Raw genomic sequence first — 71,713 nt, forward strand, 5'->3', positions numbered from 1 at the left:
GACCCAGATGACCGATGCGGATGGGGGATTTCGCCAAGAGGAGCAGGGTACACATTTGGACAAGATATTGCACAACAATTCAACCATACAAATGGACTTAGCCTTATTTCAAGGGCCCATCAACTTGTGATGGAAGGGTTTAATTGGGCCCAGGTTGGTATCCGTTGTATTTGATTTCAGTTCGTCTAATAATTTTCCGCACCATATTCTTTTTACCAAGTTTATGTTTCGTTTTCAAAATCTCTGTTGCCCCTTCTCATTGAACTCTAACTGATATTGTCCTAATCATTAATATCGGTGCCATTTTTTCAAAGACTTGATTTTTGTATGACACAATCATGGTAGCTGATAACTGATACCATTAACTGATACCATTAACATGGTAGCTACTAATTATTTATCTGGAGATTTAATGACATGCAAAGGATCCGGCCCATCTGGATTAAAATGGCAACTACTAATTGTTTATGTAGTCACATATTGTATGACACAATCATGTGAAGAGCAGCACTAAACTTGATTTGATGTCTGGTATATAGTTGCTTGCTGATCTCAGAAGCATTACGAAGCGTTTAGTTGTCCTTGCATATTTTACTGGACACAAGAACATGCACATAAAATTTCCCATACCTTGTCTGGCATTTGAGAGTCAGTTTGGATAAGTTCCTTGCAGGAACTTGAATAGTTAATTTGCTTTATGTTGATTTTCATGCAGGAGAAGAACGTTGTCACAGTTTTCAGCGCGCCAAACTACTGTTACCGATGTGGTAACATGGCTGCGATTCTCGAAATAGGGGAAAACATGGATCAGAACTTCCTCCAATTCGATCCAGCACCACGGCAAATCGAGCCGGATACAACGCGCAAGACTCCCGACTACTTTTTGTAATTGTGGTGCTGCTCTTTTTTAACTTGACTGCCGCGGGTGCTCCTGTTGCCCGCAGCAGTGCCTGGATCTGTAGATCTATGTCCTTAGAAAATGGGTTTCCTTGAGCCGAGTTGTGTACCCCCTCTCATTCTTTTGTTTGGAGATTTTGGTTGCCGCTTCTCAGGACCTCATAGGACATGTTAAAAGTACATTGCATTGGTATTTTCTTTTTGTATCTCCATTTTGTATTATTTCCAAGACAGAAGAGAAGCTGCAATAGAATCGTCTCGCAACATATTTCTGCTCTCTTCAAAAGATGTTGCCTGGACAATCTGAATTCTCGAGCTAATTTCTGGCTTGTTTTGTTGTCTTCTATGTACTGTGGGAGATCTTCCTAGTGCAATTTCCTGTTTATGTTTTTCTCCTACTCTGGTATGACGAAATAAGCATGCCAAATCTAGACTACATTACAAGTCCGTCGAACCATTCAAGTTTCTTTTAGTACACGAGGATTTTTCCTGTAGTAAAATCAAGTATTGGCACTTGACAATCAGCTGAACAGAGAGCAGCGCCTTTAGTTTACAATTACCCCATATTTATATTTGGTCAAAGTTATACTTTCTGATATGTGATCAAGTTAAACTGACTTCGTGGTACATACTAGTATCATTTTTGAAGCCGCCGCGGCCTGAAAGAAAAGAACTGCTGCCTCCACCTCCTTTGCACCATAGATCGGTTCCTCCTCCTGTCGGTCTTGCTGTTGTCAGGAGGGTTCCGTCTTAGTCAGGAGGGATGCGGAACCCGATCAATGAGTGGAGGTTTTAATAAAAGTAGTGTTTTTGTAAGATTAGGTTAGGATCTTAGTTATTCGTCTTCTTTTAATTTCCAAATCAATGGAGATGACATGATCTACAATAATTAGTCCTTGGCCTATTTTTTGATGGTGATATTGTCCTCCCAGCGTCAACAATGGTGTTGCAAGATTAAATTTATGTAGGTATGGTTCTTCGGATCTTGCTTCGTCGGATATCTTTTCTCATGGTTGCCGCGAGGATGTATGTCATCGCAATATTTATCCCAGCTGCTACGTTCTCGACGACAGTGATTTGTACTCTTGGTACCCTGGCAACATCAATCAGGTTGTTCAGTTGCTTTTTCTTAGCATATTTCAATGGCTGCACGCAACCTTGGCCTTCGTGGTATTCATGGTATCTATCTTTGGCCACCTCCAAGGAAAATACAAGATTGTGAAAACTTTGAAGATTTGTTAGTTCTTTTAGATTTTATTTTGTAATAATAGAAGTCACCTCGTGTCTTATTATCATGTACTAACTGTTATTGCTATAAATATATGTGGTATTGACTGCAAAAATAATATAAAAAACAAGCATTTTAAGGAACATGCTCGAAAATAATAATAATAAAACAGAAAACAGAAATGAAAAAAAAAATTAAGAGGAGAAGCAGCCTGACCCAGTGACTTCGGCGGCATGCTCACCACATCACAAGCGAAAGAAGTCCACATAACCCCCACAAGTTTTGGAGTTGGGACGCCCCCTCAACTTTAAAATAGCACACTTAACCCCCCTAAGTTTACAAAACCGGGCAGTTAACCCCCTCAGTCTTGGTAAGCTGTTTTGCATGCTGGTTTTGGCGAGGTGTCACACTATTATTCGCCCAAGACGACAGTGGATTGCTGAAATAATAGTCAACATGCACGTGTGCCGGCCGTGTTCTATCATCGCTGCGGTGAGATCGACCCTCACCTCCAACACTGGCAATCTCAACATGCTGGGAGGTCTAAGCACAGCGCGACCGCGCGCGTCCTCTGCGGCGAGCCAAGCACGTACATGGCATGCTCCAGCAAGCGCACCACCTCATGCGAGCTGTCGAGGCCGGCGACGAGGCGCAGCTCCGTGGCAAGGTCTTGGTGCTGCAGCCCCATAAGGTGCCAGTGCATGCTCAGACGGTCCTAGGACTCGATTGATGAGGGACAATATATGAAACAAAATAAAAATAAAACATAAGTAAGATCTAGTACTAGCTTCTACACAATTCTACTATATTCTAGGTAATATGGTCCTCTAGTTATGTGTGCTGTAGTGGTTTCCATAGTATTCTAGTATAAGTTGTAACTAGGATATTTGTAGTTCTTTCCCTAGCTTATGTAGTGTTCTCTAGAACACTCTAGTTGTAAGTAGAGCTAAGTAGTGAAGGCTCATGCAGCCTATAAATAGAGGTCTAACCTCTACCTATGTAATCGGACTATGTACCCACTACCTATCAATAAAGAGAACTTTGTGTTCTTGTTTTAGATCTTGGATTAGATCTTGTGTGTTGAGAGTTTGGACTAAACTCTTGACGCCCCGCCCCTAGAGCGATATCTAGGTTACGCCCCTAGAGTGATATCTAGCGCAACACGCTGAAGCGGTTCCTTCAACATTTGTGCTGTCCACATTGTAGCAACACGGTGGAGCTGTTCCTCCACAACCTTGTGCTGCTTCAGGTGGTAACAGAGCCCTGCTGATCCGTTCAAGTTGTCGGTTCCCTCGTTGAGAGCAAGCTGCAACAAGAAATGGAGGAGTTGGGAAAGAGAATGGATGCTGCAGAACAGCAAATCCAAGCGTTACGTGAATATCTTAACCGGAGATTTGATCAGCTTGTTGAGATGATCAGAAAGGGTGTTCCTCCTACTGCCAATGATGAAGAATCATCAAAGGATGGTGAAGATGCTTAGCGGAGAAGAAAGGGAGGTCATCTTGGAGCAAAAACACCTCAACCACATGTTGTTCAGCGTACCTCAAGAAGGCCAACTTATGATGAAATTTCTGAAGATGAAGAAAACGATGAGGGCCTTGAAGAACCTGATCTCCATACATATCCGAGAGTACACCTCTCTACATATGCGAGGGATACATACAAGGTGAGAGCTGAGATCCCCACTTTTAATGGAAATGTTGATATTGAGGGGTGCCTTGATTGGTTGTATGAGGTGGAGACTTTCTTTGAGGTTATGGATATTCCGGAAGATCGTAGAGTTTCTTTGGTTGCATACAAGCTAAAAGGAAGAGCTGGTGCATGGTGGCATCGCCTTCAAGAAGATCGCAGATTAAGAGGAGAACCTCGTGTGAGATCTTGGCGGCAGATGAAGAATCTTTTGAAAGGGAGATTTTTGCCTGCAGATTACGATCAGATCCTATTTATTCAGTTTCAGAATTGTGCTCAAGGAAATAAGACCGTTTCAGAATACACGGAGTAGTTCCTAAGGCTACAAGTGAGGTGCCACCTTGGTGAAACTGAAGATCAACAAGTTGCAAGATACATCAATGGTTTCAATGATGCTATCTAGGACCGTTTGATGATGCAGCAAATTTGGTCCCTTGATCAAGCACAAGCTCTAGCATTAAAGGCAGAGAGATTGGTAAAGGCAAGAAAGGCAAGTAAGGCTCCATATTCTTATATGGAAGACTCATCTAGGAGTCACTCCCACGGAATGGAAGAAGAGACCACTCAACCCAGTGCAAAAGAAACTGTCCCAAAGCAAGCCGGAGGTAAGAGTACGGCAAAGCCTAAGATAAAATGCTATAAATGTGGTGAAGAGGGACATGTATCTAGCAATTGCCCATTGAGGAAATTTGTCAACACAACAATCCATGATGTCAAAGATGGCGAAGAATATGAATCTAAAGATGTAGAAGGACAAGATATTTGTGAAGAAGAGGGAGAAGAGGTGGTATGCGTGATTCAACGGCCCTTGTGCTCAACACCGCAACCCGGCAACACACAACAAAAGAAAATATTTGAGAGCAAATGCACGGTGAATGGCAAGGTATGCAAATTAGTGATTGATGGTTGCAGCTGTGAAAACCTTATCTCTCAGAATTTGGTGAACCATTTAAAGCTTGAGACACATGATCATCCAAACCCCTACACTATTGGGTGGATCAAGAAAGGAGTGAATATGAGGGTCACCAAACAATGCAACCTGCCACTCTCTTGGGCAAGCACTATCATGCAAATGTGTTACGTGATGTTGTTGATATGGATGCCAGCCATGTTCTTCTTGGGAGACCTTGGCAATATAATGTGAATACAACACACAAAGGGAAGGAAAATTCTTACTCTTTCACTTGGAACAAGCGGAAGATCATCATTCTACCAAATCAATCAAATCGTAATGGCTCCAAGGAGAAGGAGAAAAGTGACCACAAACGGAGGCTAAAATCATTCCAGGTTGGTGATAAGGTGATGGCATACCTCCGAAAAGAAGGACCACCATTAGACATCAAAGAGAAACTTAGATGGTGGAAATACGGCCCCTTCTCTGTTCTAAGGAAGATAAATGATAATGCCAACATGATAGATCTTCCAGCTAAGATGGGAATATCCAACATATTCAATGTGGCAGACTCGGCTCTTTATCATCAAGAACAAGCACTCTATGAAGATAACTCGAGGTCGAGTTCTAAACAACCAGGGGAGAATGATAAAACATAAGTAAGATCTAGTACTAGCTTCTACACACTTCTACTATATTCTAGGTAATATGGTCCTCTAGTTATGTGTGTTGTAGTGGTTTTCAGAGTATTCTAGTATAAGTTGTAACTAGGATATTTGTAGTTCTTTCCCTAGCTTATGTACTATTCTCTAGAACACTCTAGTTGTAAGTAGAGCTAAGTAGTGAAGGCTCATGCAGCCTATAAATAGAGGTCCAACCTCTACCTATGTAATCGGACTATGTACCCACTACCTATCAATAAAGAGAACTTTGTGTTCTTGCTTTAGATCTTGAATTAGATCTTGTGTGTTGAGAGTTTGGACTAAACTCTTGACAGCCCCGCCCCTAGAGCGATATCTAGGTTACGCCCTAGAGAGATATCTAGCGCATCACGTTGAATCGGTTCCTTCAACATTTGTGCTGTCCACATTGTAGCAACAAGGTGGAGCTGTTCCTCCACAACCTTGTGCTGCTTCATCGATCCCCATGACCACCATCGGACAACACGGGCTCATGGCCCCCCATTCAACAACAAGCTTAGCAGCGAGTTGTGTTGATGCGTGGATTCAGCTAAATAGCTTGGATCAGTCAAAAAAGGGTTTAGGGTTTTCGTGGGTGCAATGCACACGCACGTCTCTTCTATATATAATGGTGATCATACAAATACATGCGTATATACGCGTACATATACATGACAGGATATACATCTACTAGACCTATCTTAACACTCCCTCTCAATCTGAACTTCTGCTACAAACAAGATTCAGATTGGTCTTAAACCGGTCTAGCATCTGTCGAGTAGCTGGCTTCGTAAACACATCAGCTAATTGATCACCAGAAGAGATAAACCTGACTTGTAAAGCTCCAGCTGCAACACGCTCACGCACAAAATGGAAATCAATCTCAATATGCTTCATCCGTGCATGGAAAACTGGGTTGGCAGTCAGGTATGTAGCCCCTAAGTTATCACACCATAAAACAGGTGTACGCTGCTGAGTAACACCCAACTCTCTGAGTAACGACTCTACCCATATAGCTTCAGCAGCTCCATTTGCTAAGGCTTTATACTCAGCCTCTGTGCTCGACCGTGAAATGTATAAGGTTGCTTCTTCGAACTCCAAGAAACAAGGTTCGGACCAACAAAAACAGCGAAACCTCCTGTAGACCTCCGATCATCAACACATCCTGCCCAATCTGCATCGGTAAAGATACTGATGCTGGTGGAGTTAGACTTGCGAAAACGCAGCCCAGTATGTAGCGTCCCTTTGACATAACGCAAGATGCGTTTTACTGCTTCCCAATGAACATCAGTGGGCCGAGACAAGAACTGACATACTTTATTCACTGCAAATGAGATATCTGGGCGGGTGAGAGTCAAATACTGAAGACCGCCCACAATACTTCGATACCGGAAAGAATCCTCGCACCAAGAGGAGTGCCGGACACCCGAGACAAAGGATCAATCGCAGATAGTGGAGTAGAAGTGGCTTTGCAATTCTCCATATTAACTCGGTGCAACAAGTCTAGTGCATATTTGCGCCGAGTCACCGCTATCCCCCCCGAATGGAAAGACGCTTCCAAACCCAGAAAATAATCCAGAACTCCAAGATCCTTGATAGGAAAATGAGCAGAAAGAGCACGAACTAGGCGATCAACTGCTCCAGGAGTAGACCCAGCAATAACTATATCATCCACGTACACCAGCATGTAGATGCGGACACCATCCCGAGAGAAAATGAACAGCGAGGTATCAGCCTTGGAGGAAGTGAAGCCAAGGTCTAAAAGGAGAGCACTCAGACGAGCATACCAGGCACGAGGCGACTGCTTAAGACCATAGAGAGCCCGTTGCAATTTGCACACATGGGAGGGATACCGATCATCCTCAAAACCAGGCGGCTGCTGCATATAGACATCTTCCGAGAGAAAACCATGAAGAAATGCATTACTGACATCTATCTGTCGAAGACTCCATCCTCTAGACACAACAAGAGAGAGAACCAGATTTAACCGTGGTCAAGCTTCACGACTGGGCTAAAGGTGTCACCATAATCAATACCATGCTGCTGAGTGAAGCCACAGGCAACAAGGCGTGCCTTGTACTTATCAACGGAGCCATCCGGTCGCTGCTTGGTCTTAAAGACCCACTTACTGCCAACAATATTCACACCGGGATGACGAGGAACAAGCTTCCAGGTATGTGTCTGCTGCAAGGCGGTGAACTCCTCAGTCATAGCAGCACGCCATGCTGAGTCATGAAGTGCATCACGATGAGACGCCGGAGTCACAAAGAAAGCCCGGCGTGATGCATCATAGCGGATGGTGCCGTCCGTGTATTCCTTGGCGCGGCGAGTATGATCACGCGTGCGAGTGACCATGGTGTGCACAGGTACAGCCGAAGGTGTCGCGGTCGAGGGAGCAGCAGTGCTCTCGACTGGAGGCGACACGGGCTGAGCAGGAGAGGGCGCCGCAGGCGAGGGAGTACCAGCAGACGGGGGCGCCATGGGCGAGCTCGGCCCATCAGAGGGCGCGGCCGGGGCTGGCGACGTGGAGCCCGGGGCAGGTGACGAGGACACCTCGGGGCAGGGGCCATGCATGGGCGCACCATGCACGTCGATCACGGAGGGAGAGCACTCCGGCACAGTGTCCTGCACACAAGAGGAACTACCAGGCACATCAATCGGTAAATGAGATAAGTCATATTTACGCATACAGTCACTCGTAACCGGTTCATCGGAGGGAAACGAAATTGCTTGTTTCAAAGTTGAGACATCGATGGTGACACCAGGAGTGGAGTAAGGAAAGACAGACTCATCAAAGACGACATCACGGGAGATATAAATACGACCCGTGGAACGATCGAGGCACTTATACCCCTTGTGCATCGGACTATAACCCAGAAAAACACACATTGTGGATCGAAAAGACAACTTCCGAGCATTGTACTTTCGCAAGCTAGGCCAACAAGCGCATCCAAAGACACGAAGGAAGGTGTAGTTGGGTTGGATTTTAAGAAGACGGAAAATAGGTGTATCTTGCTGAAGCACAGGTGTAGGCATGCGATTAATGAGATAACAAGCGGTGAGAAAAGCTTCATCCCAGTACCTAAGAGGAAGGGAAGAGTGGGCAAGCAAAGCAAGTCCGGTTTCCACCAGATGACGATGCTTGCGTTCAACAATCCCGTTTTGCTGCGATGTGTGAGGACACGAAACGCGATGGGAGATGCCAAGGCGTTGGAAGTAGCGGTGCAACTTATGATACTCGCCACCCCAATCCGACTGAACGGCTTTGATTTTAGTGTTCAACAGACGCTCCACATGCGCCTGGAAGGTATAAAAGACATGCTCAACATCAGACTTGTGCTTGAGGAGGTAAATCCAACAGAAACGGGAATAATCATCAACAAAGCTAACATAATATTTATACCCTCCCGAAGATGCAATAGCTGGACCCCATACATCCGAATGAATTAACTCGAGAGGTGCAGTAGAAACACGATGAGAATTACTATAAGACAATTGTCGACTTTTAGCACACTGACAAGCATCACAAACTGAGGTCTGATTATTGGAAGAACACACTAAATCATTTTGTCTAACAATGGTTTGAATGACATTATTTGTGGGATGACCGAGGCGACGATGCCAATGAGGCGAGGAGGTCTTCACGCCGGAGGACGCCCGACGCGGCGTTGGAGGAGGAACTCGGCCAAACGGAACGGGGTACAATCCATCTCGGCTTCTACCGTGTAGAAGAACTTTCTTCGTGACCTTGTCCTTTACAAGGAAAAAGAACTTATGAAACTCAACAAAAACCTTATTGTCGGAAACAAGACGATAAACTGAAAGAAGATGTTGATGAATTTGTGGAACATGGAGAATATTTTTCAGTTTCAAAGATAAACCAGGTAAGGACGAATGACCAATATGCGAAATAGACAAACCTGCACCGTTGGCCACCTGAACTTGGTCCTTCCCATGGTAGCGGTCATGAACGTGGAGGCGCTCGAGATCACTTGTCAGATAATCGGATGCACCAGAGTCGAGGTGCCAGTACTGTTCGTTGGAGGATGTCGATGCAGAGTTGCCGGTGCGCTGCTGCTGCTGATCATAGCGCCGGCGACAAGTACTCGCGTCATGCCCCCATATGTCGCAGATCTGACACTGGGGCCGCCACCTGCGACGTCCTCCTCCATTGGGGCCAGTGTTGCCGCCATTGCCGTCGTTGCGACGACGATCTTGGCCACCTCCACCGTGACCTCCAGACCCTGTCCATAACCTCCTTGGACAGGGCCGTGCTGTCCCTGCGGGCCACCACCCGTGGCTCTGATACCAAGTCAAAAAAGGGTTTAGGGTTTTCGTGGGTGCAATGCACACGCACGTCTCTTCTATATATAATGGTGATCATACAAATACATGCGTATATACGCGTACATATACATGACAGGATATACATCTACTAGACCTATCTTAACAGGATCCATCGATATGTGTGTTTGCTTATAGCTTAGATACAAATCGGGCGAGATAGCAAGGATCCAGAATTTTGTGCGTGCATGTGTTGCTCCCGGCCAAAAGCACTGCTAGATCCGTCGACTTCGGCGAGCCAGCTCTTATCCAAAATGCACTTCGACAAGATCGCATCGATCGACTGTCAGGACGTACGGAAAATGAGCGAGGGGCAAACGTGAACCAGCATGAGCGACATCCCCGTATATACCTTCTGGAGTCGGGATGTGCACCTGCCGTTGTTGCTGCTCATTTTCCGGCCAGCCCGCGGTACCGGGAAAGAACCACTCCTTGGCACAAAACCACGGTCCACCTCAGCAAAATCGGTGTACAAAACAGCTACCATGTGATGAGGGGGTTAATTACCCGGTTTTATAAACTTATGGAGGTTAAGTGCGCTAGTTTAAAGTTAAGGGGGTGTAGCGTCCAAACTCCTAAACTTGTGGGGTTAGAGCATCTCCAACATAAATTTCGGTGCGCTATACCTCCCTTCCGACGCGCTGTAAACGTTTGTCGCGCGCGTTGCCGCACTTTGCCCCGCCGGACGCGCCAAAATGCAGCGCTTGCGCGGGCGGTAAAATTGGGCCTCCTTCGGACGCTCTAAAATACAGCGCGCCCCGCCACACGAACGGCTAGTTTTTTGTATATCGTTTGAAACGGATCAAACAAATCAAATAAAATTACGAAAATTTAACTGAAATTACGAAATATATTAAAAGTTCGACAAATACCGACATTTTATTTAAACTAAACTAAACTAAACTACTCGGAGTCCTCCCAATCGAAGTCCGACGATCCGCTAGACGGAGTCGTGTCAGACACCGGAGTGGTCGTCCACTCAAAGGAGGAGGAGGAGGTCGGCATGTTCGTCGACGGTCCGGCGCCTCTCTTCTTCTCCTCCGCCCTCTTCGCCCTCCGCGCCGCCTTCTCCGCCCTCTCCGCCTTCCTCGCCGCTGACTCAGCGCGGCGCCTGTCGCGGTCGGCCTTCTTCTTCGCGGCCGCCTTCGCCTTGGCCTCCTTCTTCTGCGCGTAAAATGCCTCCGTGGCGGCGACGTCCTCCGGGAACGCGCGCGCCCACTCGAGGCGCACGCGCTCGTCCTGCTCCGCCACGCGCAGACGCTGCTCGAGCTCGCGGGCGCGGCGCCGCTGCTCGATCGTGACGATCGGCGACGGCGGTGCGAGCATCTCCGCCTGCTCGCGCGTCCAAACGTCGTCGAAGTTCATGTGCCGGCGGGGACGACCGAGGCGCCACGCGACGGCGTCGTAGGCTCGCGCCGCCTCATGCGCGGTGTCGAAGGTGCCGAGTCGGATCCGCTCCTCGCCGGAGCGGATCTCCGCGTCAGCGGCCGCTCGGCTGCGCGCGGACGCCGCGGTAGCCGGAGGCGGAGCGGCGGCGCGGAGGCATGGCGCCGGAGGCGGACCGGAGACGGAGGCGGACCGTCGGCGCGGAGGCAGAGCGCTAGGGGAGGGAGAGCGAGGCGGAGCGACACGCGGAAGTTTCAGGCAGTTGGCACGTTCTCGCGTGTCGCGTTTATAGCGCGCGCGGCAGCGCACGCGGCAACTTTCTCGCGTGGGATGGCGCAAACGCGTGGACGCGGCAATTTTTTTACCGCGCGCGTCCTTTTTCCGCGTCTGCTGGAGCTTCGCGCGGGTGCTCGCGCACGCCAAACAGGCGGTTTTCTTGCCGTGCGCGCCTTTTACGACGTCCGTTGGAGATGCTCTTAGAGCAGGTCTAACAGGCCCCTTATTTCTATGCCCCGTATGAAGGAGATATGCCCTAGAGGCAATAATAAAGTTGTTATTATTTATATCTTTATGTTTATGATAAATGTTTATATATCATGCTAGAATTGTATTAACCGAAACATTAGTACATGTGTGATATGTAGACAAACAAGAAGTCCCTAGTATGCCTCTTAAACTAGCTTGTTGATTAATGGATGATTAGTTTCATAATCATGAACATTGGATGTTATTAATAACAAGGTTATGTCATTGTGTGAATGATGTAATGGACACACCCAATTAAGCGTAGCATAAGATCTCGTCATTAAGTTATTTGCTATAAGCTTTCGATACATAGTTACCTAGTCCTTATGACCATGAGATCATGTAAATCACTTATACCGGAAAGGTACTTTGATTACACCAAACACCACTGCGTAAATGGGTGGCTATAAAGGTGGGATTAAGTATCCGGAAAGTATGAGTTGAAGCATATGGATCAACAGTGGGATTTGTCCATCCCGATGACGGATAGATATACTCTGGGCCCTCTCGGTGGAATGTCGTCTAATGTCTTGCAAGCATATGAATGAGTTCATAAGAGACCACATACCACGGTACGAGTAAAGAGTACTTGTCAGGAGACGAGGTTGAACAAGGTATAGAGTGATACCGAAGATCAAACCTCGGACAAGTAAAATATCGCGAGACAAAGGGAATTGGTAATATATGTGTATGGTTCATTCGATCACTAAAGTCATCGTTGAATATGTGGGAGCCATTATGGATCTCCAGATCCCGCTATTGGTTATTGGTCGGAGTGAGTACTCAACCATGTCCGCATAGTTCTCGAACCGTAGGGTGACACACTTAAAGTTGGATGTTGAAATGGTAGCACTTGAATTATGGAATGGAGTTCGAATATTTGTTCGGAGTCCCGGATGAGATCCCGGACATCACGAGGAGTTCCGGAATGGTCCGGAGAATAAGATTCATATATAGGATGTCATTTTATGTGAAATAAAATGTCGCGGAAGGTTCTATGGAAGGTTCTAGAAGGTTCTAGAAAAGTCCGGAAGAAACCACCAAGGAAGGTGGAGTCCACAAGGGACTCCACCTCCATGGCCGGCCAGCCCTAGTGGGGGTGGAGTCCCAAGTGGACTCCACCATAGGGGCCGGCCACCCCCCACATGGGAGGTGGGAATCCCACCTTTGGGTGGGAGTCCTAGTTGGGCTAGGTTTGCCCCTCCTATGGAAGGTTTTGGTTTCGGGTCTTATTCGAAGACTTGGACACCAACACTTGGGATCCACCTATATAATGAGGGGCCAAGGGAGGGGGCCGGCCACCCCAAGACCATAGCTTGGCCGCCCCCTTGAGTGGCCGGCCACCCTCCCAAACCCTAGCTTTGCTCCTCCACTTCATATTGCCCGGTTTGCTTAGCGAAGCTCCGCCGGACTTCTACACCGCCACCGACACCACGCCGTCGTGCCGTCGGATTCAAGAGGAGCTACTACTTCCGCTGCCCGCTGGAACGGGGAGGTGGACGTCGTCTTCATCAACAACCGAACGTGTGACCGAGCACGGAGGTGCTGCCCGTTCGTGGCGCCGGAACCGATCGTGATCAAGATCTTCTACGCGCTTTTGCAAGCGGCAAGTGATCGTCTACCGCAGCAACAAGAGCCTCCTCTTGTAGGCTTTGGAATCTCTTCAAGGGTGAGACTCGATACCCCCTCGTTGATACCGTCTTCTAGATTGCATCTTGGCTTGGATTGCGTGTTCGCGGTAGGAAAATTTTTGTTTTCTATGCAACGTTATCCTACAAAGTGGTATCGAGCCGTGTCTATGCATAGATGGTTGCACGAGTAGAACACAAGGGGTTGAGGGCGTTGATGCTCTTGTTATCTTTAGTTTGAGTACTTTGCAACTTAAAGCCATAGTGGGATGGAGCGCTCGGACTAACTTTACATGACCGCGTTCATGAGACTTGTTCCTCGTTCGACATGCAACTTGTATTGCATAAGAGGCTTTGCGGGTGTCTCTGTCTCTCCTACTATAGTAAAGATTCAATTTACTCTTCTATTGAAAACATTAGTATCAACGTTGTGGTTCATGTTCGTAGGTAGATTAGATCTCTCTCGAAAACCCTAAACCACGTAAAATATGCAAACCAAATTAGAGACGTCTAACTTGTTTTTGCAGGGTTTGGTGATGTGATATGGCCATGATATGATGATGAATATGTATGAGATGATCATTATTGTATTGTGGCAACCGGCAGGAGCCTTATGGTTGTCTTTAAATTTCATGTTGAGTAGTATTTCAAAGTAGTTGTAATAGTTGCTACATGGAGGACAAACATGAAGACGGTGCCATTGACCTTGGTGCTACGCTCGACGATGATGGAGATCATGCCCGAAGATGATGGAGATCATATCCGTGCTTTGGAGATGAAGATCAAAGGCACAAGAACAAAAGGGCCATATCATATCACATATGAACCGCATGTGATGTTAATCCTTTTTATGCATCTTATTTTGCTTAGATCATGACGGTAGCATTATAAGATGATCCCTCACTAAAATCTCAAGATAATAAAGTGTTCATCCTTAGTAGCACCGTTATTTAGTCTTATCGTTTGAAGCATCTCGTGATGATCGGGTGTGATAGATTCGATAAGTACATACAACGGTGCAAGACAGTTTTGCACATGCGGATACTAAGGTGGCCTTGACGAGCCTAGCATGTACACATGGTCTCGGAACACGTGATACCGAAAGGTAGAGCATGAATCATATGGTTGATATGATGAACACTATGAGTGTTCGCCATTGAAATCACACCTTTTCTCGTGATGATCGGGTTTAGGTGCGGTGGATTTGGTTCGTGTGATCACTAAGACAATGCAAGGGATATTGTTTTGAGTGGGAGTTCACCTAGGGTTTTAATTATGTTGAATTAAAATTTGAACTCAATTTGTCATAAACTTAGTCTAAACTATTGCAAATATATGTTGTAGAGATGGTGTCCTCAATCAATTTTAATCAGTTCCTAGAGAAAGAGAAACTTAAGAGCAACGGTAGCAACTTCACCGACTGGTTCCGTCATGTGAGGATCTTCCTCTCTGGCGGAAATCTGCAATTTGTGCTTGATGCACCGCTAGGTGACCCTCCTGCAGAAGATGAATCCGATGAAGTAAAAGCTGTTTACGCAACTCGGAAAACTCGGTACTCTCAAGTTCGGTGTGCCATCCTGTGCGATCTGGAATCCGATCTTCAAAAACGTTTTGAGCACCATGATCCTCATGAGTTGATGAATGAGCTGAAAGCTATATTCGAGACTCATGCGGCGATGGAATGCTATGAAGCATCGAAACATTTCTTCAGCTGTATGATGGAAGAAGGCAGCTCCGTTAGTGAGCACATGCTCGCCATGACCGGGCATGCGAAGAAACTCGATGACTTGGGAATAGTGATTCCTAACAGGTGGGGATTAATCGTGTCCTTCAATCACCGCCACCAAGTTACAAGAACTTTGTGATGAACTACAATATGCGTAACATGAACAAGGAGTTACCTGAACTCTTTGGCATGCTAAAAGCTGCTGAGATTGAGATCAAGAAAGAGCACCAAGTGTTGATGGTCAACAAGACCACCGGTTTCAAGAAACAGTGGCAAGTCTAAGGGAAAATTCAAGAAGGGTGGCAAGAAAGCTGCCACGCCTCCTATGAAACCTAAGAACGGCCCTAAGCCCGATGCTGAGTGCTATTATCGCAAGGAGAAGGGACACCTGGAAGCGTAATTGCTCCAAGTATCTCGGCTGATCTAAAGAGCGGCCTTGTCAAGAAGAAGAAAGAAGGTATATCCTGATATACATGTTATAGATGTTTATCTCACTAGTTCTCGTTCTAGTACACTGGTATTTGATACCGGTTCGGTTGCTCATATTTGTAACTCGAAACAGAACTAAAGAATAAACGACAAACCGCCTGAAAGATGAAGTGACGATGCGCGTTGGAAACGGATCCAAGGTCAATGTGATCGCAATGGGACACTTCCTCTACATCTACCTTCGGGATTAGTTTTAAGCCTAAATAATTGTTATTATGTACCTGCGTTGAGCATGAACATTATATCCTGGATCTTGTTTAATGCAAGACGGTTATTCATTCAAGTCTGAGAATAATGGTTGTTCTATTTTTATGAATAATATCTTTTATGGTCGAGCACCACAAAAGAATGGCTTATTTCTGTTAGATCTCGATAGTAGTGATACACATATACATAACATTGATGCTAAGCAAATTAAACTTAATGATAATTCTACTTATATGTGGCACTGTCGTCTTGGTCATATTGGAGTGAAACGCATGAAGAAACTCCATACTGATGGATTACTTGAATCACTTGACTTTGAGTCACTTGATAGATGCGAAGCATGTCTAATGGGAAAAATGACAAAGACTCCATTCTCTGGTATGATGGAGCGAGCTACTGACTTATTGGAAATCATACATACCGATGTATGTGGACCAATGAGCGTAGCATCGCGCGGTGGTTATCGTTATATTCTAACCTTCACAGATGATCTGAGTAGATATGGGTATATCTATTTCATGAAACATAAATCCGAAACTTTCGAGAAGTTTAAGGAATTTCAAAGTGAAGTAGAAAATCAACGTAACAAGAAGATCAAATTTCTACGATCTGATCGTGGAGGTGAATATCTGAGTTATGAGTTTGGCATGCATTTAAAGAAATGCGGAATACTTTCACAATTGACACCGCCGGGAACACCTCAACGAAACGGTGTGTCCGAACGTCGTAATCGAACTCTCTTAGATATGGTTCGTAGTATGATGTCTCTTACTGATTTGCCGTTATCATTTTGGAGTTATGCATTAGAGACAGCCGCATTCACTTTAAATAGAGCACCATCAAAATCCGTAGAAACGACACCGTATGAATTATGGTTTAATAAGAAACCTAAGTCATCGTTCTGAAAGTTTGGGGTTGCGAAGCCTATGTAAAGAAGTTACAACCGGACAAGCTAGAACCCAAAGCGGAGAAATGCGTCTTCATAGGTTATCCTAAGGAAACTATAGGATACACTTTCTATCACAGATCCGAAGGCAAAATCTTTGTTGCTAAGAACGGAACCTTTCTTGAGAAAGAATTTCTCACTAAAGAAGTGACTGGAAGAAAAGTAGAACTCGATGAGATTGAAGAATCTATACTCGTTGATCGCAGTAGCGCGAAGATCGAAGTTGTACCTGTACCGCCTACACCGGCAACAAGAGGAAGCTAATGATAATGATCATGAAACTTCGAACGAGGAAACTACCGAACCTCGCAGATCGACAAGGGAACGTGCCACTCCTGATTGGTATGATCCTTGTCTAAATGTCATGATTGTGGATAACAATGATGAGGACCCCTGCGACGTATGAAGAAGCGATGATGAGCCCGTATTCCAACAAATGGCAAGAAGCCATGAAATCCGAAATGGGATCCATGTATGATAACAAAGTATGGACTTTGGTAGACTTACCTGATAGCCGAAAGGCTGTCGAAAATAAATGGATCTTCAAGAGAAAAACAGATGCTGATGGTAATATTACGGTCTATAAAGCTCGACTTGTCGCAAAGGGTTTCCGACAAATTCAAGGAGTTGACTACGATGAGACTTTCTCACCTGTAGCGAAGCTAAAATCTGTGAGGATTTTGTTAGCAATAGCTGCATTTTTCGATTATGAGATTTGGCAGATGGATGTCAAAACGGCGTTCCTTAATGGAGACATTGAGGAAGAGTTGTATATGGTACAACCCAAACGTTTAGTCGAACCTAAACACGCTGACAAAGTATGCAAACCTCAGCGTTCAATCAATCGACTCAAGCAAGCATCGAGAAGTTGGAACCGACGCTTTGATAAGGTGATCAAAGACTTCGGGTTTATACAAAGGTCATGGAGAGGCCTGTATTTACAAGAAAGTGAGTGGGAGCTCCGTAGCATTCCTGATATTATATGTAGATGACATATTATTGATCGGGAATGATATAGAACTATTAAGCGATGTTAAGGGTTATTTGAATAATAGTTTTTCAATGAAAGACCTTGGTGAAGCATCGTATATATTAGGCATCAAGATTTATAGAGATAGATCAAGACGCCTAATAGGGCTATCACAGAGTACATATCTGGACAAGATTCTAAAGAAGTTTAGAATGGACGAAAATAAGAAAGGGTTCTTACCTATGTTACCGAGGCAAGGTATTGAGTAAAACTCAAGGACCGGCTACGAGAAGAAAGAGAAAGGATGTGTAACATCCCCTATGCCTCGGCAAGAGGATCTATCATGTATGCCATGCTATGTACTAGACCGGATATAGCACATGCCGTTAGTTTGACTAGCAGATATCAAAGTGATCCAGAATGGAACATCGGACAGCGGTCAAGAATATCCTGAAGTACTTGAAAAGAACTAAGGATATGTTTCTTTGTTATGGAGGTGACCAAGAGCTTGTTGTAAACGGTTACACCGATGCAAGTTGGAACACTGATCCTGATGACTCTAAGTCACAATCTGGGTACGTGTTTATATTGAATGGTGTCTTTGCGATGGCTGGGCAAGCTCGAAGCAAGGCACAAGTGGCGAAGTCTTCAACGGAATCGAGTACATAGCGGCTTCAGAGGCTTCATCGAAGCGGTATGGATGAAGAGGTTCATTGTAGAGCTCGGTGTGGTTCCTAGTGCATTGGACCCATTAATCATTTATCGTGATAACATGGGTGCCATCGCCAATGCACAAGAGCCAAGGTCACACAAGAGGTCAAGCATATCAAGCTGCGTTACCACTCGATTCGCGAGTACATCGAAGATGGAGAAGTAAAGATTTGCAAAGTACACACCGATCCGAATGTAGCAGATCCGTTGACTAAAGCTCTCCCTAGGGCAAAGCATGACCAACACCAGAATGCCATGGGTGTTAGGTATATTACAATGTAATCTAGATTATTGACTCTAGTGCAAGTGGGAGACTGAAGGAGATATGCCCTAGAGGCAATAATAAAGTTGTTATTATTTATATCTTTATGTTTATGATAAATGTTTATATATCATGCTAGAATTGTATTAACCGAAATATTAGTACATGTGTGATATGTAGACAAACAAGAAGTCCCTAGTATGCCTCTTAAACTAGCTTGTTGATTAATGGATGATTAGTTTCATAATCATGAACATTGGATGTTATTAATAACAAGGTTATGTCATTGTGTGAATGATGTAATGGACACACCCAATTAAGCGTAGCATAAGATCTCGTCATTAAGTTATTTGCTATAAGCTTTCGATACATAGTTACCTAGTCCTTATGACCATGAGATCATGTAAATCACTTATACCGGAAAGGTACTTTGATTACACCAAACACCACTGCGTAAATGGGTGGCTATAAAGGTGGGATTAAGTATCCGGAAAGTATGAGTTGAAGCATATGGATCAACAGTGGGATTTGTCCATCCCGATGACGGATAGATATACTCTGGGCCCTCTCGGTGGAATGTCGTCTAATGTCTTGCAAGCATATGAATGAGTTCATAAGAGACCACATACCACGGTACGAGTAAAGAGTACTTGTCAGGAGACGAGGTTGAACAAGGTATAGAGTGATACCGAAGATCAAACCTCGGACAAGTAAAATATCGCGAGACAAAGGGAATTGGTAATATATGTGTATGGTTCATTCGATCACTAAAGTCATCGTTGAATATGTGGGAGCCATTATGGATCTCCGTATCCCGCTATTGGTTATTGGTCGGAGTGAGTACTCAACCATGTCCGCATAGTTCTCGAACCGTAGGGTGACACACTTAAAGTTGGATGTTGAAATGGTAGCACTTGAATTATGGAATGGAGTTCGAATATTTGTTCGGAGTCCCGGATGAGATCCCGGACATCACGAGGAGTTCCGGAATGGTCCGGAGAATAAGATTCATATATAGGATGTCATTTTATGTGAAATAAAATGTCGCGGAAGGTTCTATGGAAGGTTCTAGAAGGTTCTAGAAAAGTCCGGAAGAAACCACCAAGGAAGGTGGAGTCCACAAGGGACTCCACCTCCATGGCCGGCCAGCCCTAGTGGGGGTGGAGTCCCAAGTGGACTCCACCATAGGGGGCCGGCCACCCCCCACATGGGAGGTGGGAATCCCACCTTTGGGTGGGAGTCCTAGTTGGGCTAGGTTTGCCCCCTCCTATGGAAGGTTTTGGTTTCGGGTCTTATTCGAAGACTTGGACACCAACACTTGGGATCCACCTATATAATGAGGGGCCAAGGGAGGGGGCCGGCCACCCCAAGACCATAGCTTGGCCGCCCCCCTTGAGTGGCCGGCCACCCCCTCCCAAACCCTAGCTTTGCTCCTCCACTTCATATTGCCCGGTTTGCTTAGCGAAGCTCCGCCGGACTTCTACACCGCCACCGACACCACGCCGTCGTGCTGTCGGATTCAAGAGGAGCTACTACTTCCGCTGCCCGCTGGAACGGGGAGGTGGACGTCGTCTTCATCAACAACCGAACGTGTGACCGAGTACGGAGGTGCTGCCCGTTCGTGGCGCCGGAACCGATCGTGATCAAGATCTTCTACGCGCTTTTGCAAGCGGCAAGTGATCGTCTACCGCAGCAACAAGAGCCTCCTCTTGTAGGCTTTGGAATCTCTTCAAGGGTGAGACTCGATACCCCCTCGTTGCTACCGTCTTCTAGATTGCATCTTGGCTTGGATTGCGTGTTCGCGGTAGGAAAATTTTTGTTTTCTATGCAACGTTATCCTACACCGTATAACGCGAGTTTTTCGCCCCTTATCCCAAAAGTGCGTTTTGCTGAACCATTTCGTCTAGCAGACCCCGTATTTCGCCCTGTATTTTTAAAAATTAAAACCCCGGGAAAATTAAACCATAGTTCATTCATTGATCATACACTGGATCATACATATACATAGCGATCTACTACGATCCTAGCTACTCGAGGATGATGAATGGCACGAAGGGCCCCCTGGCGGCAGCCTCCTCCTCCGCCCTGGCGGCAGCCTCCTTCGCCTGGAATTCCGCCACGGCGGCGATGGCCGCCGCCTCCTCCTCCGCCTCCGCCCGAGCTTTCTCGGCGGCATCCGCCTCGGATTCGGCCACCGCACGCCGGAAGGCCGCGTCCTCCTCCGCCGCCTCCTCTTCCTCCTCGCCGCCTCCGCTTCCACCGCCGCTGGTGCTGCCGATGGTCGCCCTCCACGCCGCCTTCGCCGCGCGGTCGCGCTGCCACTGCGCGCGCCACTTCTCGAAGGCTTCGCCGCTCATCGGCTTGAGCGGCGGGTCTTGCCGGTACCACCGCCCACCCGCGGCGTACTCCCGGAGCGGGTCCGGCACGTACAGCGCGCCGGCGTACCGGCACGCCGCACGGCGGCTCCCCGCGGCGGAAAGCTTGCACTTGAGCCGCCAGGCTTCCTCCACGGTGTCCGGCGAGCGGGATCGCTTCGATCCGCTCGCCGGAGAGGCTCTACTACGGCGGCGGGAGTCCATGCAGGTGGCAGCGGGTGGAATGCGGCGCGGGGTAGCGACTAATTGCTCGCCGGAGCAGGAGGAGGAGGCGGCGGCGCACGGCGGAGCTAGGGTTGCGAGTGAGGGGTTAACCCCTCACTCGCACCTGCGCCCGGTATAAGTAGGAGGCGGAGGGGTCGATTTCCTGGGCCCCGTATTCCGCCGAAACGGGGCGGCCCGAATACGGGGCCTGCTAGACGGCCCAAACCACGCCTGCCCCGTATCTCGCCGGAATTTTACGGGGTGGGCAGGTTATAAGGGGCCTGTTAAACATGCTCTTATATAGACTTCTTTCCGTCACAAGCCAAGCCCTAACCTCAGAAGCTGCTCTAGAAAAACGTTCCAAAGATTCCGGCGGCGGCGCCGGTGAGCCAGCGTCCCCCCCGCTGCGCAAGCACCGCCCATGAAGATGACGGAGGCGGCGCCTCCCTCCAAGAAAAGGAAATCGGGGGGACCCGGAAGCAGCGAACCGGAGGAAATCTCGAGCCGTGAACTGCCGGCGGCGGCGGTCATGGAGGTGCCAGATTCCCGCACCCAACCACCACCGCCCGGAGCTGAAGGATTAGAGGAAGGTGTCGACTATATCAGCGGACTCCCCGACGCCGTCCTCGGCGACATCATCTCCCTCCTCCCTACGAGGGAGGGCGCTCGCACCCAAACCCTCGCCTCTCGGTGGCGCCACCTCTGGCGCTCTGCTCCTCTCAATCTCGACTACGACGACCTCCCCGCCGAAGGGGACGTTCTGATTGCCCTCATCGCCCAGATCCTCTCCGCCCACACTGGCTCCGGCCGCCGCTTGCGCATCTCTGCGAACCACCTCTGCCATGAACCCGCCACCGTGGATGCCTGGCTCCGGTCCCCTGCCCTCAGCAACCTCCAGGAGCTCGAGTTCTGCCGCGCCGCTAACCATCCACCGGTACTGCCGGCGGTGGCGGCGTCCACCTTCCGTCTCTCGTCCAGCCTCTGTGTAGCCACAATCAGTCAATGCCTCCTCTCCGACGGCATCTTCGAGACGCTTCACTTCCCCCAGCTCAAGCAGCTCACGCTCGAAGAGGTCAGCATCTCGGAAGGCTCTCTGCACCGCGCCATCGCTGGCTGCCCCGTCCTGGAATCCATGCTTCTTAACAGAAGCACTGGCTTCAAATGCGTCCGGATCTGCTCCCCGAGCCTTAGAGCCATTGGCGTGCGTGTCAGGAGTTTTCAACGGCCGAAAATCATCGTTGAGGATGCCCCTTATCTTGAAAGATTGCTCCGACTTGATGTAGACGAGGGATTGGATATCTCAGTAATCTCAGCGCCAAACCTGGAGATCATGGGCTGCCTTCCTTATAAAAGGCCTATTCAGGTAGCTCCGTTTCTTTCTTGACTTCACAAGGTTATAGCATTATAGCTTCCTTTTTGTGAGTATACAAATATCATACTATCTTCATTTATATAAGGTCTGACATATTGTTTCATTCTTGATAAAGGGACTGTGTGCTGTGTTCCCAACAGTGTTACACACTATCAAGACTCTATCTATCTATGTTTTTTATAGTAGCGTCGAAATGGTGCTTAGTTTCATGAGTTGCTTCCCCTGCTTGGAGAAGTTGTACATTGAGGTAACTGTACATTTGTGTTTTGTAGTGTTAACTGCTAAGCTACTCCTTATATCGCTGAACTTATATGTCTTTCTGTTTTCAGCAAGATGTGTCCCCAGACAATATTTCGTGGCGTCGTAAGCACAAGCGTCACATCAGAAGCCTTGACATCCGCCTCAAGACAATAGTGTTGAAAAACTATCGAGGTGTCTTGGGAGATGTTAACTTTGCCATGTTCTTTGTATTGCATGCTAAAATGCTAGAGTTGCTTAGATTTAAGGTTCAAGGTGGCTGCAGAAACGACTTCATTGCAAGGCAGCGGAGTTTGCTTCAGCTGGAGAAGAGGGCTTCCAGAGATGCTCGGTTTGAATTCACATGTGATACAGATCACCGCAAAATAGAAGATATCAATCATGCGCGGGATTTGTCTGTAGCTGATCCTTTTGAATGGTGACTTTGATATTGGGATTGCTGTGTAGGAATTGTTCTTATTATCTCATTTTATGCTCTATCCAAGCCTCACTAGGATTTTTTTTAATTGCTTTGAAGTGTCTGGTGCCCTGGAACCTTGTGATATTTAGACCAACTATGTAGCATCTTTAGAGAAGTGTGGACAAATTTAGTATTTGTGTTTAGTCAAGGCTATGTTGTTGCAAAGTTTGAATTCATTATGCTTTTACATCCTGTGTATCCTCTAAAACTGAGCTACTTCATTCTACAGCAGGTTTTCTTATTTGAATGTTTCAAGAACAGGGAACTTACTTTGTCGCTGCAATTTTCATTCAGTAATCCATCTTTGGTTGTCATCTTATTTATGTACAGGGTGTTCAGCCAGGTTGTTCCCTCACATGATGTCCATGAGCAGAAGGCGAGGCTGTGCTCAAGAATATCATTCTACCCGCGGAGCATGACGAGCATCTAGCCTTAATTCGCTAACCGGAGATAAGCTGCCTCCCTGAAGCAAATCATGCGCTTGATTTTCTGGCAGTTCATTCCTTTGATACAATGCACTGGATGCATGTTTGCATGGTGTTCCTATTACCTGCGACCAAGTGCAATCGCATATTTAAGGCACTTAAGCCAAGTTCATATGTTCTGACAGAGCAGCGCACCTCAAACATATGAGGAAAAAAAAAATCTTTGTCGAGTCAATTCATCATACATAGTTCAAAAGAAGAAAAAGAAAACCCCTTGTATGTACACATCAGATGAAGAAGGGTGGGTGCAAGGCGAGGTGGGTGCATCTGAACTCAAACTGCACAGCCGCAGAGGAACAATGAAGCACCTGATCAGTCATGATCAAGCAGCTGCAGTCTCACGCATTCTTCCCCAATGGTTAGAGCTTCAATCAGGAAGATTCGCTCTGAAAACGTGTGTGAAGGAGCACTCCGCACCCCGAAATTAGACCCCGACCGCCACAGAAATGTGTCAAAGAACCACATATTTCTCAGATCAACCAAACCCAGGAGCACAACCTTGCTATATTAGAACATATAGATGATCCAAACTGTAACAGTACTGTCTCAGCAAACTGTCATTTTACTGTTAACTTTGTGACCATTGATTAGAGGTTTTTGTTGGCAACTAATCAACTGTAGAAATTGCATGCCATAACCGCTCAATTATTATATTAGTCTGTAATGGTTTGTTTAGACGAAAGGCACCTCTCCACGTATAAGCTGTGGCCTGTTCAGAAGTTGTTGAGCATTTGCTTGATTGATCATCCATCAACGTCTTTTACCTCCGTTAGGAAACAAGCTTCTTGGTCTGGTTTGCTTGAGTGGGCCTTCGCTTTTAATAATAAGCCAGGCTTAAAGGCCTCCTTTTGATAGAAACAACTGAATTATTCCTAGACACAGAGCAGAGGGAAGCTAGAGAAGTCCCTAAACATAGTTTTCCTGCTCTCTTCGGATGAATTGCTCGCATTGCGGGATACTCCACAGCCAGCCACGTAGCATGATGGTAGAGTGTTGTTTGTGCGAGTTGATTATGGTGTTTTGAATCATTGTATCTAGATTTCTGTGCTTTGTTGCCTTATCTTATTTCCACCAGAGGAAATCAGAGGTGGGCTGCCCACCAAAACACCACAAATTTCCACTTCTTTTTAGTCTGAGCTGCTACGACCTAGAACCAAAAGGCTGAAAAAAGGTCATTAATCTTACATATTAGCCCACTGAAATCAGCATACGACCAATCTAGTCTACAAACCTGCATTGCGCATTCATGAAATCCACTATATTAGTGTTGCACGATAATGTCCAAGTAAAAAATCAAGTAGTGCTGGTGATATAGTTAATTGCTTTGTGCTTTGCACTCAACGAGTCCTCTACACCTCTCAAACCGATACTACTGTTTTGGTCTTGTCTTCGCACTCGATTGATCCTCTCAAACAGATAGTGTGCTGGTCTTGTCTCTACGCTCTGGTCCTCTCAAAACTAGTGGTTTTTTCGGGTAAAATAGGAACTTTATTAAACAGGAAGGGTTACAGAGCGGTCAAGTTCGAGCAGCCGAAGAACATCTTCAGGCTCCGAACCAAGTCATAGAACAGCTTTGCACTCTTGCAAGATTTGCAAGAGAATCACTCACCCTAACCTGCACACGTTCCACTTTTACAAAGACACACTCTCTATTTTGGCTAACTAGATGTCTGATCTCATGAATCCAATAAAGAAAGAAAGATCTATCTAGATTCTAGAGTATTAGATTGTACTGCATCAACTATTTGGGAACAGTCCGATTCCATGAGAATCGGTAGTTGGGAATGCTGAAAAGCCAGTATCAATCCCTCCACACAGGCTCGTAGCTCCGCCTCTAGTGGCGCTTGGCAGTCGTCCAAAGGCCGACACGCCGTGAAGATCGGAAAACCATCAGCATCTCTCAACACCATACCTGCTCCAGCCATTCCGTTTGTAGCAGAGAACCATCAACGGAGAGCTTCACCCAACCATGCGGGGGTTTAATCCAGGTTTTATCAGGGCCCCTTTTTTTATATGAACAGGGTCCGGCGGGGCACCTGATTGCACCACTATACTTTTTTCCTTTAATGATATCTCCCGATGATTTGCATTTAATATCGGCATATGGAAAACAGAACTGATACAAAATATTTTTTATCCTATTGATGCAGATGCCATTCTAAAAATAAAACCTTCTCAGCGACTTGAGGAAGATGTTCTTGCCTGGCAACCTGAGAAGTCTGGGTCTTTCTCTGTCCGAAGTGCATAACTGCATATAGGTTGGCATTAAATGCTCATCCTAATCAGTGTGACATAGCTACGATGAGCTCATATCCAGATGGTAAGCATCCTTGCTGGACCAAAATCTGGCATGGTTTTGTGCTTCCAAAGGTTAAATTTTTTTCTTGGAAAGCGGTTTCCGGTGTGAGCTGCCGGTGCAAGATCTGTGATGCAGGCATTGAAGATGTTGCTCATGCTTTATTTAAATGCCCTCATGCGCACACACTATGGGAGGCAATGAGACTGATATGGTGTCTACCTACTGATAACGATCTTGTAAATCCGTCATCTTCTTGGTTCCAGAATTTACTACTACGTATCCCTGCTCACATGGTAGATTACTTGGCGTGCTAGTTACTTGGCGTGCTTGGTATGCACAAAATGAAACAACTCATGATAAGCCACTTCCATCGATGGAAAGCTCCAAAGGTTTTCTATGCAATTATCTCAAAACTAGTGCTTTGATATTGTCATTAATGTAAATCGTAGGACACTAGAAATGACAAATACGATAACGTCATGTCTAAGCATCATGTCTTGCATCACTTCATAAAGATAGTTAGCTTTTAGTCGGTAGAACACAAAAGTACATAACAGGATGGTTAAATAGTGATAAAGCGGTTCAATGTAATGGCATTATCATAATTCACTTCCACTGATGATACCGTGTAACTTGCGTCAAATAACTATAAATAAGTTCCTCGTAACAAAAGGAAAGGATCACTTACAAGCACAAGCAGTTTTCAGCTTTCAAACCAGCCTTTGCAATTGTTGCTTAAACATGTTGATTTTGGTAGTCATGAGGTTTTTTGCGTTTGCTTCCGTTTGTCTCCCATGTTCAGCCAGCCCCGTGCATTTATCCACCTTTTACCCAACTGAAACTGCCACAACAAGCGCCACTGACCACCAAGCGCTCATGTCATTTAAGTCTTCAATAAAAAGAGATCCACTCCAAGCTCTGAGTTCATGGGGAAACCAGTCGATCCCTATATGCCGATGGCGTGGCGTGGCCTGTGGCATGCGTGGCCACCGCCGTGGCCGTGTCGTTGCACTAGATCTCCGTGGGCTCAACCTTCTTGGCACAATTGCATCTTCCATAGGTAATCTAACTTACCTCAGGCGGTTGGGCCTTCAAGAGAACCGCTTTTATGGCATCATACCATCAGAAATTGGACAACTTGTAGGACTTGAGCATCTGAACCTCAGCAGCAACTCCATCGGCGGGAATATCCCGCCAACACTGTCCTCGTGTGTGCATCTTCAAGTAGTTTCGCTCAGCGACAACAACCTCCAAAAGGTGATACCTTCTGCGCTTGGTGTCTTGTCAAACCTTCGGGTTATAGAACTAAGGAACAATGTGCTGAAGGGCTCAGTTCCCCGGGAGTTGGCATCCCTGCACAATCTTGAGGTACTTGATCTTGGACACAACAACCTTACAGGAAATATCCCTGTAGAGATTGGAAACCTGAAAGGCCTTATCCGTCTTTATCTGGAATCAAACATGATAGTTGGAGAAATCCCAACATGTATTGGAAATCTTACAAATTTAACCGTGTTATTTCTTCACTCGAATGGTCTGACAGGTCATGTTCCTGCTTCTCTCCGAGGTCTCCAGAAATTGCAGTTTTTGTCTCTTTCATACAACAAGCTCTCAGGGTCGATTCCACCTTCCCTGGGGAACCTCTCGTCTCTACTACTCCTTGATATCCAAGCCACTGACCTAACTGGTAGCATTCCTGAATCAATAGGAAATCTGAACCTCCTCAAGACCCTTTCTCTGACATCTAATAGTCTTACAGGCTCAATCCCTCACACTGTTGGAAAACTCAGCTCTCTCATTGAGTTATATCTGAACACAAATCAGCTCCAGGGTTCTATACCACCTTCGGTTTACAATCTTTCATCCCTCCGAACTTTTGTCATGAATTACAACAACCTCAGTGGTTCCATTTCGAATGACTTGGGTAATAAGTTTCCAGAACTCCAGCAACTTGTCGTAGATCATAATCAATTTCAGTGGTCCATCCCAGAGTCTCTGTGCAATGCTTCAATGCTTCAACTTATTCAATTGGGCCACAACTTTCTTTCCGGTGTAATACCAAGATGTCTTGGAGCCACCATGAAGAGATTATCAGGACTTATTCTCTCAGAGGCTCAACTAGAAGCAAGGAATGATGCTGATTGGGGCTTCATTTCTAGCTTGACAAACTGTAGTATGCTGCGGTACCTAGATGTGAGTTACAACGAACTAGAAGGGTACCTACCGAACTCAATAGCAAATCTTTCCATAGACTTACAAAGTCTCGGCATGGGAAACAACATGATAAGGGGAAATATACCTGAAGGAATTGGAAACCTTGTCAACCTACAACAGTTGTCCTTGGAGGGTAATTTCCTACATGGAAACATTCCTGAGTCCACTGGCAATCTTGGGATGCTGGGTCTATTATACTTGTCAAATAATAGTTTATCTGGAGCAATTCCACCAACACTTGGAAATCTCACGGCATTAAATAAACTCGACCTCAGCCAAAATTTGCTTACTGGCCCCATACCATCCATCCTTAGAAGATGTCCTTTAGAGTCTCTAGTCCTATCAGTCAATCGGCTGGTTGGTCCAATACCAAAAGAGATTTTCCTCATATCAACATTGTCTATTGCCTTGAAGCTCCAAGGCAACATGTTAACTGGGGCATTTCCTCCAGAACTTAGTAATCTAGTAAATCTTGGATCTCTTGATGTGTCTGACAACATGATATCTGGCTCAATTCCTGCCTCTCTAGCTCAGTGCACAAGTTTGGAGTATCTTGTTATGCAAGGAAACCTATTTCAAGGCACAATTCCAGCATCAATGTCACAGCTGAGAGGCCTTCTGGTTCTTGATGTTTCAAGAAACAACTTGTCTGGGGACATCCCTGTCTTCCTCGGCGACATGCATGGGCTTGTTACCCTAAACATATCATTCAACAAATTTGAAGGTAAAGTTCCAGAACGTGGATTATTTTTGAACGCAAGTGCAGCTCTGATTGAAGGGAACTATGGCTTATGTGGAGGTATCCCCCAATTTAACTTGCCTCCCTGCTCAAATCATACATCCAAGAAGTGGTCTCGCAAGCTTGTCGTGTCCATCTCAATAGGCAGCACAGTTTTGTGCATTGCCCTAGTACTATTTGCACTATTTGCGCAAAGGAACTTGAGAAGCAAGTTTGCAAAGATGAGAACGGTTCCATCACTCCATGGCGGAAAATGTATGAGGGTTACATATGCTGAATTAGTGAAAGCAACAAGTGGGTTTGCTTCTGAGAACCTCTTAGGCACAGGAAGCTTTGGCTCAGTGTACAAAGGAACAATGAGGAATGGCGATCAGGAACTGATTGTCGCTGTGAAGGTGCTCAACCTCCAGCAGCGAGGGGCATCTCAAAGCTTTGCTGCAGAATGTGAGACCTTAAGATGCGTCAGACATCGAAACCTTGTGAAGGTATTGACCGTGTGCTCAAGTATTGATTTCAGGGGGCTCGACTTCAAAGCTCTTGTGTTTGAGTTTATGCCGAATGGAAACCTAGAACAATGGCTACACAACCATCTCCTAGAAGATGGAAGCGAGGGGTTGCTCAGTCTTTCCCTAAGGATAGATATTGCCATTGATGTAGCTTCGGCACTCGAATATCTTCACCATTATAAGCCAGTGCCAATAGTTCATTGTGATCTTAAGCCAAGCAATATTCTCCTCGATAATGACAAGGTTGCACATGTGGGTGACTTTGGACTTGCAAGGTTCTTGCATCAAGATGATACTAGCCTCCCAGAGATATCAAGTGGTTGGGCTACAAGAAGGGGAACAATTGGATATGCTGCCCCAGGTTTGCCATTAACCACTGTTGTTCATCTTTGTATACTAATTTATTTGATTTGCAACCTTTGCCTAGTGAGCTACAATAAAGAAAATGATGTTTAATTCGTACCATTTATATACTTATTATGGTTGTCTTTGCAGTTGTAGAAAGTCAGAGTAATTCTACACAAGCAAATACCCATTTTGTAATCATTTGTCTTACTGATGAAAACATTGTTATCTCATGCATCTGTCTTAAAATAAGCGTCTCAACTTCTCCTAGATACGGAGGTATCTATAACACAAAAACATATAGATACATCTGAATCTAGACAAAGTTGAGTCACTTATTTATGGACAGAGGTAGTAATGAAGTCATTTCCATCTAAACACTTAATACTTCGACAAAATTCCACTTTGTCGTGTTCATGATGAACACGCTTTCTGGTTGGAAACTAATATCACAAACGTGTCTCTTCCAGAGTACGGTCAAGGAAATGAAGTCTCCGTCTATGGCGATACCTACAGCTATGGTATACTGTTATTACAGTTGTTCACAGGTAAAAGGCCAACAGATGATGAGTTTCAGCAAGATCTAAACCTGCATAGGCAAGTCGAGATAGCACTGAGAGACAAAGCCACCAACACGGTGGATCTGAGTTCACTGGGTGAAGGGGCAGAAATAACTTCTACATCTGTGAGTGCCATAGAGATGAGAACTGCATGCATCACTTCAGTTCTGCGCATTGGGATATTATGTTCAAAGGAACTGCCAACTGATCGCATGCAGATTGGTGATGCCATGAGAGGGTTACTGGCGATCAGAGACAAGTATCGCACACGCCTACTGAGGGAAGGTGAATCTATATAAATGCTCCATGTGTTAGAATAGTTAATATCTTCCCGGATTTTGTTGTTACAGATCAAATAAAAATGGTGGAAATATAAACAGTATTTGATTAGATTAGACTAGAATATTTCCTTGTAAATAAAGTAGTAACTATATTTGGTTGCAATCTCCTTCCGGTGCTGGACAACTGGCTATATAACACGCAAGGAGAGACCTGAAAGGGCATCACGCCTTTAACCCAACAATTTTTGTTTTCGTATGTGGTAGAGCCTAATTCTCAAACAAACTTCATATATGGTACCAGAGCTTAGTCCTCAAACAAATAAAGCAATAGTATTGAGCTATTCTGCATTTGGTCTGGCAATCGGTGCATCCCTCGGCCACCAGGTGGCAGAGAAGCTCACCGGGAACAATCACCTGCTACTCTCTCTAAAAAAAAAGGAACAATTACTTGTTGTGGAAGGCGCAGACATGTACTTCCCGCTGTGAGGGGAACCCTGCTCACTGGCTTCCATGATGGCACAACAACCGAATTTTCATGATCAATCTAAACTTCACAGCTGGACATAGAACTTTGTAAGTGCTACAAATAGTACTAATTAATCATCAGAACTTTTTGGAGGCACCAGAAAAATCGGAGCAACATACTACTAACAAATACGAATGGTTCGCTTATCACTAGCAAGGCGAGTTACAGTATACTAAAATCCTCAATCCTCAACAAAGGCATTTCAACTTAGAAGCATTGTATTCACACACAAAAGAGTGCAAGAACTTCCTGCCAATCCGCAAGGGAGCACGCCATAACAAGATGTTTTTCCTAATTCACAAAAGTATTTGGCATCTAATCCTATTCAACAGAGAGAAAAAGCAGTACTCACGGCGTGACCAGCTCAGTAGGTGTGTGCGACTAGGTGTACATCAGACTGCCTACCATGAGCACAACCAGCGCGGGGAACTGGGAACACCGCCCTGTGCACGTCTAGGGTTCCTGAAACCGCCACCGTCGCGCACCGCGCTTACGGCGAGATAAAAGGGACACGAGTTTGATGGAATATTTGTGACCAAGGCAAGCAGATAGGAAGAATTTTTCAATTGCCCAGGCGGCGAGTCGGGGAGGGCGTGGAGGTTGCATTTGAAGACAGGCCTGGAGGGGCGGAGGAGCAGCGGAGAGCGCCGGCGGCGACCGCCGGATTTCCGCGCAGGTTGGTGGAAGGAACGAGTCGCATGGCGACGGCGGCGATGGCCTAGCTTCAGTGTGTCGGTTTAGCCCGTTGGGCAGCCAACGGCTAATTGGCTGGGTACCGAGATAAATTTCGGGAATTCCTATATGCCGATCAGGTCGGTGCCTACACCGCGCCGCACACCCCCGCGCGCGGTGTGGGCCGGCCCGGTTAGGCGATTTTTACTGTTTTTTCTCCTTTTCCTTTCCTTTTCTGTTTTCTGTTTTTTTCTTTTTTGTTTTCTATTTTGTTTTTGTTTTCTTTTTAGTGTTTCTTTTTTATTCTCTCGTTTTTTTTCTGTCTAAAAATATTTTTCGAAAATTATCAAATTTGAAAAATGTTCAAGTATGATAAAATTTGAACAAATTTCGAAAGTTGAACTAATTTTTAATCTTGTACGAATTTTGAAATTTGAACAAATTTTAAATTTTGAACGATTTTTAAATTTGAACGAATTTCAAAATTTGAACAAATTTTTCATCTTGAACGAATTTCCAAATTTTGAAGAATTTTGAAATTTGAACAAGTTTAAAATTTCGAACGATTTTTAAAATTTGAACGAATTTCGAAATCTGAACAAAATTTTAATTCTGAACATTTTGAACTATGGACGATTTCCAAATTTTGAACGAATTTAAAATCGAACGCAAAAAGAAAACAGAAATGAAAAAAAAATTACTGGGCCGGCCCACAGGTTGGGGAGGGTGTGCGGTGGGTGCACCGCACCGACCAGGTCGGTGTATATCACCCCCCGAAATTTCTTAGCCTCGCCAGGCGAGACAAAGCATGGGCTGAAAATGCTTATAGGGCCACGCTACAGACCTACAGTCCATGCTATTGAGTGTGAGCCTGATGAAGCAAAGTGACTAAGTGAGCCAATAACTGCCAGATACGTGGGCTATTAAACTTGTTGTAATCAGTGCTTTGCATTTAGTAAAGGCCGGGCCACGGCCTGTTTGGCCTCCAAGATGCGCCGCCTCTGGCAAGTGACGTGCATCCTAAAAGGCTGAAAATAAATCGTCCTAATCTTTTTTTCCGCGAAAAATAAATGGTCCTAATCTACGGTCCGCTGAAATCAGCATGGGCAATCTAATCTACTGCAACTTGCATTGATCTTTCGTGGAATAGTGCGCGATGACGTCCCCATAGAAAATCAAGTGTGGTCGATATAGAGTCAGCTATGTTTGTGCTTTACACACGATTGCTCCTTTCAAAGGGATAGTGCTTTGGTCTTGTCATTCATGGAATCGTGTGGACTATCGTTTGAAGTCCGCGGGTGACAAATACAGTAAACTGGTATCCACTTGGAAGAAAAAGAACAGAAGAATGTACACACATGTTTCTAAGGCTATAAACGGGTCCACTCAAGCTTGATAACCAGCCACATAATTTGAAGATTGAGATACAAACAAACATAATACTGACACGGTACAGTGCATCGCTAAGTGTAGGGAAATTTAATAAAAAAGAGGATAACTTGAAAGGGTGTCGCCAAGGTTTTCTAAGAAGTCATCTCTCTAGTTTGAAAAAAAAGATCCCAAATTTAAGGACTAAAAATAACAAATATGACACTGCAAATCGCTATCTAAAGATAACAAGTTTTTAAAACATAAGACCATCAGGCCCGACTTTATATATAAAGCCATCACGATGGCACAAGAGTACAATAGTACAATGCATAAGTGGTGCCCTTACAACCCAATACTCATCCTCATAGAGACTTACTACAAACCATTAGGGCAAGTTTGATGACTCCGAAACATAGCCAAATGGAAAGGGATAGAGAAAAACATGTTTGCATGCATGCTCCTGAAGTAGGGCTCTCAGGTCCTCGTCCTCGCGTGTAGTCGTCTAACATCGTCCATCACCGTGTCCAGCAGCCCCAAGTCCCTCCGGCTGACCAGAACCCTCCAGCACTGCATGCATATATACATATTCAGATTATCGATGTCCTAACCGCTCAACTATTTCACTAGTCGGGTAATATAGCATGTTTAAATGAGGAGTGCCCATGTTAACCATGGTACCATAAAACATCTCGGAAATTCAATTAGGCTCCTGGGTGCGCCTTTCTCTGCAAAAAAATCATATTTCAAAGTGTTGAAAAGTTTTGACAAAAAATTCTACATGTACATCTCCATAATATATATGCGTTCGTCAAGTTTCATAAAAAACCAATATTTTTTTGTGATCTATGTAAAAAAGAGAAAATTTATCGTGTGAAAAACATTATTTTTAGCACCGATTTTTTTTTACACACTTCACATGGCAATTCGATTTTTTATGAAATGACTTTGTGATCACGAAGCACGTGAATATGTATATACGGATTTTTTTGTTTTATTTTTTTTAAATTCAAAATATATGTAAGATGTATTTTAAAATAGAGTGAGCTTATACTCCTATGTTCCAAAACACCACTCCTAGAATATCTCATCTACTTCAATACAAGTTATTTTCTTTCAAGCGAGAGAAGTTAAAATGAAAACAAAAGCACCACATTTTACAGCAATGGGTCCAGCCAAAAATGAGCGGTGCCCTGATCACCCTACCGAACTCGTTGTAAGACCGTAATTAGCTCGCTGACTAGCATTAACAAAATTATATAACCGCTCACTGCCGAATATTTCAAGAAATGCCAACCATACGCGTGCAATATCTATTTAGCTAGGATTTTGCATCATTGAGCAGGGCATGCGGCATCTGTACAATGCTTACTTATGGGATTTTTCCTTGCAAATAGAACAGAGCATCAGTTCAGTAGAAATTTTTCATATGCATACATCAATAATGTTGATATATACATAGATGATACATGCATGATATGGCACTGCATCTGCTAATTGCACAAGGTTAATTACCTGAGCATTCATCAAGGGCTTCACATCACACATCATCACATCATATCAAAAGCGAATTGACATGAGCAAATGGATGGCCCTGTGACGTGCAGGGGGGGGGGGGGGGGGGGGGGGGTGCTGGAGGCCGACTGTCAATTAGAGGCGGACGTGAGCTGAGAAGCTTGCGATTTGCGAATCTAATCAGGTCAGGCTTATTTCCACTTCCAGAAATCAGAAGTGGGCTGCCCAGAGAAGCACCACAAGTTTTCACTTCTTTTTGTAGATGCCAAAGGGTGAAAACAACTGGTCCTCACTTTTACATCTCACTCAACTTAAACCAGCATTGCATATTGCGTGGAAATGGAATCGCTGCTATTCTACGCACCACAATATTGCCGTAGAAAGTTGTGAGCTAGCGATAAAGTCAGCTGCATTTGCGAGTTCCACTTGATTCGTCCTCTTAAACTGATAGTGTGTTGGTCTCGTCGTTCACGGAAACGTGTAGGTGAATGATTATTGATGATTATGAATGGATTGGTTGATTTTTCGCAAAAAAGGTCTGCAGGAGAGCCAAATACACGACATCTCTCATATCCACTTGGCAGAAGAAAAGTAGAAAAACATGCATATGTTACTAGTCCTCAGTCCTCACTAGGTTTAAAAGTTAGGCAAAGAATTCGAAAACTGACAATGACAAACATCATACCACCATGGTACTAGTGCATCACCAAGTGCATGGGAATCTTGTGTCCACGGAGGCGTTTGTGCTTTACGCCCGCGTCCACGAGAATTCACGCGTTACGCTCCATTGGTCGTCTCAAATGCATAGTGCTTAGGTCTTGTCATTTCTGGAATTGTTTGGGTTAACGCATGAAATCCATGAGTGCTAAATACACGACATCTTGTATCCACTTGGCTGAAGAAAAGTAGAAAACATGCATGCTACAAGCCCTCTCCAGCTTGAAAATTAACCATAGAATTCAAAGACTGAAAATGACAAACATCATACCATCTTGGTACAAGTTCATCACAACTATCAACACATTATCCTAAATTAATAATATATAATTTTTTATACTATAAAAAATTTGTCATTAAATTCAAAATTATAGAAAAAAATTCGCATAAATTTCAACCACTATATGCTAAATTATTATCAATTTCACAGATCCATTTAAATGATTATATCTTCCATTTGAACAAAAAAAAGCAAGTAACCTTCCCATCATCATTGGGAACGTGGTGAGAAGGAGAGGGCGTCGCCATCGACCAAAGCAGCTAGACGGGAGGTGGAGGACTAGGAACAAGGTTCACTCTGGAGCACCACAAGAGGAGGAGCTCGATTGATGAAATATCGATTTCTATGAATTGGAAATGTTGGTTTGAGTGGAATAAGATATTTGTATACCATGTTGTTATAATGTCTGTCATTTTCAGTGTGTTCTATGGTTAATTTTCAAGCTCTAGAGGAAGAGTATATGCATGTTTTTATATTTTTTTTGTGCCAAGTGCTAGCTAAAGAGTCAGCTTCCCTTGCGCTCTACGCTCGATTTGTCATATCAAACATATCGTGTTATGGTTGTGTCATGTATGGAGTCATGTGGGTTGATGCTTGAAGTCTAGCTAGTGGCGCCAAATACATGACATCTCGTATTAGACAAAAAGTAGAAAAACATACACGGTGCTGGTCCTTTCGATCTTGAAAATTAACCTAGAATCCAAAGACTTAAAATAAAAAATATGATACCAACATGGTACTAGTGCAACACATAAAGCATGAAAATCTCATCAACAAGATAGAAACTGGGAAACTTCGACTATTTTACTACTGCATGATATTCACTTAGAATGTCAAGTGATACCAATAGAGTCATCCGTGTTTGTTCTTTACGCTATATTAGTCCGCTCAAACAATAGTTTTGTGTTCTTGTCATTTCGGGAACCGTGTGGGTTAATACTGGAAATCCATGAACACGCCCGATAAATGACATCTCGTATCTACTTGGCTGAAGATAATTAAGTAGAAAAACATGCATGGTACTGGTCCTCTCTACCTTTAAAATTAACCATAGAATTCAAAGGCTGAAAATGACAAGCATCATACAACCTTTGTACTAGTGCATCACTAAGTGCATGTAAATGTCGTCAGCAAGAGAGAAACTTACACGGATCTTTTCAGCATTTTGTGACAAGTCACCTCTCTAGTTTGGAAAAAATATTAAGAAATTTAAAATATAAAAGGTAAATATCTCAGTCCATACAGGCCTATATTGTCAATCCATGGAACCCACTATTTTATTAGTGCATGGTAATAGTTCCATAGAAATTAAATCCTTTACGCTCGATTGGTCATCCAAACAAATAGTGCTTTGGTCTTGTCCTGTGTGGAAAAATGTGGTTAATGCTTCAAGTCCACGGGCGCCAAATACACGACATCTGGTATCCACTTGCATGTTTTTTTTTTCCAGAAAAACATGCATAACATTGGTCCTCTCGAGATGGAAAATTAACTACGAAACTCGAAGACTGAAAATGACAAACATGATACCAATGTGGTGCAAGTGCACCACTAAGTTTGTGGAATATCTTCTATAATAGAAATCTTGGATGGGTCTCTCTCTAATGTTTTGTGAGAATTCATATACTTGGAGTATATAGATTGAAGAAAGATCTAGAAATTTATACTCATATAATGACAAATATCTTAGTCCACTCAAACCATTATCGCCAATCCTTGAATCCACTATTTTACTAGTGCATGATAATATTCTCGTAGAGGGTCAATTTCTAGCTATAGAGTCGGCTAGATTTGTGCTTTACACTCGATTGGTCCTCCCAAGAAGATAGTGCTTTGGTTATGTAATTTCTGGAATCATGTGGGCTAATGCATGAATTGACGGCGCAAAATACGTGACATCTCGTATCCATGTGTCAGATTAAAAGCAGAAAACATGCATGGTACTGATCATCTCGAGTTTGAAAATTAACAATAGAATTCAAAGACTAGAATTGACAAACATCATACCAACATGGTACTAGTGCATCATAGTGCATCGAAATCTCTTCAACAAGAGAAAAAAGTGGATAGGCTATCTAGTTTGGAAAAATATCTAGAAATGTAAACTCTGAAATTGAAAAATATCTCAGTCCACTCAAACCAAACATTTTTAATCCCTAAAATCCATTATTTTACTAGTGCAGAATCATTTTCCCATAGAAAGTAAAGTGCCAGCGATGAGTCAACTGCGTTTGTGCTTTACGCTAAGTTGGTCCTCTCAAACGGGCAGTACTTTGGTCTTGCCATTTCTGGAATCGTGTGGGCTAATGCTTGAAGTCCGCTGGCACCAAATACGCGACATCTTATATACACTTGGAAGAAGAGAAGCAGAAAAACATGAATGGTATTTGTTCTCTCAAGCCTTAAAATTAATCATAGAATTCCAAGACTATGACAGACACCATACCAACATGGTACTAGTGCATCACTAAGTGCATGGAAATCTCGTCAACAAGAGAAAAGCTTGGACGGGTCTCTCTAATGTTTTGTGGGAGGAAAAAGTCTATTTTAATCCTTAAATTTATAGAGGTTCGGTGAAATAAACCCTTAATTCCAAATCTCTGTCGTTTGTACCCTGAACTTACGAATCCCGGTCTAAATCAAACCCTGAAGCTGTTTTTAAGGGGAAACATAAAATCCAAAATTAATACTCTGCCAGATTACATGTTTCCTAACTACGGTTTACATGGAGAGTCCTAGCCGGATTACAGGTTTCCTAACTACGGTACAATATCTTGCCATGTACGTCAAGGATCCGCCTTCCATCTACGTCGTACTGGATCCGGGTTCCTCATGGGCCTTCACGGATCCGGCCTCCTCCGAAGGTCGGTTAAGATCCGGCTTCCCGATCCTGGGCTGGACTTCATCCTTCATGATCAACAGCTGGGCCGCCCGATGGGCCACATGCCACACCACCGTTTGTGGGCCACCCGGACTTGCCGGATCTAGGAACTGTCGATGGTACACCCATGAAGTATACCCACAACAGTAGCCCCCAGAGTTCTCTGAGATTCACCTCTTGTTTCCGCCTTGCTAAAGCTTAACGGCTTCCGACAATCTTGGCAACATGGGGAAACTTGAAGAACTCCAACTTCATATCATTTTCTTTCCCAACTTTTAGTCGGAAAATAACTTTATCCCGCGGGACTTCATCCATCGACAACATTGTTACAACACGTCTCCGGGTTACTCCCTTGCTTGGACAAGAATTTACAGCCTTTCAAACTGTTACCTGGAACCTCGAAAAGTTCAAACGGTTCCGCCAATCTTGGCGCCATTTTCGGGCGATTTGAGCGGTAACTTATACTTAGCCATTTTTACCGTTTAGGGTTTTTGACACGTGTCGATCATCCAACGGTGCGACGCTTGCGTTCCGACCACAGGATGCGGAGCACGAATCTCCTCCCCTCGGCCTATAAATATCCGCCGTTCACCCCTAATCACCCCATTCGCCCCCATTTTCACCTCTCGCACAGCGCCGCCTCCGAGCTCCTCCTCCGCCGCACCGGAGTTCGCCGGAGCCGATTCACCGCCGTGCGCTGTTCTTCGTGTTCTTAAGTTCAGCGAGCCGCCGCAGCAAAACCTCACCACCGGCGACTCCGACCACCGCGGAATCCATTCCGGTAAGCCCTCAGAGCTTTGCTTTCTCGCCGTAGTTGGTAGGGATGAATAGGGTATCAACGTTGGATCCGGCTAAGTTTAGCTATCTTCGCATTCTCTTTTCAAATGTCTTCTTCAACTCTGCCTCCCTCCTCCGAGCCGATCATGGCGACGCCTATCTTTTCCCTCCTCCCCCTTTCGTCCTAGTTCAGCTGGAGCCCTCAAAGGATTCTGGCAAAAACATCGAGGGGAAATCTGCCAACCCGGAAGAAACCGCGGGGGCAGAACAGATGGAGAAGAAGGCGGAGGAGGCAGCCGCTAAAAAATCCAAGGCTCGCGCACGGGACATCGAAGCCAAGGGAAAATGGTGGCCCTGCACCACCACGGAAACCGAGCTCTGCAACCTCGAGGCGGAAGGTTTTTTGAAGCCGGGGTCCTGGCAGACACTTCCGGTTTCATTGACTCCAGCTCCCGAAGCCGGAGAAATGGTGGTGACCAAGGCGCTCGTCGAGCGTGGCTTCTCCTTTCCTCCTAGCGGTTTCTTGTCCGAAATTCTAAAGGCGTACGGGCTGCAGCCGCACAACATCTCGCCGAACAGCATACTGGCCATCAGCAACCATGTGGCGCTGTGCGAAGGCCACCTCCGGGTAACCCCAGAACTCTCCCTCTTCCAATATTTCTTCTCCGTCAAGAAGGAGAAGATTCCTCAAACTTCAGAGCTAGCCACCTGCGGGACAATCACATTCAAGCTCCGCCCTGGCCGCGTCTATCCTCCCACCGACCGCCACGAATCCGCGCGATACTGGTCCAGAGACTTCTTCTATCTGAAGGACGTTTCCGACCCGGCGTGCGCGAGGGTGTTGCCAGCCTTCAAAAATGGCCCCGCCAGCGAGACTCCGGCCTGGACACAATGCCCGCATCTTTCCGAGTCACCTCAATTGACTCGCGCAGTTAGGCGAATCTGCAAGCTGACGGAAGACAGCCTGTCAGGGAAGGACCTTACAATGTCCTGGTTTACAAAGCGGATCCAGCCCCTTCAGCATCGGGACCGCTTGATGTTTCAGTACACGGGGTGCGACGATCTTATGCGCGCCTCCAAGGACAACCTTTCCGGTGACGCCATCGACAAACGGATCCGGCTCCTGATCAAGATTCCGCGTGATCTTCGGATTCACGTGTGCAACAAGGACATCCACGTCAACGGATCCGGGATCGCGGTATGCTTCTTGCTCTAATGCCAATTCCTTTGTCTTTCTCTTGCAAAATCATCTAAGTGTTTATGCGCTCAGCTGGAGGAGCTCGTGGAAAAGGATCTCGGAACTCGAATCCAAATCCCTCACTCCGGCACCAACGACCCCGAGGTTGCCTCCGACGTGGAGATTCCCGAAACATCAGGCCCCGCCAAGCGGAAAAGAGCAGCTCCTTCCGGCCCTACCCCGAAACGCGCCCGCGAGACACCAAGTGCCGCGGCTACCCGGAGGGCGGAAAAGGAAAATCAGCGCCTCAAGCAGATCGACACCAGCAAGCAGCTGCAGCCATATATTGACCAATTTTTCATGACGTCCTCGTGAGTACTTGATTTCCGTCTAAAATTCCTTTGCTAGCATTTAACCAGGCTTTTGCTAAGTGTTAGACCTCTACTTGTATGCAGCAAGACTTCCGGAAGCAAGCTCTCCAAGAACCCGAAGAAAAAGGCTAAGCCTTCTCCGGCTTCTGTGCCCGTTACACCGGAAGTGGAGGTTCCGCCCAAGGAATCTTCCTCCGCCAAGCCGGATCCCAAGGATATCATCAACCTTAATGATCTCCCAAAGGAACCAACTGCCGAATCCGGCAAAGGCGATTCCGACAAGGGCGCGTCCTCGCCTGCACCTCCGCCTGAAAGACCCGATGTTACTTCGGCTAAAGCTCTGGCTGAGGCTGTCAAAAAGAAGTTATTCCTAAGTCGTGCAACCGACACGCCCAGAACGCACCCTCATCTTTTTCCGATTCTGCAGAAAGTCCCCCTTTCAAAACGCCACGCGGAAATCTCCAGCATGATGGACAAGGTGTGGGGACCTGCGACCACGGAGCAACAAGAGATGAATGATCTTGAGAGCGGTCTCAAAATCTTCTTCGCCAAGCACAAAGAAGTACGCCAGGTAACACTAGCCCCCAAGCATTGGTTTATGCATTTTCCGGGTAACATGTGTGAGCCAATGTCTTTAACTGTGTACCTTAGCGGAAACTAAAAATTTTCCCACACTAAGGATTTTTAGCTTCGCGTCCAGCCCCCAGAATTTTGAATTTCCGACTATCTTTTACCTGCTGCTCAGAACACGCGGAAGCTGCATGAAAATCTGCGCACCCATGTGCTAGAGCAGAAGACGGAGATTGAGATGCTGCAGCAGAGGGACGCGGAAAACCAGAAGTCCATTGCGACCCTGGAAACCTGCCTCAAGAATTATGAAGGTAATGACTCCGACTTAGTCCCCAGGTTCTGCAAAGCAACTATTTGCTTGAACTAACTTTATTCTTCTATTTTCCGCCTTTCAGATCAACTTGCCAAAAAACCTTCCGTCGATGAGCTTTCCGCTGAGCTTGAAGTGCTCAAAGCCGAGCATGACTCACTCCAGGAGTTCCTCAAGGAATCCACCGAGAAAGAGACAAGGGAGAAAAAGAACGAGAGGAAAAGCATGCTCAGGCTATCGCGGAACTGAACGACAAGCTGAAGAAGAGCAACGCGCGGATAAAGACGCTGGTCGCCAAAGAGAAAACTTTCGAGACGGAGGCGGAAAATATTGACAAGCTGATCTTCCGTAAGGACTTATTGCTGTTTTCTGGCTTCTTCATATTAATTCTGCCTTTATCGCGGAGGGAACTAACCGTTTTGTTTCACAGCGACTCTCAGATTCGAATGGAACCAGGAGACTGCCACCAGGACAGAAGCTTATGAAGATGTGCGGAACTTCATCAATGATCTCTTCGAAGCCTGCCGCGGAATCGCCACGTCCCTGAGCTTGAAGAGGGCCGGAACCACCGTGATCGATCGCATGACCAAGCTTATGCGGATGGTGCCGGCTCTCATCAAAGACTGGCAAGCATCTTCCGCCCGCGGGGTCGCTTCTCTTACCCTGGCAACGTGCAAAGCTCATTGCCCGAAAATGAACTTGGCGGAGGTCACGCGCAGACTCCCCAAGGGCACCAACGTCAAGCTCGCCCTCGCAGAGACCCAAGGGTATGATCGGTTGCTAGCCGAGCGAGTGAATCACTCGTTCTAGTACAACAAGTACGATCTTCCCGAAGGTTTCTCCGAAGAGGAAAACGAAGAAGAAGACGAAGATGTCGAGGAAGGCTCAGGCTCCAGCGTGGATCAGTCCGACGAAGATTCCGGAGAAGATTCTGGCGACGCTTCCGCGTACGTGGCCTCGGAGGATGAAAATCATGTCTCCGAGTATATCCTGCAAAACAATGAAAAAGCATCATTCTGGCCCCGTAGTGGGTTTGTAATAAGAATTAAATATTTTTAAGTAGCTAGGGACGAAACAATTGCATGTGGGCGGAAACTTTTCCTGCGAGCCTTTTAACTTGTGAATGCATGTTTTGTTTGTTTAAAAAAGCAAGTACCGGTTTCTATGTTTTCCGGCTTGCTCACTTGACCTTCTATGAGCCGGAAGACCTTTAGCCGGAAACGCTCGCCTGCGGCGACGAAGCACAATGGAAATCCGTCAATAACCGCGGAAACAAGCCCCCAGCCAAGGTGCCGGAAATCGCTACCAGGAATTCATGAGTTCGCAACAAAAGATTTTTCCACCAGAAAACTTAAACTCATGTCCTAAAGGATGATTTTAAAAATCACAACTTTCATACACGCCTAGGTGGAAATATCCAGCTCTGCGGTTTTAGTAGGAAAACGTACACGATCTAAAAATGAACAAGTAAAGGAGGTAAAAGACTCAAAGAGTGAACCAGATGCTTTATTTCATTGATCATGTATAACTATTACAGAGTATGTAACTCGAAAAAATTGCTAAGTGTGGAAAGGACGTAGCTGTGGAATGTTCCAGGGACGTTCTATTTCATCATATATGTCATTCGGATCCTCTCGCTTGCGTTTCCGGCACTAATTAGCAGGTCTATCCTTTAGCTCCCGGAAATCGACAAGGTAGTTGTAAGAGCAAAATTCGCAACCCAAGTTTTGTGTGTTTGATGACAACACTTGAGTAATCTCACCGTGTGCCTTGAGTATCATTGTTAGATTTGCAAGAGCACGGTGACCTCACCGGACACGTCAAGATCGGAAGACTGAAGCGTAGTTGATAGGTTTTATGGTTTTGTGTGTGTTTAGCGAGGTGACATGGTTGGAGAGAAAATGGGAAGAAAACCAGATTTAGCCAGGCCGGTACTACCGGTACCTGTAGTGGTAGTACCGCTACCCCTATAGGTACCGGCCATGGTACCGTTCTGAATCTGCGCCGAAACTGACCCAGAATACGAGTCGCGGTACTCTTTCAGTACCTGGAGCGGTAGTACCGCTCACGAGCGGTAGTACCGCTCACGGTACCGCTTGAAGTACCGTAACGCGTTACGGTCGTACCGCCCTGGTACCGCTCTGGTACCGCTCTGGATCCAGTAAGGTCTGGACCCGGTACCTCAAGCGGTACCTCGTGCGGTAGTACCGCTCTGCGTCCTTTGACCAGATCTGGAGATATTTCGAACTCAGAGCGGTAGTACCGCTTTCATGAAGCGGTAGTACCGCTTAGGCCAAATCTGGACATAACGGTTGGATTTGGAGGAGCCTATTTAAGGGCCCCTTCTTCCCCAACACGATTTTATCTCTTCCCCCACTCTCTCCTCCATTGTTGCTGAGCTTAATACTTGAGGATCTCCTTCCCCATCCAACCAATCTTGCCCAAACTTTGAGGATAGGTGGAGGAGACCCCGATCTATAGTTCTACCAAGAGAGATTTCACCAATACTAGCTATTCCTTAGTGGATCTTGGTGGTAGGGTTCCTTAGTGAAGCATTGGAGAAGAGTTCCTTTTGTGGAGCATTGGAAGAGTTCCTTGGTGGGGCATTGGAGAAGAGTTCCTTTGGTGGAGCATTGAAGAGTTCCTTTGGTGGAGAAGAGGAGATGGGTTCCTATGGTGGAGCATTGGAGATGTGCAGCTATGGAGTCTAGCTTGGTGATGTACTAGATCCATAGGGTGTTGGGAGCATCCTTGTGTGTGGAGCTCGCCCTAACCTTGTGAAGGAATCACCGCCTCGATCGGTGCCTTAGTGGAAGAGGGAGAGCACCTTCGTGGAGCTCTCTCGAGGAAGAGGGTGAGGCCTTCCTTCGTGGTGTGGCCGCCTAGTCTCTTGTGTGAGACTAGCACCTCCTCAACGCAGACGTACTTCCTTTAGTGGAAGGAACTGCAGGAAACAAACCTCGACTCGCCTCGCGCCCCCCGGTTGTCTCGCTCCTTACTCTCGTTATCTTGTTGATTCCTTACTTGTTGCACTTGTCCGATATTCATTGTAGGATCACCCCTATTGCTAAAGTTCACACATTTACCTTCCGTTGCATAAAAATTGAAAAAGACTAAAACTTGTCGTAGCGCCATTCACCCCCCTCTTGTTTGCTACGATCCATTCAAGTGGTATCACAGCGGGTTTTCTTGCTCGGGCTTTACCGCCTAAGAAATGGCCGAACAAGAGGCGGACAAGAATGGGTCACCTTCCCTTGTACCACCCGCTCCATCATCGCCCATCGATTCCACGACGGCTACGTTGGATGACCTCAAGAAATTGGAGTCATCCATCGTTGCCCAAATGAAGGCGATGATGATGGAGTTGGTTGTACAAAAACCAAACCCTCCACCAAAAGCAAGTGTCGAGGATCCGCCACCAAAAGCTAACACCCTTCCTCTTGTTGATTTTGTCGCGCAAGCGACAAAACATCCACAAAAGGAAGGGCTTGGGGATACCGGCACTTCAACAAAAGGGAAGGAAGATGACACACCGGTTGCGGAACGTCTAGGGGGTTATCATGCGGTGCCACCACCAAATGATTACACCATAAACGTTCCAATACCGATGCCGCATATCTTGTCGCATGGTTCACCACCGTTACTCGAGTCAAACAACTTTGAGAATTGGCAATTCTTAATGCGTTCTCATGTGCGCAGCGCTTCTACCAAGCTTTGGCGTATCATTGAGGAGGGCTATTCACCACGAGATCCAAAGAGCTTGACAAGAAGAGATGTTGTGGATGACCAACTCAACACCACCGCCATCAAGATGATTCACATGGCCATCACGCACAAGGACCGTACTCATATCCGCTCGCTCAAGACCGCCAAGGAAGCATGGGACAAACTTGAGAAGCTCTTCCTCGGAAATGCAAGCATCCAAAGCTCTCGTTTTGATGAAGTGAACAACATGGCCGACAACTTCGTCATGGTTGAAGGAGAGACCCCCCCCCTGAAGAAATGTATCGGCGCCTCATCGCTCTTGCCGTGCAAATGCAAGATCTTGGAGCAACGTTCGTGGATGACCATTGGATCAAGCGCAAGTTCTACAATGCTCTCCTCCCTTATGAGGAAGTGAAGTTGACGGCCATCCGCCAAAACGCCTCCTTCCGTGCTATGACATCCGATGAAATCCTTAGTGAAGTCATCGCTTTGGACATTTCCAAGAAGAATGCGGAGGATCTTGTTGCTCGCGCCCACAACTCCCGCAAGCCCAACCTTGCATTGAAGATGAAGGTGCATGAAGCTAGTGAAAGCGATGAGGATCCCGTTGAGTGGGGATCGGATGATCTCAAGATCAACTATCATGAGCACATGGCTCTCGCCGCCAAGAAATTTTGGGATGGAAACATGCCCCGAAGCTCAAGACTAAGAAGATCACATGATTCTCCAAGAAGATTCTCCAAGGGCCCAAGGGAGGGGACAAAGGAAAGAACATGCTATAATTGCGGCGACAAGAATCATTTTGTCGCGGATTGTATGTTTGAGAGAAGAGAAGATCATGGTGGAAGGCTTATCCCAAAGGATAAGCACAAGTCACTCTCCAAGGGATTTTCCAAGTTCTCCCCAAGGTCCGATGACGACAAGGTCTCCTCCAACAAGAAGCCTAGAGCCTTCATCATTCGAGAAGAGTACTCCTCCGATGAAGATGGAGAGCATGAGGACAAGCGCTCCAACAAGGAAGGAGAGGGAGTGGCCGCCATCACCATTTCCACTCCCTCTACCTCCCTCTTCGACTCTCCTAATGAGAACCTCGTCACCAACAATGCACGTTGCCTTATGGCAAAGGTATCCACGGAGGTAAAATCCCCTTCCAAACCACCATCTTCGACTAATGTCTTATATATTGATGATGCCACTAGTCTCACCGTTAAACGTGAGATTATGGGTTTGGATTCCTTGGATTCTTTTCTCACTAACATGAAGGGGACACCAAGATTCATGTTGTGGCTCTCTTAGCCCAACTTGGTGTGGCACAAGATCTTATTGAGAAGAGGGAGAAGTTGGAAAGGGAAGCGGCATTTGAGCTTGCCAACCTCACGGAGGAGCTTGATGATGAACGGAATCTTCGCATGTCTCTTGAAGCTAGTGTCATCGTCCTTGAAGACAAGAACGAAGCTATTGTTTCACGACTCACCAAGGATCGAGACCATGCTCTTGAGTTGGTTGGTGACCTCAAAAAGAAGATGCTCTCGCTCGAGGAAGCCAACAAAGGGAAAGATGATGAAGACCTCAATCCTTGCCATGATGAGCTTGTGGATCAAGTTACTTCCTTGAGGAGGCACAATGCTCTTCTCTTGGAGGTCAATGCTCTTCAAGAAGAAGCCTTGGATGAATACTACCGCTTGTTCAAAGAGAAGACCTCATGTTGCAACCATGAAGAAGAAATTGCCGCTCTTGAGATCACCAAGGCCAAGCTATTGAGTTTGAGTAGCAAGCAAGAAGAACCTTTGGTGGAGTGTCTCCGCATGAGCAATGAGAAGGACACATGTTGTGATCATGAGGAGGAAATTGCCGCCTTGAAGAGAAGGGAAGCCAAGCTCATGGAAGTCAATTCCATGCAAGAGGAAACATTGAAGGAGTACTTTCCTTTGAGCAAGGACCGTGCATGTTGCACTCATGAAAGCGACATTGCCAAGATGGAGAATGATAAGCGCATGCTCACAAAGATAAACGCTCTCCAAGAAGAAGCTTTGATGGAACACTTCCGGGTGAACAAGGCAAAGGAGGTCCAAGTGTTTGATATTTGCCATCCACACCCGGAGCATGAAGATGAAGTCAATCGCTTGAAGGCCAAGATTGATAGACTCCAAGTTCAAGCCAAGTACTTGGAAGGAATCATTGAAGCTAAAGATGAAGCCAAAGAGGGCTCGTGCAATGAAGGAGGAGTGGCTACCAAGGCAAAGGGAAAGAGGAAGAGGAGGACCAAGAAGAAGAAGAACAAGGAGAACATGGAGACCAACCTTGAAGGGAGCAATGCTAGCTCAAGAAAAGATGGAGTACCCAACTCCGCCTTGACGGGTTTCGCTGGCTCTAACAACCCTTCTCATGTTCTTTTTGTTGATTACTATGGACATATTCGTGCTCGCTTTATTGGTCCTCAAAAGGACAATGTTGATTGGACTATTTGGGTTCCCAAACCCCTTGTTACTAACATGCTAGGACCCATTGAAAAATGGGTACCTAAATCCAAGACTTGAGTCCTTGTAGGACTATGCTTCCGGTGGTGCTAAATGGGTGGTTGATAGTGGAGCCACAAGTCATATGACCGGAAGAAAGGATATTGTTGTCGACCTCGTGCCTTCTCTCTCTACCGTATCATATGGCGACAACACGTGCTCTAAGGTATTGGGTCTTGGCAAGGTGGTGGTAACACCCGACATCTCACTTGTGAATGTCCTCCTTGTCGAGACCCTTGGTTACAACTTACTCTCCGTTCATCAAATTGCTCGTATGGGTCTATGCACATTCTTTGATGAACATATGGTGGTCCTCTTGTGGAGCAAGACACTCAATGTAGCTTTTGTTGGATATGTAGAGAACGGTTTGTATGTTGTCGATTTCTCCGGAAAGACAACGTCTTCCGCTCTTTGCCTATTCGCCAAAGGTGACAAGGGTTGGTTATGGCATCACCGACTAGCCCATGTCAACATGAGGACTTTGCAAAGTCTCCACAAGGGTGGCCACATTCTCGGACTAAAAGAAGATGTCTCTTTTTGTAAGGATCGTGTTTGTAGGGCTTGCGTACAAGGAAAAATGCATGGAGCTCCTCACAAGGCAAAGACTATCATCACTACCACAAGATGCTTGGAGCTCCTACATGTTGATCTCTTTGGTCCACCATCTCATGAAAGTCTTGGAGGAAAGAAGTATTGCCTCGTCATCGTTGATGACTATTCACGCTATTGTTGGGTATTCTTCTTCAAGTACAAGAGTGAGACTCAACGGACCATGATGGAGTTTGCCAACCAAGTTCAACGCAAGTACGACAACAAGATCCTATCAATAAGGAGCGACAATGGAACGGAGTTCAAGAACTACACATTGGATGAATTCCTCAGCGAAGAAGGAATCCAACACCAATACTCCACGCCATATACTCCCCAACAAAATGGGTCGCCGAAAGGAAGAATCGAACCTTGATCGAAGCCGCTCGAACCATGATGATGGAATACAAGTCCAACTACAATTTTTGGGCGGAAGATATATCTACCGCATGCCATGCTACTAATCGCCTCTACTTTTGCAAAGGTCTTGAGAAGACACCATATGAGATCCTCACCAGCAACAAGCCAAATGTGTCATACTTCAAGGTCTTCGGATGCAAATGCTACATACTTGTCAAAGACACGCGCCTATCCAAGTTTCATTCAAGAGCTCAAGAAGGAATTTTCGTCGGCTATGCTACGGATTCTCACGCCTATAGAGTCTTCAACAAGTCAAGTGGATGTGTTGTAGAATCTTGTGATGTGACATTCGATGAAGATGATAGATCTTTGGAGGAGCGAAGTGCTTCTTGTGAGAAAGGATATGCAATTCCCCCGGATACCATAGGAAGGATGGGTGTTGGCATTCGCCTACCTCAAGAGCTACCTTCTATGAGTACCGGGGAAGGACCAAGTTCCACCCAAGTGGAGCCATCTACACCATAAGGCCAAGCTTCTTCCGTTGATCTTACAAATGCAAGCCAACCTCTACAACAACCTCAAGTTCAACCTCAACCTCAAGATCAACCTCGACATCTACAACAACAATCAAGTCCAACTTCACATCAACAAGCTCAAGAACAACATACACCGCAAGCTCGTCTACTACAACAACCAACATCAAGTGACCAAGGTCAAGCTTCAAGTTCTTCACCGAGTGGTTCGAGGATGATCTCTATGGATAATACTATTCCTAATACCCCCGAACCATCCGGCTCTCATGACAATGATGCCCCTTTCAACGACAATGGAGGTCAAGGCGAGGACCTAAACCGTGGTGAAGGCCAAGAGGACTCACAAGAACCATCTCCTCTAGCCGACACTTGACGTGAAGATCCTTCTACAAGACACTTGCGTCTCAAGTCTCATTCCTTGCAAAATATCATTGGTGATCTAAAGAGAAATGTTACCACTCGGAGGCAACTTGCAAACTTTTGTGCGCACCACGCCTTTGTCTCTAAGGAGGAACCACTCAAAGTCAAAGTTGATGATGCTCTCAAAGATCCCGATTGGTTGAATGCAATGCAAGAGGAACTCAACAACTTCAAGAGGAATGATGTATGGACTCTCATGAAGCGACCCGATCATTGCCGCAATGTTATCGACACCAAGTGGATCTTCAAGAACAAGCAAGATGAAAGTGGCACGGTCATCCGCAACAAAGCAAGATTGGTGGAACAAGGCTATTCTCAAGTCGAAGGCGTGGACTTTGGTGAAACCTTTGCACCCATTGCAAGGCTTGAGTCCATCCGTATCCTTTTGGCCTCTGCCTCACATCATGGCTTTAAGTTGCAACAAATGGATGTTAAGAGTGCTTTTCTTAATGGTCCTCTACATGAGGAAGTATATGTGAAGCAACGCCCGGGGTTCGAGGACCCCCATTTCCCGGACCATGTCTTCAAGCTCAAAAAGGCCCTATATGGTCTCAAACAAGATCCTAGAGCTTGGTATGAGCATCTCAAGGAGTTGCTGGAAGACCATGGTTTCGAAGTGGGGAAAATCGATCCCACTCTTTTTACTAAGAAGGTCAATGGGGAGATTTTCGTATGCCAACTCTATGTAGATGACATCATATTTGGCTCTACTAACACAAGATTCAATGATGAGTTTGCTATGTTGATGAAAAATATGTTTGAGATGTCAATGAAGGGTGAACTCAAGTACTTTCTTGGGTTCGAGATCAAGCAAATGCGACAAGGCACCTTCATCAATCAAGCGAAGTACCTCCAAGACATGCTCAAGAGCTTTGATATGAAGGATTCCAAGGGGATTGGAACTCCGATGCAACTCAAGTGTCAACTCACTCTTGACGAGGCCGGCAAGGCGGTGGATACCAAGCTCTACTGTTCGATGATAGGTTCGCTTCTTTACCTTTGTGCCTCTCGCCCGGATATAATGTTAAGCGTTGGTATGTGTGCACGGTTTCAAGCAAGTCCGAAGGAAAGCCACCTTGTGGCGGTCAAAAGGATCTTTCGATATTTAGTTGACACCTCACACTTCGGATTATGGTACCCAAGGGACACGGACTTTGCCTTGGTTGGTTTCACCGACTCCGATTGGGCGGGTGGCAAGATTGATAGCAAGTCTACCTCCGGAGCATGTCACTTTCTTGGAAGATCTTTGGTGTGTTGGTCCTCGAAGAAGCAAAATTGTGTCTCCGTCTCCACCGCGGAAGCCGAGTATATTGCCGCGGCGAGTAGTTGTGCTCAAATCTTATGGATGAGGCAAACCTTGCGGGATTATGGACTCGAGTATAGCAAGGTGCCTCTTTTGTGTGACAATGAGAGCGCAATCAAGATCGCCTACAATCCGGTTCTCCATGGCAAGACGAAGCACATTGAGATACGGAACCACTTCATCCGGGATCACATTGCTCGCGGAGATATTGTACTATCCTATGTTAGCACCAAGGAGCAATTGGCGGACATATTCACGAAGCCCTTGGATGAGAAGCGTTTCATTGAGTTGAGGCATGAGCTAAATATCATTGATCCATCGAACTTTGCTTAACCGTCGTGCGCACATACCACTCCTAACCTTTATATCTAGATGATAGGCACGCATGGACATAGAGGGAGTGCGGTTTAAATCCATTGAGCTATCCCTCCCCCCATAATGCATAAAGAAATCCAAAACATTTTCTATTTGTCAATTAAGTGACTTATGAGCTTCATGTTGAGTTGTAGTCCGTGAGTCCTAGATACATCTACGCGACCTCACAACTACTATACTCTTACACGGTGGCTTCGGCCACCAACACCCCCTCCTTTGAGGGTTTTTCGGTTCTTTGTGACCTTGTTTTGTCTTTATTCTTTGCTTTCTTCTTCTTGTTTTTGAAGAACCTCTTTCAAGCTTGTTCTCTCGTGATGTTTGCAAGCTTGATTGTATGTTCTTTTTCTCCATCCTTCTAGTCTCTTTACCCTCCTTTTTGGTGTTCCGATGCCAAAGGGGGAGAATTTCCTAGGTGGATGGGGACCTTTTGTTGTTTGTAACCGTTTGGTTCTAGTTGCTTATCTTGTCTTATGGTTACATCAACAACCCTATGGAGGCATCTTATTGTGAGTTTGGGTATTCACAAGGCTATGGTATGATAACTTCACCCAAATCTCCGTGTATGATCTCATGTTGCCTCCATATTGTGCATATGCTACTTGAACATGTCATCTATCTATGTTGCATATGTGCTTGGTTTGTAAAAACTAGGGGGAGTGATGTCTCTATAACATGTGTATTTGTATTCAAATACATATTCATGATATGCACATGTGTAGGGGTAGCTCCGTCGAGTTTTTGCAAACCTAATGATCTCATCATAATATCATATGTTATTATCAACTCTTGTGTTGTCATCAAACACCAAAAAGGGGGAGATTGTAAGAGCAAAATTCGCAACCCAAGTTTTGTGTGTTTGATGACAACACTTGAGTAATCTCACCGTGTGCCTTGAGTATCATTGTTAGATTTGCAAGAGCACGGTGACCTCGTCGGACGCGTCAAGATCGGAAGACTGAAGCGTAGTTGATAGGTTTTCTGGTTTTGTGTGTGTTTAGCGAGGTGACATGGTTGGAGAGAAAATGGGAAGAAAACCAGATTTAGCCAGGCCGGTACTACCGGTACGTGTAGCGGTAGTACCGCTACCCCTATAGGTACCGGCCACGGTACCGCTCTGAGTCTGCGCCGAAACTGACCCAGAATATGAGTCGCGGTACTCTTGCAGTACCTGGAGCGGTAGTACCGCTCACGAGCAGTAGTACCGCTCACGGTACCGCTTGAAGTACCGTAACGCGTTACGGTCGTACCGCCCTAGTACCGCTCTGGATCCAGTAAAGTCTGGACCCTATTGCGGTACCTCAAGCGGTACCTCGTGCGGTAGTACCGCTCTGCGTCCTTTGACCAGATCTGGAGATATTTCGAACTCAGAGCGGTAGTACCGCTTTCATGAAGCGGTAGTACCGCTTAGGCCAAATCTGGACATAACGGTTGGATTTGGAGGAGCCTATTTAAGGGCCCCTTCTTCCCCAACACGATTTTATCTCTTCCCCCCTCTCTCCTCCATTGTTGCTGAGCTTAATCCTTGAGGATCTCCTTCCCCATCCAACCAATCTTGCCCAAACTTTGAGGATAGGTGGAGGAGACCCCGATATATAGTTCTACCAAGAGAGATTTCACCAATACTAGCTATTCCTTAGTGGATCTTGGTGGTAGGGTTCCTTAGTGGAGCATTGGACAAGAGTTCCTTTTGTGGAGCATTGGAAGAGTTCCTTGGTGGGGCATTGGAGAAGAGTTCCTTTGGTGGAGCATTGGAAGAGTTCCTTTGGTGGAGCATTGGAGATGGGTTCCTATGGTGGAGCATTGGAGATGTGCAGCTATGGAGTCTAGCTTGGTGATGTACTAGATCCATAGGGTGTTGGGAGCATCCTTGTGTGTGGAGCTCGCCCCAACCTTGTGAAGGAATCACCGCCTCGACCGGTGCCTTAGTGGAAGAGGGAGAGCACCTTCGTGGAGCTCTCTCGAGGAAGAGGGTGAGGCCTTCCTTCGTGGTGTGGCCGCCTAGTATCTTGTGTGAGACTAGCACATCCTCAACGCAGACGTACTTCCTTTAGTGGAAGGAACTGCGGGAAACAAACCTCGACTCGCCTCGCGCCCCCCGGTTGTCTCGCTCCTTACTCTCGTTATCTTGTTGATTCCTTACTTGTTGCACTTGTCCGATATTCATTGTAGGATCACCCCTATTGCTAAAGTTCACACCTTTACCTTCCGTTGCATAAAAATTGAAAAAGACTAAAACTTGCCATAGCGCCATTCACCCCCCTCTTGTTCGCTACAATCCATTCAGTAGTACGATTCGTTATGAAGGACTTTGCTAATGACAAAGGGTCCTTCCCATGGAAATTGCAACTTGTGATCTTTCACCTGGCGAAGGCAGAGGACTAAGTCTCCGACCATGAACGAGCGATTCCGAACTCGACGGCTGTGATAGCGTCAGAGTTTCTGCTGGTAGATGGTGGAACATTGGTCAGCTAGATTCCGAGCTTCTTTGATCAGGTCCACAGATGGCTGTCTGGCCTCGTTAGCAGTTTCTTCATTGTAGGCGGAGACTCACGGTAAATCGTGGATGATGTCGGAGGGGAGCACGGCTTCAGATCCGTATACCAGGAAGAACAGAGTAAATCCAGTTGACCTGTTAGGGGTGGTTCATAAACTCCACAGAACAGAATCTAACTCATCAGCCCAAGCTCCAGCTGCGCGTCGCAGTGGTTCTTCAAGGCGTGGTTTAATTCCGGATAGTATGAGGCCGTTGGCTCTTTCGACCTGACCATTGGATTGTGGATGTGCCACAGATGAGAGGTCAAGCCGGATCCCTACGTCATTGCAGTAATCCTTCAACCTTGTGTGAAGTTTGCGCCATTATCTGTGATTATGCTGTGTGGGATGCCGAATCTCGTCACGAGGCTGCAAACAAATTTTAGTGCCGTAGCACCGTCTGCTTTTCTCACTGGCTTTGCCTCGATCCACTTACTGAACTTGTCAACAACGACCAGGAGGTACTCAAAACCGCCAGGAGATGATTTCTTTAACTTTCCAACCATATCGAGCCCCCAGACCGCGAACGGCCAGGTGATAGGGATGGTCTTCAGCTCTTGGGCTGGAGCATTTGGTTGAGTAGCATAGTACTGACAACCTCGTCAAGTTTTTACCAGTTTGTCAGTGTCTTCTTTAGCTTTGAGCTAGTAAAATCCGAGCCGAAAAGCTTTTGCAACGAGGGACCTGGGGGCGGCATGATGCCCGCAATCACCTGCATGGATCTCCCTGAGGATTTCAATGACGTCTTGATTGGAGACGCATTTGAGAAATACCCCGGTTGCGCTTCGTTTGTAGAGCTGTCCATCAACGATTGTGTAGGATCTTGCTCGTCTGATGATCTGTCGTGTGAGGACCTCGTCCTCTGGCAACTTTTGATCTATGAGGTAGTCCAGGAACGGCTGTGTCCAGGCCGGAATGATAGTCATCACTTCCCTAGTCGGAGATACTGCCAGGTCCGGGTTTTCCGGGTTAGCGCCCTTTACCGAGGGTATCCGTAAGTGCTCAAGGAAAATGCCAGGAGGAATTGGTTTCCTGCCGGATCCGAGCTTGGATAGCATATCTGTCGCTGTGTTATCGTCTCTCCTGACGTACTTGACTTCGTATCCGAGGAAGCATTTGTCGATCTCGTCAACTTCGTCTCTGTAAGCCGCCATGACGGAGTTTCTGGCGTTCCAGGTTCCGGCTACTTGTTGTGCCACCAGGTTGGAATCTCCGCAGCAAATGATGTGCTTGATCCCAATTTCCTTAGCGATGCATAGACCGTGTAGTAGACCCTCGTATTCTGCCATATTATTTGTAGCTTCGAAGTGAATCTGCAGAACATATTGCAGTTCTTCTCCGGTAGGGGACTTCAGGGTGACTCCGGCTCCTGAGACTTGATGCTGCTTGGATTCATCGAAGTACATGACCCATGTTTCAGGTTCCGGCTCCAGATTTGCATCCGGAGCTTCTGTCCAATCTGCGACAAAATCTGCCAAGATCTGGGACTTGATCGCAGTCCTGGCTTTCTAATTGATGTCGAAGGAAGATAATTCAATGCCCCATTTTGCTGTACGTCCTGTTGCGTCAGCGTTATTAAGGATCGTCGACAGCGGAGCCTTGCTCACGACTGTTACTGGGTGCTCTTGGAAGTAGTGTCTCAGCTTCCTGCTACCTAGGAACACGCCATAGGCTAGCTTTTGAAAGTGAGGATATCTTTGTTTGGATTCCGTCAGTACCTCGCTAATGTAATAGACTGGCCTTTGGGCTCCATACTCGTGACCTTCTTCCTTTTGCTCCACCACGATGACTAGGCTGATGACTTTGTTGGAAGCTGCCAGGTAAAGGAGCATAGGCTCTGACTCTTCTGGAGCTGCTAGGATAGGTGGGGAGGTGAGTATTTCCTTCAACCCCTGAAGTGCTGCATCTGCTGCATCGTCCCAAACAAATTTGTATGTTTTCTTCAGCAGTTTGTACAAAGGTAGCGCCTTCTCGCCAAGACGGCTAACAAACCTACTGATTGCTGCAACACAACCAGTTAGTCGTTGCACATCTTTGAGACAAGTTGGCCTTTTGATGCACAGGATTGCCTTGATTTTCTCTGGGTTAACTTCAATGCCCCTTTGAGAGACGATGAAGCCAAGGAGTTTTCTGTCTGGAACGCCAAAGACGCACTTTAGCGGATTCAACATCATCTTGTACCGTCGGAGGTTCTCAAAGGTTTCTGTGAGGTCGCTGATCAAGTCGGATCCTTTCCGGGTCATGACCGCGATGTCGTCGACGTAAGCGTGTATGTTCCGGCCAATTTGGTCCTTCAAGCACCACTGCATCATACGTTGGTAGGTGGCACCTGCATTTTTCAAACCAAAAGGCATGGTGACATAGCAGTAAGTGCCGAACGGAGTGATGAATGAGGTCACCTTTTGGTCGGACTTCTTCATCCGGATCTGGTGATACCCGGAATATGCGTCAAGAAAACACAGAAGTTCCGCCCCTGCCGTCGAATCAATGACTTGGTCAATGCGCGGCAAAGGGAAAGGATCCTTCGGACAATGCTTATTCAAGCCGGAGTAATCGATGCACATTCTTAGTATTTCAGAACTCTTTTTGGGTACAAGGACGGGGTTTGTGACCCAATCAGTATGGATAACTTCTACTACAAAACCTGCCTCTAGTAACTTTGCTAGTTCCATTCCTATGGCGCGGTTCTTCTTATCTCCAAAGCGTCGCATAGCTTGATTCACCGGTTTAGCCCCCAGATTTATGTTGAGGTAGTGCTCGGCGAGTTCCCTAGGTACTCCGGACATGTCAGAAGGCTGCCATGTGAAGATGTCCATGTTAGCGCGGAGGAACTGGACGAGCGCGTCATCTTATTTGGGGTCCATGTTGGCTCCGACCGAGACCTGTTTGGTGGTATCTCCTTCCTTGAAGTCGATTTTCTTGGTCTCTATTGTCGTGGTATGGTCACGGCATATGCCATAGGGTGGCTAATCGAAGTGGTTCCTGAGGGATCTCACGGCGGTATCCGGATGCGGGTATGGGCACGAGCGACACGGCGACGTACCCAGGTTCGAGGCCCTCCGATGGAGGTAAAACCTCTACTCCTGCTATGAGTGTATATGATGATCACACAATACAATGGTGCTCCTAGAGCTATGTCCGGCTGCTCCTGGGAGGCTAAGGGAGACGATGGTCTCTCTCTCAGGGCAGCTCTATGGGTGGAGTGAAGTAAGAATGATCGATCCCCTACACGAGAGGGGGTAGTGCGGCTTATATAGGCGCCGGCACTTTACATATAAGACCCTATAGTTTACTGGCCGGCTTGGCCGGCTTCGGCTTCCGCTCCTTCCCGAGGCGGTGACGTCAGGAGCAGTTGAGGCATCGTGGCCTGTCCCATACGGCTGCCACGGTCAGCGGTATGGGGAGGAGGTGTCCCTATCGCCGTCAGCCACTGTAGCCGGTACGGATCGTCGTAAGCCCTGGCGGCCTGTCCGGCGCGTGGCACTATTGCTCCACAGTGCCCCGCGTTTTACGGAAGATGGAGTCAGCGTGGACTTTCGGAACCCGGATCACCAACCTGGTTCCTTCCAGTGTAAGACTCGCCAGCCTCGAGTCGGTCTGAGGTACAAACCTCAGTCAGATATGGCTTGTAGAAGCCGGCCCAGCTACAGCATTGGTGGCCGTAGCCAGGCCGACTAGGACCTAGAGCCAGCCGGCTTCCGGACCAGCCGGCCACGGCGCCAGCCGGCTGCTCCTCAGCCGGCCTTTGCCGCGAGCCGGCCAGTGGCCAGCCGGCTGCTCCGCGTCCATTGCCCTATCCGGGGTCTTCCCCCCGACATTAGCCCCCGAAGCTGGCAAGGTCCTGCGTCTAGAAGGACCTAGGTAGGTTTTCCTGGCTTCTCGAATATATTTGACGGCACTTGGAGGGGCCGACTGAGAATTTCCATTCAGCCGGCTGCGCCCTCATCCGGCTCGTTCCTGCCGGCTGCTTCTAGCCGGCCGCTTTTTACACTTATACAACTTTCGCTTTCTCGCAAGTTTTGGCGGAGTCTCCGCCCTGTTGACGACTTTTAGTCCGGGTTGAACTTATTGTCCGGCTCCGGCTTGCGGCGCGCCGGAGCCTCCGCCGCCTCGGGTCCCGCGCCCGACTTGATCGGTCTGACGCCTGGCGCTGCGGTCGGTTCGTCTGGTCACATCAATGTTCCTCCGGATCCGGTGCGGTAGTGGGCGACGTGGTGTGGCCGTTTTCGGTAACCGTCGTGGTCGTGGGAGGAGTTACGGCGCAGTAAATCCCGATCGTGGCCCACGATCGCCACGTGGTCGCGCAACTGGCGCGCCAGGCGGCTATAAATGCCCCCGGTAGCGGTACCGAGGCGCCCTTCTTCTTCCTCGCGCTCTTCGTCCTCTCGCCCAAACTCTCTTGTTTCTTCGCTCGAGCGCTCCGTCGCACGCCAACACTCCTGGCGAACTCCGGCGGGCAGCTGCCCCGACGTTCTCCCGCCGGGCCGCCGCCGCCTCTCCACCAATCCGGCGCCACGGGGCCGCGCGTCTCGACGGAGCGTCCTCAGCCGCCGCCGTCGCCGCCGCCGTCGCAAGGCTCTTCGTCGCCGTTTCGCCTCTCCTGGTCGTCTTCTTCTTCTGCTTCAACAATGGCGTCTCCCAGCGGATCGTGGAGGGGCTCATACATGCGGGAGGATGACATCGAGCGGCTGGTGCGCCTCCGCCGGATCCCGTCGGCGGTGGCCTGGTGGGCGCCCGGTGAGGAGACGGAGCCCGAGCCGCAGCCTGGCGAGCGCGTCGTCTTCGACGCGCATCTTGATCGCGGGCTGGGCCTGCCGGCTTCAACCTTCTTCCGGCAGTTCCTGGACAACTTCGGCCTGCAGCCGCACCACCTGCCGGCCAACGCGTGCGTCCTCCTCAGCTGCTTCGTGGTGTTCATGGAGGCCTACGCCGGCTTATGGCCAGACATCAACTTCTGGAGCCGACTGTTCTACTTGAAGGCGCAAACCACCGAGGGCCGCCTGCGGGCCTGCGGCGCCACCTCGATCTACACTCGGCCTGGTACGCCCTTCCCCAAGATCCCCACCGTTGACTCGGTGAAGAACTGGCAGATGTCGTTCTTCTATGTGCGCAACGAGGGGCAGCTCGTCGACCGGATCAACCTGCCGGAGTTCAACCCGGCTCCTCCAGTCGGCCGGATCAACTGGAGTTACAACGCCCGCACGTCGGATCCGGACGCCGAGGTGAACCAGCTCTGGGACTTTTTGGGGGCAGCCGTCGAGAACGGGCTGACTGCGGAGGATCTCCTCTGCACCATCGCTGAGCGCCGGGTGCTGCCGCTCCAGAGGCGCACCCACAAAATCGGGCACATGTCCGGCCGGTTCGACCCGAACCGGACGTCCAGGGCGGTGCTCACCAAGGCCCAGGTGGCCAGCCGGGTGAACAACATCACCAAGGCAAACATGCCGGACGACTGGAACTACGGGCTGGCGCCCCGCGACAGGGACCACCCTCCCGAACGGGTAAGCTTGTGTTTTTCGCCGGCTTCCGGCTTGCGGCTGCGAGGCCGACTTCCTTTTGCTTTTGCCAATTTTTGGCTTGTTGTTTGCTCATGCTTTTTTCTGTCTTTCTAGCTCTTTGAGCGCCAGAACACCGAGGACGGCGACCTGGCGACGAGGAGGTGGACGCCGGATCACGTCGATCCGGCTGACCAAGCCGGCGACCAGGCCGGCGACGACGACCTGCTGCAGGTGCCTGATCTAGGCGGCCAGGGGGAGCACAATCCGCCCCCCTCACCAGAGCAGCAGGAGGACGAGGAGCCGGCGACGTCCGGCACGGGGCCGATCCCGGCCGTGCCTCTGCGCGCGAGGCCGCCAAGCACCACGGCGACTTCGGCGCGCCAGGGGAAGAAGCGGGCCAGCGAGCCTCGCTCCACTGCCGCCTTGGAGGCGAAGGCGAAGAAGCTCCGCCGGCAGCAGCCGAAGAAGGTTCCGGAGCAGGCCGGGTGAGTTCTCTTTCTCTTTCTTGTTTGATTCCTTTTCTTTCCTTACTTTTTATGCTTATTTTCTCTTTGTTTGTCCGGCTAGGGCTCCCATCAAGTTTGCCCAGGGTGGCGGCTCCCGGCAGGCTCCGCGCGTCGCGTTGCCGCCGCTGCGCCAAAGGAGGGAGCCGACGCCGCAGCCTTCATCGCGCGCTCCTACGCCACCGCCGCCTGCGGGTACTGCGCCTTCCGCAGGGGCACCTTCCTTCGCCGTGCCGCTGGCCTCGGCGCCGATCGCGGCACGCGGGTCGAGCCGGCTCGGCAGCCGACGCTGGACGACATGTTCCCGCGCCGGACTCGCCTTTCGGACCCCGCTGCTGGGGCCGGCCGGGGCATGCCGCCTTCACCCGGAGCCGGAGCCGGAAGGGCTGCACCGTCCGCGACCGGAGCCGGAACCGGCAAAGCTGCGCCGCCTGCGACCGGAGCCGGCGCCCCGCCAAGCGTGGTGGTGCTGGATGAGAGCCCGGAGGGGGCACCTCGAGCGCCGGAGACAGTGCGCCGGCTGGGCCATCGCTGCGCCCGGAGCGTCGCCGCCGCCGGAGCCGACGAGGGGTGAGCCAACCAGGCGGGAGCCGGCAAGGGATGAGCCGGCGCGCACGGAGGGCGCCGACTCGCGCGCACTGGTGAGGACGGAAGCCCCATCGGCGTCGCAGCAGGGCCTGCACGTGGCCAAGGGCGCCCTTCTTCTTCAGGTGCCGTCCGCCTCCGACTCCAGCCTCGGCTCGGCTGCCACCATGGAGCAGGCGTGGCTCCGCGCCGACTCCTACGAGGTGACCAGCCGGGAGGGGAACCCTGGCCAAGCATCGGTGGAGATGTTCTTCTCCAGCCTGCAGGCCCACCTTAAGGCCAGGGCTGCCGAGACCGCGGCCAGCGTTGCCAAGGTGGAGGAAGCCAGCAAGGTAAGCTTTATCTGTTTTTTGATTTGGTTATCATCCTGGTAGCCCTCCGAGGCATGGGCCGGCTGCTTGGAGCCGGCCCGGGTTTCGCCTAGCTGACTGACTTTCTTTTTTTTCTTAGGCTGTGATGGATCGACGCACCACTTTGTACAATCGCGCCGTTACCCATTACCACAAGGCCAAGCTGGACCGGGCCGACTTGGCCCGCGAGCTGGGAACCGCCAAGGGTGAGCTCTTGCTTCTTTCGACTCGATGTCTTATTTTCTTTTGAATCTTCGTTGGCTGACGTTTCTTTCCGGCTGCCTCGCAGTTGAAGCCGCCAAGGTCCCGCGGCTGGAGTCGGATCTCCGGGCTGCTCGCGCCCAGTGCGCCGAGAGCGAGGAGGCGGGCCGTTCTTCAGCCGCCAAGCTCAAGCTAGCTGAGCAGGAGCTGACACGGCTGCGCCTGCTGGAGCAGAACCACCTCTCTGAGCTCAACTCCCTTAGGACGGCGGAGAAGGAGAAGGTGGACGATCTGAGCCGGCGGCTAACGGAGGTGGAGAAGCAGCGGCTTGCGCTGCAAGAGGAGGTCACCGCCAAGTCCACGGAGCTGACGGCTACCGCCAAGCGCTGGACGGATGAAATTGGCGCACTTGATCGCGGCTTGGCGGGTGAGTGCACCTTAATGTTCCCTTCCCTTTGCCGGCTTTCGGCTGTCGGCTGCCGGCTTTCGTTGGCAGCCGGCAGCAGAAACTTCTGATGTCTTTGCTATCTCCATCTTCGGGCTGGTGGCAGTCGGTTCTTGCCGGCTGCCGCCAGGCTTTTCCTTTTGGCTTAGGACTTCGAAAATTTGCATTTTTCAGCTTATTTCGGCTTCGATGATTTCTGACTTGCTTCTTCTTGCAGCGGCCTTCCCGGAGACGCAGGACGCGGCTTTGGCAGCCGTTGGCGTTGCGCGCGAGTCCAGGAGGCAGGAAACCGGCGAGGGCAGCTCGGAGTATTTCTCCATGGAGGATCACATGGCGTCCATGGCTGCCCGCGTCGAGCCCATCACCAAGCTCGGCTGGGAGCTCCGGAAGGCGGTTGAAGAGCTGGCGCCGATGCTGTGGCCTGAGGAGGCGGTGCCGCAAGATATCTCCAGCCTCACCTCCCTGATGGAGCGGGCGCCGGATCGCTTCCTCGACTGGAAGGAGTCGGCCACGCGCGCTGGCGCCGACAAGAAACCGTCCATCATACCGTCACCGGATTCGGATTCAATATTCGTGCCGGCTGACCCGGGGGCTGCTCAGCCGAACCCGGGGGCTTCATCGCCCAAGTCGGGGGCTAACAAGCCGAACCCGCCGGCTACCATGCCGAACCCGGGGACTTCTCAGTCCAACCCGGGGGCTTCATCGCCAAACTCGGGGGCTAGCAAGCCAAACCCGCCGGCTAGCAAGCCGAACCCGGCGACCATGCAGTCGGATCCGGAAGCTCCCACGCAGGAGGCCCTGTTGGTTAGCGTATACGAGATAAGATGCGTACCTTCATGGGCACAAGAATTCCTCTCCTACCTCACCGACGGTGTGCTGCCTGAGGATAGAGTCCAGGCCAGGCAGATTGAGAGAAGGGCCAAGGCCTATACCATCATCAACCACCAGCTGTACAAACGCAGCGTAAGTGGGGTGTTCCAGCGGTGCGTCGAGCCGGCTGAAGGGATTGAACTCCTACGGGAAATCCATCAAGGAGAGTGCGGACATCACGCCTCATCCAGAGCCATAGTGGCCAAAGCCTTCCGGCACGGTTTTTACTGGCCGACTGCGCTCAAAGACGCAGAAGAGTTGGTGAAGAAGTGCAACGGCTGTCAGCGCTTCACAAAGAAGAGACACCAGCCGGCTTCCGCCTTAAAAACCATCCCCATCACATGGCCATTTGCCGTATGGGGCTTGGATATGGTAGGCCCATTCAGAACGGCGCGAGGCGGCATGACACATCTCTTGGTGATGATTGACAAATTCACCAAGTGGATTGAAGCCAAGCCGATCAAGAAACTGGACGGGTCCACAGCCGTCACATTCCTCAAGGAAATCATTGTGAGATTCGGCTACCCCCACAGCATTGTCACTGACAACGGCAGCAACTTCTCCCAAGGCATCTTCTCTCGCTATTGCGGGGAAATGGGGATCCGGATGGCCCTATCTTCTGTGGCACACCCAGAGTCCAACGGACAAGTGGAAAAGGCTAACGGCTTAGTCCTAGCTGGCATCCGGCCCCGGCTGATGGAGCCGCTCGAGCGAGCAGCCGGCTGCTGGATTGAAGAGCTGCCCAATGTGCTGTGGAGCCTGCGCACAACGACAAACCGCTCAGTCGGCTTCACACCATTTTTCCTCGTATACGGGGCCGAAGCCGTCCTGCCGACTGATATCGAGCACGATGCGCCAAGGATCAAGCTCTACACTGAAGCCGAGGCCAAAGAAGCTCGCGAAGATGGAGTCGACCTGGTCGAAGAGGCCCGGCTGCTGGCTGCGTCTAGATCTACCATTTACCAGCAAAGCCTCCGACGCTATCACAGCCGGAAGGTCCAGCCCTTGGCATTCCGAGAAGGAGACCTAGTGCTCCGGCTGATCCAGCGGACAGCCGGAGAGCATAAACTGTCATCCCCATGGGAGGGTCCCTTCATCGTGAGCAAGGCAGTAGGCAATGATTCCTACTATCTCATAGATGCCCAAGAGGCTAAGAAAAACAAGCCGGACAAGGCTGACGAGGAGACTAAACGTCCCTGGAATGTCAACTTACTCCGCCCATTTTACACATGAGAGCAGGAATGTATGTATCCCTTGTATCCCTTTTGTAAGCTATGAAAAAGCACGCGCCAAGGGCGCCGTTTCCGACAAGTTTTTCGCGTACTTTACCTCCGTTTCGCCAATTGGCTTGAACCCTCTCACGCGGTCGGCTCAGTAACGTGATCCGGTTTCCGACAGCCGGCTTCCGATCCAGCTACAGACCGCAACCCGGCTGTCCGGCTGGCGGGAGCAAGGCCTAGGGAGCCCACACGCGAAAAACGACTAAGGGAAAGGGTAAAAGCGAGTTGACTTGCAACTTTTCATGAAAGTGCCGGATTGCCGAATTCAGCTCGTTCGACTGAAATACTGTCAGCCTCACCCAGCGGCCCGCTCTTGATCCGGCGACGGATCGCAAGTCGGACGTACGACCGGCAAGAGCACAGCCAAAGAGTGGGGCGGATGGGAAAAAGCGAACGAGTCGAAAGAAAGCAACTCGGCACACAAATGATTGTGACCAGCCGGACCGCCGGTACGGCTCCGCCCACGTAGCCGCCGTGGCAGACAACGTGGCAGGCGGCAGCCGCCGCCAGAAGCAAGACCGGCAGTGGAAGCCGAAGTACACCTTCGAGCAGATGCTCGACTCGCCGTGCAAGTACCACAGCGGCAAGAACCCCTCCAACCACACCACCCGCGACTGCCACTTCATGAAGCGGCTGACAAGCGGTGAACCTCTACCGCCTCCACCCCCGCCCCCACCAGCCGGCGGGCCGGGTGGCCAAGCCGGCGCAGAGAACGCCAACCTCGAGCACCACGAGGCTAACCAAGTGCACCATGCCGGCCGATATCTGGCCGAAGATGCTACCTACATCATCTTCACCTCCGAGCCTGAGGACAAGACGAGCCAGCAGAGCCGTTCCCTCGAGGTCAACGCGGTCATACCACCGGTCCCCCAGTACCTAAACTGGTCAGAGCAGGCCATCACTTTTGATCGCCGCGACACACCAGCTGTCCTGCCGAAGCTGGGCAGCTACGCCATGGTCCTCGACCCCACCATCGGCACAACCCGGCGCAGCGTGCGTTTTTCGCGCGTCCTCATCGACGGCGGCAGCAGCATCAACATCCTCTACCGCGACACCGCCCGCAAGCTGGGCATCCAGGAGGCCGAGTTGCGCCCCACCCCCACCGTCTTCCACGGCATCGTGCCAGGCCACTGCTGCCAGCCGATCGGCCGGATCACGCTGGAGGTGATGTTCGGGAAGCCGGATCACTTCCGCACCGAGAGAATCAAGTTCGAGGTGGTGGACCTCGTGAGTCCCTACCACGCGCTCCTGGGCAGGCCGGCCCTGACCAAGTTCATGGCGGTGCCCCATTATGGGTATCTGAAGATGAAGCTGCCTGGCCCCAAGGGGGTCATCACCGTAGCCGGCGACTATCGCCGCTCCATGGACTGCGCCACGCAGAGCTCCAAGATGGCCCAGACGCTGGTCATCGCCACCGAGGAGCAGCTCATCCACGACGCCGTCGCCCTCGCCAAAGCCGCGCAGACAGACATGCCGGCTGCAGGCAACCCGGCTGGGACGACTCACTTCCAGTCGGCCGACAACACCAAGAAGATCCTGCTGGACCCGGCGCAGCCGGACAAGTACGTCACCATCGGTGCCGGCTTGAGCAAGAAATAGGAAAGCGAGCTCACCAGCTTCCTCCGTGAGAATCGGGACATCTTCGCATGGACTCCAAGAGACATGCCGGGTGTGCCGAGGGAGTTGGCTGAGCACCACCTCCACGTCCGGCCTGAAGCCAAGCCGGTGAAGCAGCCTCTCAGGCGCTTCGCCGAAGAACGAAGGAAGGCCATCGGTGAAGAAATCGCCCGGCTCCTAGCTGCCGGCTTCATCATGGAAGTGCTGCACCCGGACTGGTTGGCGAACCCGGTCCTGGTTTTGAAGAAGAACGGCTCCTGGCGCATGTGTATCGACTACACCAGCCTGAACAAGGCGTGCCCGAAGGATCCCTTCCCCCTGCCGCGCATAGATCAAGTCATAGACTCGACTGCCGGCTGTGAATTGTTGTCTTTCCTAGACGCCTATTCAGGCTACCACCAGATTCCTTTGAATCCGGCTGATCAAATAAAGACTTCGTTCATTACCCCGTACGGGGCTTATTGCTACACGACTATGCCGTTCGGCTTGAAAAATGCAGGCGCCACCTACCAAAGGTGCATGCAAAAATGCTTGCAGGATCAAATCGGCAGAAACGTTCACGCATATGTGGATGATGTCGTTGTAAAGACCAGGGAGACGACTACCCTCCTTGATGACCTGAGAGAAACCTTCACCAATCTGAGAAGATTTCGGATGAAGCTCAACCCGGCCAAGTGCACATTCGGCGTGCCGTCTGGCCAGCTCCTTGGCTACCTCGTCTCTCAGCGAGGGATCGAAGCCAACCCGGACAAGATCAGTGCCCTGGAGAAGATGGAACTGCCGCAGTGCCTCAAGGACGTCCAGAAGTTCGCTGGCTGCCTGGCTTCCTTGAGCCGCTTCGTCACCCGGCCGGGGAGAAGGCACTGCCCCTGTATCAATTGATGAAGAAGGCGGACAAGTTCGTCTGGTCACCGCAGGCGGAGGAAGCTTTCCGTGACTTGAAGCGCGTGCTCTCAACCGCGCCAATCCTTGCAACGCCGGCTTCAATGGAGCCGATGCTGTTGTACATCGCAGCCACCAATCGAGTGGTTAGCGTTGTCCTGGTGGTGGAGCGCAAAGAAGACGGCAGGGAGCAGCTGGTCCAGCGTCCAGTCTACTACCTTAGCGAAGTGCTCTCCCAGTCGAAGCAAAACTACCCCCACTACCAGAAGGTCACCTACGGCGTCTACATGGCGGCCAAGAAGCTCAAGCATTAATTCCAAGAGCACCTCATCAAGGTGGTTGCCACAGCGCCCTTGGCGGAAATCATCGGCAGCAAGGAAGCCAAATGTCGTGGTATGGTCACGGCATATGCCATAGGGTGGCTAATCGAAGTGGTTCCTGAGGGATCTCACGGCGGTATCTGGATGCGGGTATGGGCACGAGCGACACGGCGACGTACCCAGGTTCGAGGCCCTCCGATGGAGGTAAAACCTCTACTCCTGCTATGAGTGTATATGATGATCACACAATACAATGGTGCTCCTAGAGCTATGTCCGGCTGCTCCTGGGAGGCTAAGGGAGACGATGGTCTCTCTCTCAGGGCAGCTCTATGGGTGGAGTGAAGTAAGAATGATCGATCCCCTGCACGAGAGGGGGTAGTGCGGCTTATATAGGCGCCGGCACTTTACATATAAGACCCTATAGTTTACTGGCCGGCTTGGCCGGCTTCGGCTTCCGCTCCTTCCCGAGGCGGTGACGTCAGGAGCAGTTGAGGCATCGTGGCCTGTCCCATCCGGCTGCCACGGTCAGCGGTATGGGGAGGAGGTGTCCCTGTCGCCGTCAGCCACTGTAGCCGGTACAGATCGTCGTAAGCCCTGGCGGCCTGTCCGGCGCGTGGCACTATTGCTCCACAGTGCCCCGCGTTTTACGGAAGATGGAGTCAGCGTGGACTTTCGGAACCTGGATCACCAACCTGGTTCCTTCCAGTGTAAGACTCGCCAGCCTCGAGTCGGTCTGAGGTACAAACCCCAGTCGGATATGGCTTGTAGAAGCCGGCCCAGCTACAGCATTGGTGGCCGTAGCCAGGCCGACTAGGACCTAGAGCCAGCCGGCTTCCGGACCAGCCGGCCACGGCGCCAGCCGGCTGCTCCTCAGCCGGCCTTTGCCGCGAGCCGGCCAGTGGCCAGCCGGCTGCTCCGCGTCCATTGCCCTATCCGGGGTCTTCCCCCCGACATCTATCGCGGCCTTCAACGAAGTTTTCTGTTCGGAGATCTGCTTCTTGGTGGTGTGCATCTCTTTTGGATCCTCCGCGGCTCTGTAGCCTTGCAGCTCCTCTCCAGATATCACAGACTCTGCGAAGGCGGCTTCGCCTAATTCGCACTCGTGAGCCTTCTTGTAATCTCCGGATACGGTAATCATACCATTGGGACCCGGAATCTTGAGCTTGTTGTAGATGTAGCACACTCTTGTGTGAAACTTGTGGTAGGTGGGCCTGCCGAAGATGACGTGGTAGGAGCTCTTGAAGGGCACGACCTCAAACGTGATCATCTCTTCGCGAAAATTATTGATATCGCCGAAGGCCACGGGAAGTCTGATGCTGCCAAGGGAATTTGCCTTTTTACCCGGAAGCACACCATGAAATTCAGTGGTGTTGTGTTTTAGTTGTTCCTTGGTAAGGTTCATCCGCTCCAGAGTCTCCAGGTACATGATGTTCAAGCTGGCTCCGCCGTCCATGAGGCACTTGGAGAAGTCATAGCCATCGATGCGGGGACGTACAACCAAGGCGTAGCACTCTTTCGGAATGAAGGTAGGATGATCCTACCTGCCAAACGTACACGGAGTTTCCGACCACCTGACATACTGCGGCGCAGCCGGAACTGTGGCGTTCAGGATCCAGAGAGCTGAATTGCTGGCACGGACTGTTGGGGTTCCGATGAAGGTGTGGTACGCGCCCACGATCTTTTTGACGAAGGGGTTGGGTTTAGATGCGGATCCTTCCTTGGGATCCAGCGAAGCATCATCCTCATCCATCGCCTCGGAACTGTCTTCCTCCTTGTCCTTGTTCTTGCCCTTGCCTCCTTTGCCGCGTGGGCGGTGCTTTCGGGCTCGTTTGTATCCTGCTTCCAGGTCAGTTTTGAGATTGTTGACCCACTTGCAGTTGCGATTGGTGTGAGAGGACTTGCCGCTAGCCGGATCAATGTGCGCTAGGCAGGGCATGTCTCTGTATTCCTCATAAGTTTGTGGGGTGCGGGTTCCGGCAGCGGTGACCTCGTCACCATGCTGCTGGCCCCTGCCGGCTCCGCCTCCGCGACCGCGGCCTCTTCCGCCTCCTTGACCTCCGCGCTGAAAAGCGATGGCGACCATTTCGGATCCGCCACTTCTCTGGTCATCGGGGGGATTTTTCCGCTTGCTGCCGCTGCTGTTACCGTTATCACGGTTCTTCTTTTGCTGATGCAGGGGAATTGCTATAGCTGCGAGATCTCCGTCTGCGTCGTCATCGGCGGTAGTGTGATCGCTGGCGGTGGTGATCATGTCATCCAAAGTCAGTTTATTTGCATTGACCAAGCAAGTGAGCTTGTGCCGCAGCAGTCCCCCCTCTGCAATCCACCTATCAAGGCGTGCATGGCTGTGGTATTATCAACGTTTTCACACTCGTTCCTGGTTGCCAACCATCGGGTGAGAAAGTTTCTTGATGTTTCACCCTTCTTCTGGATACAAGCCTGTAGATCGCTTGTGGTGGCAGGTCTTTTGTAGGTGCCCCTGAAGTGCTTCTCGAAGGCGTTCTTCAGGTCGAAGCAGCAAAAGATGGAGTTCTTCTCGAGGTCACTGAGCCAGATACGGGCTGGTCCTACAAGGTACAGCTGGAGCATGCGGTAGGCGATGTTAGGGGTTCCTCCGGCGAAGGTTACTGCATTGTAGTAATCCTAGATCCAGGTATCCGGCCTTTCGGTGCCATCATAATGCTTCAGGTTTCCGGGTAGCTTGAGGTTCATCCTTGGCTTTGGTTCCTCTCGAATCATCCTGCCAAAGCACTTTGGGCCGATGTAGTCAGATCGGTATTCATTGAGACGTTCCCGTGCGTCACGCGAGCCATTGCGAAGGGATTTTGAGCGCGAGCGAGATCTCCGGCCACCGCCTCCGCCTCCACCTCCGCCTCCACCGCTAGGTGGTGGGGAGAGAGACCTGCGAGGGGGCCGATGCGACCTCTTGCTTCCGCCTTCAGATTCTCCTCTTCCTTCACGGTGCTGACTCCGGCTTCAGTGGCTGCCTTCACCATGGTGCTGGCTGCCTTCGTCATTCCGGCTTCTGCGAGGTTTCTGGTCGCGCTTCTCGTGTCGGCTCCGACGGGGTTCCGGCGTTCGCTCTCTGCTCCTGTTCCTCTGAGGGACCGCGTTTTCACGGATGTTGCTTCCACCTGGCCCATGGGGTCTGGTGTTTCCGGCTGGACTACGACGGCGAGGAAGTGGAGGACGCGGGTATCCGTTGGGCGGAGGTGACAGATTCCGGTACTTGTCCCTACCAGTGTACCTCAGATCTTTTCCCTTCCTTGGATCTGACGAAGGTGTATTTGATGGCACAGGGATTGGATTTGGGTGTTCTCTGGTTCTCCTCCTGCGCTCCGAAGATCCGGTGCGCGATTCATCATCGCGGTGCTTGCTTTTGGAGGCGTCCTTTTGCGCAGTGGAAATGCATAACTCTAGGTTAGATTCCAACTTGCGCGAAGTGTCTGCCTTGCTTTGTTTCGGCACCGCTGAAGCGACGAGCGTGCGGAGGTGGTTGATGTCGATCTCCTCATTCTTCTTGTTCAGAAGCTCCACAGCCTTCTGCATATTCTCTTTCGGAGTTGTGAGCGGCTGCAGGTTGGAGGGGGTTGCGAAGGTGATCTTGCGGGGGCCAATGGCTTCCCACCGGATCCTATCAGCTTCCTTTATTTTGGCCTCCCAATGTTCTCGGAGTTTTTTGGCCTTCTGCAAGGAGTCAACGGCTTCACGTTCTCTTTTGAGAAAGTTGTCCATTACTTATTGAGCTTCTTCCCTTTCCTCCAACATCGCAGCTGCGGTGGTGGAGATTTTCTTGGCGGTAGCCAGCATCTCCCTTCTTGTTGCTTCTAGAGCTACTGGATCTGCAGCTTCCTCCAGAGTTATAGACTTGTTCAAGACTTCTGTGTGAACTAGGGCTCCTATGCCTGCTTGCTCCACGAGCTCTTCCGGGGTCAAGTAATCCTTGTTCCCAGAAAATTTGTCTTCTCCGGATTCCGACGCAACGCAGCGATGAGGTCGCGATGGCGGAGTATCCGAATTGGACGCTATCGGTAGGGCTGCTGCAGCGGGAGCTTCTTCGTCCGTGTCTTCGCCTAACCCAGTTATGGTCGCTAGGACCTGCTTAGGTGGGGCGGATTCCGCCTCAGCTTCCTTGTTGCCTTCTAGTTCCTTCAAAGCTTGGTCAAATTCCTTCGTGTTCATGGATGAAGTATAGTCGGAGGTCGGGCTGAGGTTGCCCAGGATTGATTCTTCTACGTCTCCGGCCACCTCTTGCTGACCCGGTGCGCTGCTATCTCCGGCAGCCTCCTGCTGTTCCGGGGCGTCGCCGGTTCCGGTAGCCTCAACCTGCATGGGTCTAGCGTCCTCCGGAGGAGGAGCGGTTCCAGCGGTATGTGAGAGGAAGTGCACGAAGTGACACCTTTGCTTTTCTAACACCTGGGAGACCCAGGCGGATCTGCATTGGTCTTCCACCGTTGTATCCTGCTCAGGGGCAGATTGGGTGAGTTTTGAATTTTCCAGATCTAAGGCGGAATCTTCCCTAGGAAGTTCCAGCATCTCAGATCGAATCTTCGCGACTGCGTCCTGCTCAGCGGCGGTCGCGTCAACGTTACTTACCAGGGCGTTTCCGTCGGAATCGACGATTTTGCCGATGAAGATGTGTATGCCGCCAATCGGGACGATGGAGAGCTTGACGGGGTTGGTCCTAGCCGGAATCCAGCATTCGTCCTGGGGGACGATCGGAAAGTTCCCGGCGTAAAGGACGCGCCCCACAGCGATGGATTCGTTGTAGCTTCCCATGGCGGAACCCTCCCGGTTCCGGCCTCCAAACGCCACTAGCCCCACGGTGGACGCCAACTGTCGTTGCCTATTCGACGGTACTCCAGAGGAGGGATCCTCATGAAGGGGAGAAGAAGTAGGGGCCATCGGGCGGAGAGTCCTCGGGACGGTGGTACGCGATTTACCCAGCTTCGGAACACCTGCTCGAAGATAGGGCCTACTGCTGCTTG

At 48.8% G+C, this 71,713-nt stretch overlaps 3 protein-coding genes across 3 annotated transcripts in view; all 3 read left to right on the forward strand.

Annotated features, from left to right (window-relative positions):
- Positions 1–1,165, forward strand: part of LOC127313282 (serine/threonine-protein phosphatase PP2A-1 catalytic subunit) — a 6,094-nt gene extending 4,929 nt beyond the window's left edge. Inside the window, exons 5-6 of the mRNA XM_051343828.2 lie at positions 1–153; positions 716–1,165. The exon at positions 1–153 is cut by the window's left edge and continues 39 nt beyond it. Coding sequence (XP_051199788.1) covers positions 1–153; positions 716–889 — 327 coding nt within the window. The 3' untranslated portion in view covers positions 890–1,165. The remainder of the gene's footprint in view (positions 154–715) is intronic.
- A 20,314-nt stretch (positions 1,166–21,479) lies between these two features.
- LOC127313281 (putative F-box/FBD/LRR-repeat protein At5g44950) lies at positions 21,480–24,480 on the forward strand. The gene is made up of 3 exons (XM_051343827.1): positions 21,480–22,522; positions 22,647–22,778; positions 22,861–24,480. Exons 1-3 carry the CDS (start codon positions 21,581–21,583, stop codon positions 23,209–23,211), a joined length of 1,425 nt encoding a protein of 474 aa, XP_051199787.1. The 5' UTR covers positions 21,480–21,580; the 3' UTR covers positions 23,212–24,480.
- Positions 24,481–26,768: 2,288 nt separating this feature from the next.
- Positions 26,769–30,754, forward strand: LOC127311888 (receptor kinase-like protein Xa21). The gene is made up of 2 exons (XM_071823525.1): positions 26,769–29,853; positions 30,308–30,754. Exons 1-2 carry the CDS (start codon positions 26,775–26,777, stop codon positions 30,694–30,696), a joined length of 3,468 nt encoding a protein of 1,155 aa, XP_071679626.1. The 5' UTR covers positions 26,769–26,774; the 3' UTR covers positions 30,697–30,754.
- The last annotated feature ends 40,959 nt before the right edge of the window (positions 30,755–71,713 follow it).

This window comes from Lolium perenne, chromosome 7 (assembly GCF_019359855.2).
Source record: "Lolium perenne isolate Kyuss_39 chromosome 7, Kyuss_2.0, whole genome shotgun sequence".
NCBI lineage: Eukaryota > Viridiplantae > Streptophyta > Magnoliopsida > Poales > Poaceae > Lolium > Lolium perenne.

Excerpts from the sequence above, each read along its gene's own strand:
- LOC127313281 (XM_051343827.1), top strand. The coding sequence starts at position 21,581 with ATGAAGATGACGGAGGCGGCGCCTCCCTCCAAGAAAAGGAAATCGGGG. Across the intron at positions 22,523-22,646 it reads CTTATAAAAGGCCTATTCAG|GGACTGTGTGCTGTGTTCCC; the intron begins GTAGCTCCGTTT and ends TTCTTGATAAAG. Across the intron at positions 22,779-22,860 it reads TGGAGAAGTTGTACATTGAG|CAAGATGTGTCCCCAGACAA; the intron begins GTAACTGTACAT and ends TTCTGTTTTCAG.
- LOC127311888 (XM_071823525.1), top strand. The coding sequence starts at position 26,775 with ATGTTGATTTTGGTAGTCATGAGGTTTTTTGCGTTTGCTTCCGTTTGT. Across the intron at positions 29,854-30,307 it reads AATTGGATATGCTGCCCCAG|AGTACGGTCAAGGAAATGAA; the intron begins GTTTGCCATTAA and ends TGTCTCTTCCAG.